The sequence below is a fragment of the Schistocerca nitens genome, chromosome 4 (assembly GCF_023898315.1).
Source record: "Schistocerca nitens isolate TAMUIC-IGC-003100 chromosome 4, iqSchNite1.1, whole genome shotgun sequence".
Classification (NCBI taxonomy): domain Eukaryota; kingdom Metazoa; phylum Arthropoda; class Insecta; order Orthoptera; family Acrididae; genus Schistocerca; species Schistocerca nitens.
The window spans coordinates 434,123,770-434,195,858 of NC_064617.1; the positions used below are offsets into that span (position 1 = coordinate 434,123,770).

Sequence of the window (72,089 nt, forward strand, 5' to 3'; positions counted from 1 at the left end):
AGAAAAGTCGGGGCCATTCCATTGATCTCGATTGATCTCGATACGTTATTCTGTCTGGCATAGAATAGGCGCATAGAATTCATCATTTAGGGAAGAGAACCACAATTGCAACTTGTTGACATAAGATGGCATTATCTTGTATATGTGTATAATCAGTTTAAATAAAACTTTCTTAAACTTTACATGTGACTTCATTATTTTTTATTACAGTAAAACTAAAGGGAGCTCAAGATATCTTTAGCGCCCTCCTTGAGGTTTTTCTGTATCTGCCACTGTGTGCTGACCACACTTCTGAGCGGTATGGAAATAACTAGCAGAACAGAGATGTAAATACAGATGGTCTTTTTTGAAAATATTTTTAAACATTGATTAAAGAAGTGTAAAGATATTCTAGTATTGTTGTCGCTGCATTGCTTGCTCACGCATGATTTATGATGAATTTGAAAGAGGCAAATCTCTTCCATGATTTTTCTTTTATTTATTCGGGTGACTCAGTTTGATTACCGAGACGATATTAAGCAAAATTATCCGCTCATGTGGTTTGCACTCAGTTATAGATTCAGCACTCCATTACCATTACAGTAACTAATTACAGACCGGCCGCTGTGGCCGAGTGGTTCTAGGCGCTTCAGTCCGGAACCGCGCTGCTGCTACGGTCGCAGGTTCGAATCCTGCCTCGGGCATGGATGTGTGTGATGTCCTTATGTTAGTTAGATTTAATTAGTTCTAAGTCTGGAGGACTGATGACCTCAGATGTTAAGTCCCTAGTGCTTAGAGACATTTGAACCATCAACTAATTACATGGTAGAATTATATTTTCTTATAAGACATGAATTTTGTAAAGATTGTTGTAATTAAGAAACCAAAGTTTCATGATACAGGTTTTTAATGGTAGTCTCTTCTAAATCATTCAGTATATTCAATTACTTCCACCGCCTCCTCACGAAAATTTGTTTTGTAATCATTTAGCGCCGCATCGCCGTTAGAGGAACAGTCATTTAAAGTAAAGCATGATGTGCTTAGTATAGCTGCATTTCCTTTCAATGCTCTTGGGCAAGGTTTATTTTCTTTAGCTGATTTGATTCTGTGCTGCATGTCAACATTGATCACTTTCGAGCTGTACTGAGTTTGTATTGCAACAAGCTAAGTCACCAAAATTAGGGCCAGTTTGACGTGACAGCCGGCGCACAGTAAAATCATTCAGTCAAGCTTTCCATTTCAAAACTATCACCAGGGTCATTTTAGGTAAAGTTCAGTTCAGATCTCTTCTCTTTATGCAGAAAATTTCATTCTTACGCTTCGGTTACGTGCTCGCGTGTGTATCATTTAGTGTTCGGAATTTTACTTAGTTCGCGCAGGCAAAATTACAAGGTATTTTAATGAAAGCATTTTTGACATTTGTTCTTTCAAAATTTTATTTGTAATTTTATGTAGACATCCTACTCTGTTAGGTTTGTGTGTTGGAACTGTTACGTCACGTATTGTAGCACTGTTCACTATACCGTACAATACAGAATTTCACAAGATAGCTTATTTCGTCTAGTTTTATGTTTTTCAATTATTTTTAGTAATACTAATTGCATTACAGTTTTATGGTTTCTATTGGATTTAGCCACTCAGTTCATTAGAAAACTTTCACGTAAGTACACCGCTTGCATTTTTCAGATTCACATTAGAACACAGACATACACGAAAGTTAAGAATAAGAAACAGTTTACATACACAACAGCGACAGACAACAATATTAAAACAACTGTAGACCGAGCAATACTAGTTGTGGGTGTAGTGGCCTTCCTCGGGGAAACGTTACAACCGCGTTTGTTGCATAACTACATTAGTTACCAATTACTGTATTCCGTGCAGTATAACGTTTTTTGTGTCTCCCAATGCGTCTGCGGACTGTGTCACCACTGGCCGAAAAAGTACGATGCAGAAGGGTCAGTGTTGCTTCGTCATTAGAATGAAGACTTGCCTACTCGTTCCTGAGTTTGTAGAGAGATTCAAATTGTTCAGATGGCTCTGAGCACTATGGGACTTAACTTCTGAGGTCATCAGTCCACTAGAACTTTGAACTATTTAAACCTAACCAACCTAAGGACATCACACACATCCATGCGCGAGGCAAGGTTCGAACCTGCGACCGTAGCGGACGCGCGGCTCCAGGCTGTAGCGCCTAGAACCGCTCGGCCACAGTGACAAGCCTGCAATTAGTTACTGAAATTGTAATTGAGTGGTGAATCTATAATTGAGTGCAACACATCTGGGCAAAGCGTCACCGGATTTTTCACTGTGGTTTTAATTTCGCTACCGGTGAGCTGTTAAAAAAAAAAGAAGCATTCTTCTCGCATATGTAAGCACGTAAACGTAAACAATACACCGCATGAAGGCTATACAGAGTGGCAGTATTTAAACTTTCACTACTTGAGCCAGTCTAGTGGGAAAACTAAGCTATTTAACGTATGCATATAAAACTTCAAAGGAATGATGTTCAGACTATGAGCTGCAGGATTTGCGTTGTTGGTAGTGTTAATGTCATGATGATTGTGATGATAACCAGTACAGCTACGTAAGGTTGAAACATCAGCGTCAGTGTGAATTACAGTTGCAGATAGTTGACATGGTTGTGGACAAGATGAACAGGACCTTACTCGTAAAGCTGTTTTATCAAAACAACAGCAAAAGTGGTGCTGCTCTTCGCGAATATTGACGCATTAAAAGAAGACGGAGAGCACCACTTTCCGCACTGGTATTGAAGAACATGATCCAGAAGTTGGAATTACCTGGTGATTCGAGAGTTACCCCTGAGAGAAGCTAGTTAACTAGTGAATGTAATTATTGTAATATTTCTGTATGTAAACATTTTGTCATTTTTTTACCTTCTGTACAAATAATATCTGTGTAAGTCGCACACAATGTATATCTTTGTTTGCCACAGTCAGTTGTCACCTAAAGATGGCCCGGGAAGCCGAAAGCCGGTTCGCGTCAAAGTAAGTATAATTTTGCAAAACATTAGGAAGTTTTTTCCTTTTTAATATTGGAGGTTTCTTTTGAAAATAAGTTAAAAGTACCCCCATATCCTTCTTCAATAGCGTAGAGGATATAGACATTTGAAATAGGGTGACTGCTTATGAAACATCGCGTACTTGAAACTTCCTGGCAGATTAAAACTATGTGCCGGACCGAGACTCGAACTCGGGACCTTTGCCTTTCATGGGCAGGTGCTCTACCAACTGAGCCACCCAAGCACGACTCCCGCCCCGTCCTCACAGCTTTACTTCTGCCGGTACCTTAATCTACCTTAATCTGCCAGGAAGTTTCATATCAGCGCACACTCCGCAGCTGAGTGAAAATCTCATTTTGGAAACATCCCCCAGGCTGTGGCAAAGCCATGTCTCCGCAATATCCTTTCAGAAGTGCAAGTTCTGCAAGGTTCGCAGGAGAGCTTCGGTAAAGTTTGGAAGGTGGGAGACGAGGTACTGGCAGCAGTAAAGCTGTGAGGACGGGGCGTGAGTCCTGCTTGGGTAGCTCAGTTGGTAGAGCACTTCCCCGCGAAAGGCAAAGGTCCCGAGTTCGAGTCTCGGTCCGTCACACGTATCCAATCTGCCAGGAAGCTTCATATCAGCGCACACTCCACCGCAGAGTGAAAATCTCATTCTGGAAATATTGCGTACTTGTACGTACGCGCATTGCTGAAAACACTGAAAACATGTGAAGCGACGGTCCTCGTCACAGAAACAAGCACATCGTGTGAATAGTTTCCCATACTGAATGCGCCCTGACGTTGACGTTATTTAATGCTGTCCGCAGTGCTTCACGAACGTGCCGCGGCGGGCGACGGGGTGTGCCGAGGCACAAAGGCGACCCTGAGCCCCGAGACGGGCTGCCCCGTGATGGAGAGCGCCACCTCTTCCAGCTGCTGTCTGCTGGAGCCGGGCAGCACGTGGAAGCGCCGCAACACGGCCGCCAGCAGCGTCTTCATCTGCAGCAGCGCGAACCTCCCGCCCACGCACTTGCGGGAGCCGGTGCCGAACGGCAGGTAGCTGTACGGGTGCCTGGCAGCGCTGCTGCCGCCCTTGAGGAAGCGCCCGGGGTCGAACCGGTCCGGCTCGGGAAACGAGTCCGGCTGTCGGTGCAGCAGGCTGAGCGCGACGAGCACGCACGCGCCCCGCGGCGCCACGCAGCGGCCGCCGTCCAGCGGCGTGTCCTCAGACACCAGGTGCGGCAGGTTCGGCACTATGGGGAACAGCCGCAGCGTCTCCTATAAAACACACCGCCAGGCTCATGTTCATGTTCGTAAAACTCAGCAGAACTGAGCTCAACGTCCTTAAGAGGAGGACGTACTGGAAAGCCACCAAAATTGTGAAAAAATGTTTTAGTGGCTCTTCATTTATTAATAATATTGAAATTTCAAATCTTGAATATTACGTTCCAATTTCACTGCTAAGCATCATAAAAAAACACTTAATAAAAGCTTGCACAGGGTCACGCCCCTCTGTTCTTTATTTTTTTATTATTATTCATTCCTTGCGGTGTTTTCTTCCGGTTTTATGTAGTCCCACTGTGGAGAATATTTCGTCGTTCAGCAGATACAGGACTCCAACAAAAGTGTCTGCATGGAAAAATTCAAAATCCTAATGAAAGTTACAACTCTCTGTGAGGAAAACCATGTCCGAAGACAACATTTGTTTCCAAAAGTGCTGACGAAGTTGCAGCTTATGATGCTTGTTTAGTTTTTAACCATGCTAATCTTGGAAGACTACGGACTCTACAGAGGCCATGATTTGATCCAGTAGCTTTCACACTGACGATATTGAAGGAAATAGACAACAGAGGAACTGATAAAGCTGACGTTATTGTTACCCAATCTGAAAATCAATTTAACCTAAGAGGACAAGCAAAGGAAAGACTCCTTGCGGAATGAAGACGAGAATGTATATGGTAGTTGTGGGATAATGCTATTCCTGGCACACTTAATATATCAAATTGATGTCTAATTAATTACACAAATTAATTGAAATTGATTAATTAATTACCCTCCCTGTTGATGTCATAGATTTTCCCAACTGTCACGTGGGTCCCACATGGATATCTCAACCCCTCCGTCCGCCAGACAAAGAAATTCAAATTTTGGAGAGAAATTCAAAAAATTGTGGTAAATTAAAAAAAGGTGGGAAATTCAATGTGTCTTCATACATTTGAATCTGAGTGGTAACTTCAAATGCTAATTACACTGTATTGCAGACGACATAATACATTCTTCATTTTTAGAAAGTCTATGTGAATATCGCTGGTGTATTACGATGTAGGCTACTCTCCTTATTTTATTGTAGTTGGAATACTGACACACACCATAACATCACAGTCAAAGATGACCAAACCAGAAAACCGTTACAGTCTAACTTCGCTCCTCCTATTGGTGGGAAATTCAAAAATTGGTGGTAAAATCCAATTTTTTTTCTCTCTGGCTATGAAGCATGAGCTTTGCCATTGATCAACCACTGGACAGCAACTCTACCCAGTTTCATCAATAACTGCTGGATGTAGACACAATAATTGAGCTGTTAGTCTGGCACTAGAGGGTTGTTCCAGCCAGTCTGGCCAATGACCCTGTATGAGAAGAATAGTTAATAATAATGGGACAGCAAACTATCTCTGAAATGCTGGGGAATAGCTGTTGGGAGGAAGATAAATATGAACAATAATATTAGAAAAGTAAGCCACAGTAGCTGTGCAACTATAAATGCCTGCCCTTATATAGAGGACTCCGGTAGCAACAGCATTGGGAATAAAACACACTTACGCCTATTTACAAGAGGGAAGCCATATGCTAGCCAACAGAAACATGGAAGATACATTGTACGATATTTTGTGGTCATTATCTCGCTTGAGTTCGGCATCTCAAGACGAAGGAACTGACCCGTCACCACCCGTCTAGTCCAGTACCATCTAGCAAGTGAAAAGCCTTCCAGCCAGAATTTTTCTTTGTAAGTGCAACTCTTCGCTACAGGCTTAAGCCACAGCTTCAGTCACTGGCCCCTCGAGACCACTCCTACCGTTGGCTGTGGCGCATTGCCAGGCAAGCAGGAGTGAATTGGACTAACTGCACCCCTCATATTCAGTTTGAAAAATCCACTCTATCCAATACGAAATAGGGATGTTTTGTCATAACACCTCGTATTTCTCACGCGAAATGTAGATTCCTCCCTTTTATACGAGCTATTTTCGGGGACAGAAAAAATCGGACCATACATGCGTTTTCACATCGCTAAAGTGTCATTACTTGTTGTGAAAATCCTGTACAACACAATAATATAGGCTACATTTCCTTTAAGTATTCTCTCATCAGGCAGAAAAATCTGTTCTGATCAGCTTAATATCTGTCACGTCCTGCAAACCAGGAGTATAATATTAAACTCGTTTTTGCCTCATGACGGAGTGCTAAGAACATGCTCTGCCTCTGTCACAGGATGCCTCATTTTCGAACTCTCTTAAAGTAACCAAATGCCTCATCACCTGCGAAGTCTCTCAAGGTAGCGGCACAGAGGAGTTGTAAATATCACGTTTATACGACATACCACATCATAAATTTGGTAATATAGGTGATTTTATTATGATGATCTAATTTCCCTGTGTAGGTTGGAGACTGGGATTTCGTTAAAAGATCTCTCCCCATTGGAGAAACGTCTTACTACCACTCCAACTCTCAAACGATATCAGTGGTACTCTTGCCCTCATTTCCACCTGCCTGGAGACACGTCATTGATATCAAATTGATAGGCTAATTAATTAAATTAATCGTGAAGGTCCCTTTAGATGTGAATAATTTCTTTTTCCTGTAGTTGGATTACACTCGCCAGGTGGTAGCTATAGACGCTTCCGTGACATCTGTGGAAGCTACCCGCAGGCTAGGTAGTCACCAAAATGGGTGGTCACGATCGTCATCCAGTTGAAGCCATCCAGCGCTAATTGTGCATTGTCTCAAGGCACCTTTTCATGCTGGTGGAAGTAAGTTACTTATAATTCTGGCATGCTGGTCCCAAAATAATCCTGCTGAAACCTGTCAGGAGAGGAGGCAGTAAGACGTTCCCTCCACTCCGCCACCATGTCGCATGTGAACAGTGGCCTCTGCCTCCATCACGTCGCAGACATCCACCCGTGCGTCAGAGTTGGACTGCAACTGGCCGACAACGCACCACTCGCCGTGCCAGAAAGCTGTTAATGATTCCATACCCACAAAAATTGTCCTATGCTCCTCAGAATGATAAATACCTTGACTTTCAACAATATGCTTCCCCTCATTCCTCCTGCAAACCAAACGCTCTGAGATGTTTTTTTTTTTTAGAAATACCCTAGAAAGGGTCACCCAGTGAGCAGTAGCAAAATAGCTGTCCACTGACAGCTAAATCCTAGACATGTACCACTCTGCAGACCTAGGTTTCCCTGAGAATAGAGCCCTATGGAATCGTTACTATTTTCTCCCACCAAATTAGTGGATGGATGCTTCGGGAAACGAACTGGGAAACCTCGAGGGAATACTATGTTCTTTTCAAGCTACGCCATTGAGAAACATTTGGAGATGATTGCGGAAGGATTCTACTGTCGCCAACATACATTTCGCTTATGGACGCGAAGATAAGATACGAGAAATCAGCGCTCATAAGGAGACATAGAGACAGTATGGAAATGGAAATGAGCGTTTGGCTTCATTGGCAGGGAGGCCCCCTTGCGGGGCAGGTCCGGCCGCCTTGGTGCAGGTCTTACAACATTCGACGCCACATTGGGCGACCTGTGCGCCGGATGGGGATGAAATGATGATTAAGATAACACAACACCCAGTCCCTGAGCGGAGAAAATCCCCGGCCCAGCCGGGAATCAAACCCGGGCCCGTAGGAAGGCAACCCGTCACGCTGGCCACTCATGACCACTCAGCTGTCGGGGTGGACACATAGAGACAGTCATTTTTCCCTCAATCTATTTGCGAGTGGAATAGGTAAGGGAATGACTAGTAGTGGTACACGATACCGTTCGCCAAGCACCATACAATGGCTTACGAGATACGAATACAGATGTAAATGTATATTTTATCCACCTATTAAGATTTCAATCCATCCATTTATAGCAACAAAAACTCGCGGACGAATGATGCCCCTTACTTATCGAGAAAACAAAAGACACAACTTTCGCTGCTGATTGTCTCTCTGTAGAAATCTTCGTATTAGATTCTAATTTTTTTCACTTTAGTCACTTCGCGAGATGTACGTGTAAGTTTGTAATTTATTTGTCTACAATACTTAGAATAAACGGTATAGAGCTCACCTCTCCACTCCCTTTTCGTTAACTCACCTGCGGTATTCTCACGTATCCTCCAGTCTTCGATATATAGCATTTCAGTCCGCCTGATTTCGACGAGTAAGAAATGTCCCTCGCCAAGTTACAGACCCCTGATAATTATCTTGAAATCCCATCACATTCCAGCAGCCCTTTTTCTTTACTTAGAAGGCTGTCTAGTCCTCCACCCATCAGTGACTAGGTATAAAGCTATCACAAAGTGCAAATTAACACATTAAAATATGGGAGGAAATTCACAGCCATGCAGGATATAGGTGGGTTGAACTAAGAAATTCAGTAACATAACACCTACAATTCATCAACATCAGATGACTGCCTGTAAACATTTCCCATCACATGGCCTACTTTCCTTTGTCATATTCCTATGATTACCACACTAGAAATACGACAGTCTTATGGCGTCCAAGTCTTCATTTACAGCACAGGGTCTCTCTCTCTCTCTCTCTCTCTCTCTCTCTCTCTCTCTCTCTCTCTCTCTCTCTCTCTTGTTATTTTTGTAACATCCAATGGAATAAAACTACAAATTATAAAAATTTATCTAACGCCACGTAGCAGAGAACTTTATAAGATTTTAATGCGCATCTCTCTTCCATTATATCGGAAATAAAAACAGTTTGCCTATTGACATCAACCATATGTGCTGATCCCATTGAATATACATGTATTTCTCCACTGGAAAAGGGGCCAGTGATCGAAGTCGCTTCCACGGACATATGTAAGGTTTTGACACCTGTACTGGACGATGAACTTCTCCCACAGACTATTAATCACAAGGAGAAGGTTCTGTGTTGTTATTTCATAATCAGTTTTATACATCGTTTTCTGTTCTAACATGTAGAAGCAGTATATGGCTACAGCTGTGTACACAGAGAGACCGAGAGCTTTGATTCCTCATATTGGTGGTGCACATTTGCAGCCAGGTGTATAATAGCTGTTTCGGTGAGTTAGGCGGTAGTCATGCTGACCTCGAAATCTTTGGACAGTGCATCTTGAATTTTTATGACATACAATGCATAACTATCTGTAGAACAATGGGGTACTGTGCACGACTTAAACCTATAAAGCACAGGTGCTATACAGCAACCGTTGTCAATCCCAGTGGTTGAAGAATGGAATGATTCTTATACAGTCAGTTTTACATATTTTCGGTCAATTTCGGAATTTTACCGGGTTTCTGTAATTTCAACACGTTTTACACAATTATTCGAGGTTCAAACCGCCACTATCGGTGAGTTGACACTTAACAAAACGTCACGTCGCGTCGATCCCGTGATGCTATGAGCCAATGACATTGGAACACGGTTCTCAATTTCTGTATCATTGACAAACCACCCCCTCCATTACTTTGCGATGGTCATATACGTGTGGACATATCGTAAACCCTGATTGACTGCCTAGATCATATGACATAAATACTGATTTTTACTGTATGTAGCATCCATCAGCAGAGGAGGTGCAAGAACTATGTTCCTTAAGCGAAACAATTTTTAAATTAGGTAAGAATTTATTACAATTTGTCATTGCCCTCTATGTTGATGGAAGTTAGAAAATATTCTCGTATTCGTAGGGTAGTCGGAGAGTGAAAGATCTCACCAACACCTTTGATGATTACCACCCCAAAAAACGAATCATATCCACTCAGCACTCCGCCCTCTGTTTCCGAACGAGCTGCCCCTTCGATCTTTCCGATTTCACCATTAGTGTTGCCATACAATGTCTCTCTAGATGTACGCGTGCTGAGGAGGGCAGCACTCCTTCTTGGTGTATATTAGATACGAGCCTGATACATGTGAGAGTGTTGTGGTAATATGACAGACGATTAAGATGAAAAAGAAATGTTTGGTTTATGCATGATGCAGAACCAGAGGAAAGGAGTTTGAAACAGTTTACGTAAATCACTTGTGCTATCAATTTTGTAGTTTTGCTGTAGTGTTTGGGTTCCATACAAAGAAGGGACTCGGAAGAGAGAAATGATCATAGAAGAAAAACACATGGCTACATGATTCTGCACTTAAACGTGCTATAATGTTAAAGCAGTGTGATTTCCGTTGCATTAGTCCCCTGGAACGAAATGCTGTTACAGCGCAGGAAGATACACGTAGAGAAAAACAGCGTAGTTGCGCTGAGTGTTGACAACTGTATTACATTTACAAGCAATTTCAGTATACGTGGCGAAAAGAAATGTCATGATCACATGAGCAAAAGTGCCATAAAATCGGTAAAACTACGAAACTTGACGGAAAATACGAATAATTTGAGGGAAAGTACTCCGAAATGCGGGGAAATTGAGGGAAAATAATGGAGTCTGCTTGGTGCAGGAAAGTTCTTGTGCATAGGAACGAGTATGTAATGCTAGAGGAATATGACAAAATGTTGATAAGGAAGCATTAGGAACCAAAGAAACAGTCCTTTTTCGTCGACACTGATAAGATGGCCGAAATAGATTGTTTAACAGGGATGACCACCAAATGAAGAGTAATAAGTTTATATACGTCGGATCACAAGCCCAGTTGTGATCCCAAAGTTATCGGCGACCAATTTGTAGAGTTTTATAAAATGTCCTTAGCTAAAGAGCGTTGTACTACCAACTTTGTGATCGCAGTGCACAACTACAGAATGGCTCACTTGTTTGACCCTATGCAAGACTGTTTCAGTGTTTTAAGCTCTAACAGACAGTATTCTCTATCAATCACAACCATTGTCAGCTAACAAATACTTTCGGAACAGTTGCTGCATGGTTTTAACAACATTCTGCTGTACGTATATTCAGGCAATAGGGGTACATACAAGTTGACTGCTGTCTTTGATGCTTTCCTGAAAAAGAGACCCTCTGCCTTTAAACTGATGCGTATCTGCGTTAACGAACGATAGAAAGTAGATGGAGCAATCAGTGTGAGAAGTTGTGATGAGGCATGATTTAATGGTAGACGACTGATGCATTCTAGAGAGAGATGACGTGTGTGGAAAAAACTGTGTTCTGTTCACTTAGTGCACCGTGGTGTGTAATTTTATATGTCGGACCCCATTGCTATGCGTTTATCTATTTCGTTATAAGATGTCTTTGTTTCATATATTATCCACTGCTGACGACCGTTTTATAGGACTGATGCGAGCATAGCATAATTTCCATACTGTAAGTGGATGTGAGCAGTGAGCGCTGTACCCACCTAGAAAACTGTATAGTGCATATATAAAAACACGGCTTTTTTTCCCTTTGGTGTAGAAGGTAGAAATTTTATCATCTTAAAGTTCCTTACCATAATAGGTGGAATAGAAAGCTCGCAGGGAGAATGTATGTCAGCTGTTGAAAACGAATTTCCTGCACTGGAGTATTGACAGTGTTTCATTCCATGTGACTAATACATAGGAAGTCACACTACTTTAACATTATAGCTTGCTTAAGTGATGAACCGTGTAGCCTTATGTTCTATGTTAATGTTCTATGTTTATATTCTATGATCATATCTCTTTTCGTAGTGCCTTCTTGGTGTGGAGTACAAACACTGTAAAAATACTGCTGAATTGATTGCACAAGTGATTTACGTAAAATGTTACGAACTCCTTCCATCTGGAGCTCCATTATACATAAACGATACGTTTCTTTTCCGTCTTATATAGTCTTTTATATCACCACAACACTCTCAAATGTATCAGGCTCATATCTACTATACACCAATAAGGAGTGCTAACCGCCTCAGCATGCATTCATCTAGAGAGATCGTGTATGACACAGCACTAATGGTGAAATCTGGAGACTTGTTGCATGACAACATTATATAGGGCAGGCACTGAAACTGGATCAGAGCAAAACACAAACTCGACGTTTCTGGTAAGCCAGGCAGCAGACTACAGCAGAATTTTGTGGGTCACACAGACCAGACAGGGTCGTGTCACCTTTGTTACGTGACGAAAGAAAGGCTAAGGCGAATGCAACGGTACCAAGAGCTCTTACCAACCCGTTCCATGCTATAACAAACTTGTTAAGCAAGCACAGCTGAGTGGGAACCGCTGATACCTTCGTAATAGCAACTCCTGCGTGGTCGTTTCACCTTTGTTACGTGACGAAAGAAAGGCTAAGGCGAATGCAACGGTACCAAGACCTCTTACCAACCAGTTCTATGCTATAACAAACTCGTTAAGCAAGCACAGCTGAGTGGGAACCGTTGATACCTTCGTAGTAGCAACTCCTACGTGGTCATGACGAAAGATATAGGGTAAACATTAACCACTACTTCGCTCCATAAACACCCCAGCAGTTAAGCTTGTAAGGCAGTCAGTGAGACGGATCGATGGCATACATGGATTCCCATTCGATTCTCTGGTTGGAGGGAAGTGACGTCTGGCTCAAGTCTGTAGTAGATTTCCTGCGCGCTACGGACAACAACAGCTGCTACTGAGAGAGATATCTACCTCGTCATAATCACCAGTTGCAGCGTTCAACATCAAAGTCTACCTCTGTCGCTGATGATAGGACATAGAGGTGTTTCTATCCCACCAGGATCAGGACACCGGTGTTCCTGACATTCCAGAGGACTGAATAGGGCCTACATGGACGGCAGATCAATATCGTCGAATGTCACGGCTACACCGAAAGCGTCTCTTGGTATGATGGATGATAAGCGTGAGAGAAGAGAGCACTTCCCAAGTTCGTGTGTTAAGTTCAATAGGCGCGTCGCCGTCATTGACTGCCTGGGCATCGCGCACAGCCGAAGCCGGGGCCATCACTGAGCCGCCAGTGCAGCTGCCGGCTGGAACGAAGTATGCGGTGTCATTTGATGGGAGTGGGCTAAAGGCCGCTTACGACAAGATTCCTCTGCGGGCATTCACAGATGACGCCAACCACGAGTCAAGTCAAGACGCTACGTGTATTTTTGGTAGACAGAAATAACTAATTCAGAGTCTTCGTTCATTGCGCCTACTGGCGACCACAGGCCACTACCATCTTTCTGAGGAAAACTAGGAAGAAGCAAACAGGGAGGACGTCTCCTGACACAGAACTAAATCCACTCATCCTCTCGCAATAGTCTCCTCTTGCAGACCGAAGTCGAAGCTCGTTCCGCAATAGAGGGCGGAGTGCTCCAGTGGATATGATTCGTTTGTTGGAGTGGTAATCATCAAAGGTGTTGGCAAGATCTTTCAATCTCCGACTTTATACTACGAGTGCGAGAATATTTTGTAACTCTCATACACATAGGGGGAGATGGCAAATCGTAATAAATTCTTACCTAATTTATAAATTGTTTCAGTTAAGGGACGTAGTTCTTGCACCTCCTCTCTACAGATGAAAGCTTCGTACACTAACAAACAGTATTTTTGTCATGTTATCTATGCAATGTATCATGGTTCGCGATATATCCACACGTATATGACCGTAGCAAAGTATTGGAGGGGGTGGTGTGGCAATGATACAGAAATTGAGAACACTACAGGATCGACGCGATGCGACGTTTTGTTAAGGTGTCAGTTCGTCGAGAGTGGTGGTTCGGACCATGAGTAATTGTGTAAAACGAGTTGAAATTACAGAAACCTGGTAAAATTCCGAAATTGACGTAGAATATGTAAATCTGATTAAAATGTGGATGGACGAGAGCACAGTGCCACATAAAAAATCACTCTAAGCCATAGACAGAACATAATAAGACTTGCGAGGAAATTCTGAAGTGATGGGATCAGCTCTACTCATACTTTTAGGAAATTTTTGACAAACACTTCCAACATCAGCCAACATCAGCAAACGAAATCAATGCATGCTTTAAAAAAATCAAGTCTGGCCACACATACAAATACTGCGACTAACAAACACTATGAGAGTTGAACTATCGAAAGGCGAAACAACAGCAAATTTTGCTCAACAACTTCTACAAACAGAGAAACCATATCCTACTGACAAGACGACCGGCCTCATTAAACTCACCAGTGATTTCTGCAACATCGTCACTGCTGAAAAAGAAATCATCGACCAAATTTATCCAAACATTGTTCCCAACGTTACCAGCCTGGACTGGCTATTTGAAAGGGCAGTTTTGGAAACTAAAAACACTGTTGTCGACGATATCAACTTCAATATTCAAAAGAAAATACAAATCCGATGGGAAGCGTTGAAGAAAGTGTGATCTTCCCTACAGAATTTCTGAACTTTTTGCAAGTACCACGAGTGCCATTACACTCCCTTCGACTTAAAATAGCATCTCCGATCATCCTGCTCAGAAAACCTAACTCATCAGAACTATGTAATGGACCAAGGATGATCGTCAAACAGCTGTCGAGAACATCATCGAAGCCGAACTTATGGCTGGAAAGTACAAAGGACACACATTATTTATTGCCAGAGTATCATTGATCTCAACTGAACTGCCACTCCAATTTAAAAGACTGTCATTTCCAATCCAATTAACCTCCAGTTTTAAAATTAACTAAGCGCAAGGACAATCTTTAAAGACTCTTCCTTCTCTCACGGTAAACTATTCATAGCTTGCTCTCGAGTAGGAAATTCAAAAAATTAGAACATATATACCCCGCATAACAAAATGAAAAATGTTGTTTACAAACAAGTATTGTAAATAATTAGAATATGTTTTCAATATTTTTTTACCTCTTATACTTTACAGTTTATCCTTTTATTCCAACTACGACACAATCTCATATCAACTCCCTGAGCGAAACCGAGTACCCTAGCCAGAAACTTAAAACAAGAAATTGGTGAGCGTACTGTCAAATGGTCTAAAAATACTCGTATTTGACTCTGAAGCAGCTAACGTCATCAGTTAAGACTAAACTTAAAGCCTTTAATGCGGTATTAGTACCAGTGTTGTTATATGGGACCACCAAAAAGGTCCAAGAGAATATGTCGATCTTCAAAAGGAAAATCATTAGGAAGATCTCTGAAGCAGCTGGCGTAAAAAAAGACACCTTTTCAAACAACCGAGTGTCTTGCAGAAAATGAAAGCAAGGAGAATAAACCTATCAGCACATGTTTCCAGAAGTCCAATCACTTTCTGTTCCAAGGCTTTTCTTACGTGAAAACCTGTGGTTTCCGTTCAATTGGGAAACCATGGAAGCAATGGAAAGATGAACTGCAGAAGCGCCTTCAGTAGCTGGGTATCCTTGTGCACTAGATCCAGAGTGCACCAGATCCTATGTAGGAACATTGTAAGATCGGCGCAGGGTCTTCAGGCTCTGTGATCGCCGATGTATATGTGTGTATGTGTAAAAGGTTTGACAATAAGAAAAATAACAGCAAACGGACTATCATAGGGCCCTTAAAATTCACACAGCTTTGAATCCTACGATTTGTTGTTTGATATAGTTACGAAACAACAAATAAATCCTTAACGTGCCGTCAACAAAAAGATTACAGACACAAAATTCCCAAATGGGCATGGATGGAGCAAGAATAGCTCCTCTTGGCATGCTCAAAGAAAAATTCACCTACGCCGATTTAGGGAAAGTGTGACAATTTAACTCCGGGTGATTGGATGGAGATCTGAACTTCACTTCCACAGCTGCTTTGACTAGGTCAACAGCAGGTGTCAAGGTTTGTATAGTCAAAGCCTGAACCGAAGAGTGATCCATCCTTGAACGCAGTGCGATAATGCTCATGTCTCCAATAGTAGCACTCTCACCATAGAACATCAGGAGTTCTCGAAGAGTTGGGTTGAAAGTAACGACTCCTTAAAATACCGTGTGTCTGGACCAGTTTCTTTTACTAGGCTTCTAATATTTATCTGGAAATCTGATGACATTAATGTTACCATACCAATCGTTAAAATTGCATTACAGGTTGGCTGCACACGAATTTGTCCTCAGGATATGTAATGCGAGTCCGTGGTGTATGCCCATCGTTATTTCTATTTTGTTTTTCATTTTTTCACCGTGTTCGCTTCAGAAACAATATGAAAAGCTATGGTATGCAACTCGAATTAGCTCCATGTAGATCCTCTTTAGGAATTCTCTAAAGTGTATGAAAATTTCGACTTGAACTCCTGATTAAGCCCCAAATGACCTGAGTTCACACATTCACACTTCACTATTTACGCAATTATCGTCTATCGTGGCTTGTATTACAGTCAATGATCTCAGAATCATTATTTACAAACTGCTAAATTAATTCCTGTGCTGTTTCTCTAATTCGACCGAGGGGACGCGTATGTTGATCGGAAAATTGGAAATTTGTGGCAAGGTCTTATGGGACTAAACTGCTGATGTCATCGGTCCCTAAGCTTACACATTACTTAATCGAACTTCAACTAACTTACGTTAAGGACGACACACACCCATACCCGAGGGAGGACTCGAACCTCCGACGGGGCAAATGTTGATTGGATATGAAACTTGTCATCAAAAATCTAAGACTGTTCTGATACATTTTCGGAATATGTTGATAAGAGAATCGCTCGGCCTTATCTCACTACCGATTAACTTTCTCCGTGTTCATCTGTCACGTGGAAGTGCTTTGAAGTCTTTGTAAGGCCCTGGCTTCTAACACCACATTTTTCTAAACACAATAAGACGCATTAGCTCGCCGAAACATCCCATATCCTTCAGCGAAGAAAGTCGCCAACGATAAATGGCCCGGTTGTCCAAGGAGTGAATGCACAAATGATCGTAAATTCTATAAGGATATTTTCCAGACGATAACGGTAAGACCGTCGTCTGAGACTCATATGTCTGTCCTTCGGTTTCCTATCCTGACACAGTGACTGTCATCCGTAGAAACCTGACGACTCTTCGAAGAAAGGTCCTCGTCACATTAGCAGAACTCGAGTTTGGATAGTTGTCGGCGGTCTCTTAACTACGAGACATATAGGAAAAGTCTGGTTGCCTCCGGGTTTGGTTCAAATGGCTCTGAGCACTATGGGACATAACATCTGAGGTCATCAGTCCCCTAGAACTTAGAACTACTTAAACCTAACTAACCTAAAGACATCACACACATCCATGCCCGAGGCAGGATTTGAACCTGCGACCGTAGCACTGACGCGGTTCCGGACTGAAGCGCCTAAAACCGCTCGGCTACCGCGGCCGGCGCCTGCTGGTTTCTTTAGACAGCGAGCTGCTACACTATCGCATATTGATTCGTCTTCATGCACCACTGTTATTTGCCGTCATATTGAATATCAATGATACGTGGAGCGCCGAAGTTGCCACTGATATGATGTCATTAGTCTACGTATGACACGCTACCACCTTAATGGAACGAGAACAGTTGGCAGATTCTGCCGTTGCAGAATAGGTACCTGGTTCGGCAAGAAAATCTATGACCTTTACTTTTTATAGTTCGAATAAGTATATTTCTTCTCTCATGAGCACAACGAGCGAAATGTGTACAGAAGTCCTGCAAATCTCATACGTAACCAACTTGGCCAGAACGCATCGAATGACATACGAGGGTTGGAACTTAAATAGTGGCAATTATTTATTCACAACCGATACAAAAGAGTTACATGTTTGCATCTGTTACTGTCCTTCAAAGTAGTCATTAGCGTTGTGTAGAAACCGATGCCAGCGATGTGGAAGGCGTAGTATACCGTTAGCAGAGCCTGTTCATTTGATGTTGCCAATGGAGCGAATGCCACGAAGTAGTTCCTTTGTCTTAGGAATCAAATGCACAGTATTACTTTTCGTTTTTGGAGCATCTCCTGCGACCAACTTTACGAAAGAAGTGGCGACGCTTTCTGTGCAACCCACCCATCATTTTGCACGACAATGCGCGGGCGCATACACCGCAAGCTGTGGCTGCTCTTTTCGGTCGATGGGACTGGGAAGTACTGTACCATCCACCATAGTCCCCGGACTTAAGTCCTTGTGACTACTTTGAAGGACGGTAAGAGGTGCAAACATATAACTCTATCGGTTGTGAATAAATTGTTGCCACTATTTAAGTTCCAACCCTCGTACATTAGACGTTACGCACTGTGGTCGTCGCATTGTACTGGTGATCGTGGTCAAGTGAGCTGATCAGTAATTTCAGTACTATCTGATGACTGCAATCAAAAGTTACAGACAAATTGTGTATGTGGCGTAGCAACATACAAGTAGGTTTAAATATTCTGTTACAATATTGTTCACTAAGCTTTCCATCTTTTCATGGAACCCCTTAACTGAATCAGCTACTCAGTATGTCGTTCAATGCCTCATCACGTACTCTCTAGTACACCAAGAGAGTATGGTACAGCTTCAAAGGTTTCTCTGATTCTAGCAAAGTCAATAAGAGTCTAGGCTGGACTGTCACCAACTAGCTTATTTACATGGCATCAGAAGAAACATCATACAAAGTTATACGCTGTTAAGGATGGTGTGCTGAGCTCTTTTATGTCCTGAACCATAATCAAGTGTTATCCAACCCGACCAGGCCCTCCTTGCATTTCCAGACATAGTCAACCAATTTCACGACGTCATTCATCCACGACATCTTATTTTTACATACCACACTTAGTCATACGTCTTTTTTACGTGAATAAGGCTTTAAGACCAGAGATAGGCAAGGTATGGGGCACCAGTCAATGAAACAGTAGCGAAACGTTTACAATGTAACACATTTTGAGTTATAACTCCAAAATAAATCATTCAGCCAAAGTTAAATTATGTCACTCGCAGAGTATGTACGTAAAATCTGCTCTTTTTTTTTCCTCGTTCTCTGAGCAAAACGGAGCGTGCGGCGCGAGAGCTGTAGCAACCAGCACACAGGTGAGTACTGCATTGTCAACGGAAGCATCATCGTTTCTGCCATATAAAGTGGATGGTCACAGGACAGCGAATGACTTATAAATAAATACTTCAGTTTTTTTAAAAAAAAGCTTATGAAATCCCAGTGCGTATTTGGTGTGTCCATAATAAATACACGACGAAAATGGTTAAACAAATCGTCATTTTAGTTGCTTCAGCTAAAAAATAGGATTTTACAGGTGTTTCCTGTATTATCTTAAATATTAATTAGTATTGATTATGGCTTCAACACCGAGAAAAAAGAGGGAATGAGAGGAAACTCAAAAGAAGTTAAACACAAAGCAGAAAAAAAATTAATATTCCGTGACAAGGAGAAGTGAAATGTAAATCGTATTAATGGCAGATTCAAAGGAGTGGGAGTAGTGTGGGGACGGTGATGGACAGTGCACTGTTTACCTATTCTTTCTTCGTAATAAAGTTTTTTCTCAGCGATACCGCTATACGTATTCAAGGAATTGTTAAGCCATCATATGCTGACTAATACCCGTGGTCTAGGGGTAGCGTCTTTGATTCATAATCAAAACGTGTTCGATCCCCGCCACTGCCTAAATTTTGATAAATAATCAGCATTGGCAGTCGAAGACTTCCGGCATAAGAAGTCAGCCTCATTCTGCCAACGGCCTTGTCAAAGAGGGCGGAGGAGCGGATAGAGGTTCCAGGGCACTCTCTTGTCCAAGGGGTGGGAAATTGCCCCTAAAGGCGGAAGAATCAGCAATGATCAACGACATGAGGATGCAGAAGGCAATGGAAACCACTGCATTAAAGACACGTAACGTGTATCCACAGGACATGTGGCCTGTAATTGAAGAAGTGTCATGATGATCTCTCCATTGGCAAAAGATTCCGGAATAGTCCCCCATTCGGATCTCCGGGAGGGGACTGCCAAGGGGGAGGTTACCATGAGAAAAAGATTGAATAATCAACGAAAGGATAACGTTCTACGAGTCGGGGAGTGGAATGTCAGAAGCTTGAACGTGGTAGGGAAACTAGAAAATCTGAAAATGGAAATGCAAAGGCTCAATCTAGATAAAGTAGGGGTCAGTGAAGTGAAGTGGAAGGAAGACAAGGATTTCTGGTCAGATGAGTATCGGGTAATATCAACAGCAGCAGAAAATGTTATAACAGGTGTAGGATTCGTTATAAATAGGAAGGTAGGGCAGAGGGTGAGTTACTGTGAACAGTTCAGTGACCGGGTTGTTCTAATCAGAATCGAAAGCAGACCAACACCGACAACGATAGTTCAGGTATACATGCCGACGTCGCAAGCTGAAGATGAACAGATAGAGAAAATGTATGAGGATATTGAAAGGGTAATGCAGTATGTAAAGGGGGACGAAAATCTAATAGTCATGGGCGACTGGAATGCAGTTGTAGGGGAAGGAGTAGAAGAAAAGGTTACAGGAGAATATGGGCTTGGGACAAGGAATGAAAGAGTAGAAAGACTAACTGAATTCTGTAACAAGTTTCAGCTAGTAATAGCGAATATCCTGTTCAAGAATCACAAGAGGAGGAGGTATACTTGGAAAAGGCCGGGAGATACGGGAATATTTCAATTAGATTACATCATGGTTAGACAGAGATTCCGATATCAGATACTGAATTGTAAGGCGTACCCAGGAGCAGATATAGACTCAGATCACAATATAGTAGTGATAAAGAGTGGGCTGAAGTTCAAGACATTAGTCAGGAAGAATCAATACGCAAAGAAGTGGGATACGGAAGTACTAAGAAATGACGAGATACGTTTGAAGTTCTCTAACGCTATAGATACAGCAATAAGGAATAGCGCAGTAGGCAGTACAGTTGAAGAGGAATGGATATCTCTAAAAAGGGCCACCACAGAAGTTGGGAAGGAAAACATAGGTACAAATAAGGTAGCTGCGAAGAAACCATGGGTAACAAAGGAAATACTTCAGTTGATTGATGAAAGGAGGAAGTACAAACATCTTCCGGGAAAATCAGGAATACAGAAATACAAGTCGCTGAGGAATGAAATAAATAGGAAGTGCAGGGCAGCTAAGACGAAATGGCTGCAGGAAAAGTGTGAAGACATCGAAAAAGATATGATTGTCGGAAGGACAGACTCAGCATACAGGAAAGTCAAAACAACCTTTGGTGACATTAAAAGCAACAGTGGTAACATTAAGAGTGCAACGGGAATTCCACTGTTAAATGCAGAGGAGAGAGCAGATAGGTGGAAAGAATACATTGAAAGCCTCTATGAGGGTGAGGATTTGTCTGATGTGATAGAAGAAGAAACAGGAGTCGATTTAGAAAAGATAGGGGATCCAGTAGTAGAATCGGAATTTAAAAGAGCTTTGGAGGACTTACGGTCAAATAAGGCAGAAGGGATAGATAACATTCCATCATAATTTCTAAAATCATTGGGGGAAGTGGCAACAAAACGACTATTCACGTTGGTGTGTAGAATATATGAGTCTGGCGACATACCATCTGACTTTCGGAAAAGCATCATCCACTCAATTCCGAAGACGGCAAGAGCTGACAAGTGCGAGAATTATCGCACAATCAGCTTAACAGCTCATGCTTAGAAGCTGCTTACAAGAATAATATACAGAAGAATGGAAAAGAAAATTGAGAATGCGCTAGGTGACGATCAGTTTGGCTTTAGGAAAAGTAAATCGACGAGAGACGCAATTCTGACGTTACGGCTAATAATGGAAGCAAGGCTAAAGAAAAACCAAGACACTTTCATAGGATTTGTCGACCTGGAAAAAGCGTTCGACAATATAAAATGGTGCAAGCTGTTCGAGATTCTAAAAAAGGAGGGGTAAGCTATAGGGAGAGACGGGTCATATACAATATGTACAACAACCAAGAGGGAATAATAAGAGTGGACGATTAAGAACGAAGTGCACGTATTAAGAAGGGTGTAAGACAAGGCTGTAGCCTTTCGCCCCTTCTCTTCAATCTGTACATCGAGGAAGCAACGAAGGAAATAAAAGAAAGGTTCAGGAGTGGAGTTAAAATACAAGGTGAAAGGATATCAATGATACGATTGGCTGATGACATTGCTATCCTGTGTGAAAGTGAAGAATATTTAATTCATTTAGATCTGCTGAACAGAATGAACAGTCTAATGAGTACACAGTATGGTTTGAGAGTAAATCGGAGAAAGACGAAGGTAATGAGAAGTAGTAGAAATGAGAACAGCGAGAAACTTAACATCAGGATTGATGGTCACGAAGTCAATGAAGTTAAGGAATTCTGCTACCTAGGCAGTAAAATAATCAATGACGGACGGAGCAAGGAGGACATCAAAAGCAGACTCGCTATGGCAAAAAAGGCATTTCTGGCCAAGAGAAGTCTACTAATATCAAATACCGGCCTTAATTTGAGGAAGAAATTTCTGAGGATCTACGTCTGGAGTACAGCATTGTATGGTAGTGAAACATGGACTGTGGGAAAACCGGAACAGAAGAGAATCGAAGCATTTGAGATGTGGCGCTATAGACGAATGTTGAAAATTAGGTGGACTGATAAGGTAAGGAATGAGGAGGTTTTATGCAGAATCGGAGAGGAAAAGAATATGTGGAAAACACTGATAAGGAGAAGGGACAGGATGATAGGACAACTGCTAAGACATGAGGGAATGACTTCCATGGTACTAGAGGGAGCTGTAGAGGGCAAAAACTGTAGAGGAAGACAGAGATTGGAATACGTCAAGCAAATAATTGAGGACGTAGGTTGCAAGTACTACTCTGAGGTGAAGAGGTTAGCACAGGAAAGGAATTCGTGGCGGGCCGCATCAAACCAGTCAGTCGAGTGATGACAAAAAAAAAAAAAAAAAAAAAAAAAAAAGCTGACATTTATCTTTATTTCCTTATTATGAGGGTTTTAGTTTCTGAGGGAGCTTTGAAACTGACGTGGGTACGTTTTAAGGTGGAAACAGAGTTGTCGACACTGGCAGGTGCGATGTTTACAACTGTGAAAGACGTATTCAAGGTGACCAAATCCAACGCTTCCTTCTGTTTCACAATGCCGTAGACAGTTTACAGTAAGACACTAGATTTTATGAATGATTTGTATTTACAACTTATTCATCTATATAAAACTTTCTGTCTTTTTTATCAAAATAGATCGTAATACATGAACATAGGAAAGATAAATCCCTAAGCAGAGTAAGATATAGTCCAAATGTCCTGTTCATCTTTCAGTCAAACCAACTTGGCAACGCGAATGACTTGTGTCTTTTTCCTCACCACTAGATACGCTTCGTTGCTTCACTATAGGCCGCGCTGGGTAGCCGCGCGGTCTACGGCGTCTTTCCACGGTTCGTGCGGCTCCCCCGTCGGAGGTTGGAGTCCTCCCTCGGGTATGGGTGTTGTTTTGTCCTTAGCGTAAGTTAGTCTAAGTTAGTTTAAGTAGTGTGTAAGACTAGGGACCGATGACCTTAGCAGTTTGGTCCCTTAGCCGTTCACACGCATTTGAACATTTTGAACGCTTCACTATATGTATGGTGTCTTATTTTCTGTGGGCATGGTTGTGTGGTGTTGCCTACCTTTACGACGCAGTCCAGCACGGCGAGACGGGCGATGTCTACTGCAGTGGACGACCTGAAGCGGCCTTCTCCTGTGCCGAAGACCTCGTCCAGTTCCCGGTGCACCGCGTCCTGCCACACCGGGTGCAAGGCCAGCAGAGACAGCGTGAAACCGGTTGCCGCTGCCGTCGTTTCTGTGCTCGCCAATGCAAACGTGCACACCTGTAGCAAAGGTATGGGCAAATTTACCGGTTCTGGGGAGATCTGTAGCTCCATAGTGGGTATATTTGTCTCTTACGTACAGCATTATGGAATTCAGTAACGCAAATAACAGAAATGTGCAGGGAAGACATTTCAGTAATGCAATGTCATAGATAGTTGATTACTTTAGACTGCTTGCCTAACGGTGACTTAGTGAGAAGTTCTGATCTATTGCAACGTGAAATTGAAATCTGTCTATGAAAAACATTCTTAAAGAAACCATTTGATCCTAGTGGAGTTTTATGTGTAAGTTCATGACAAGGTAAACTAATCTGGAATGTGTTGTGCATAATATAACCAACAGCAATATTCCTCATATCCACTTAAGACTCGCAGGAGAGTTGATTATTTAATACTTAAAAAGAACAAATTGGCAGTGTCGTTCCAGAAATAAATTAAAAATTGTCCCAATCCCACGATTTTCGGGACGTTTGCCCCTGCTGTAAGGCAAACGTCGAAACTGATTGTCCCCTCACAAGTATTTATGCATTCGAAATTAAGAGCCCCCCTGCCCACTCGCCAGGTAATTGACTATTAGGAACCTAGTCCAGATTCATGGTTAGTCCTATATGTTCTTGAGGTAGGGGGATTAGGGCATATATAATAATGAGAATTGTTATATGGAAAAATCACATAATACAGAGTACTAAATTATCATGTTACTTAGTGGAAGTATCTCTAAAATATGTTACTGGTATTAAGCTTTTATTGTTATTATTATTATTATTATTATTATTATTATTATTATTATTATTATTACTTATCAGCTACATAATGCCGTACAGATAACAGAGAAGTGAATTGTAGTGGTATTTTTGAGGTATCTAAGGATCTCGATGCAGGAGAAGCATCATTATTTGTATGTTTCTGTATTAGGATTGTAAATATTTAAAAAACAGTACAATGAGCTTACAAACTGTACACATAAGGAACGACGGCAGCTTCACTGTGTATTCAGTTAGTATGGTTTCATGTTGGTAGGTAGAGCTACAATAGGGATATTGGTGTCGAACAGATGATGGGCGGTTGCAAGTGATATTTTGATCTCATTTTCTCCTATCAGATGTTTCAAGATACCGATGTTTTTACAGGCTCACACCGGCATTGTACCACAAGAAGGTTGGTGAAAACAAGTACTTGCACTTTTGGGACCTATTACTACGATCTCTACATCTACATGTAATTCGTACTACGCAAGTCACCGAACGCTGCATGGTGGAAGGTACCACGTGCCACCATTAGACTTTTCGTTTACTGTTCCATTTGCAAACAGAGCGAGGGAAAAACCACTGTAAAAGCCCCCGCACGAGTCCTAATTTCTTGCATCTTACCTTCGTAGTCGTTACTCGAAGTGTACGTTGGCGGCAGTAGATTCGTTCTCCAGTGGGCCTCAAATGCAGGTTCTCTAAAGAAGTCGTCTTCCCTCAAGGTATTCCCATTTGAGTTCACGAAGCATCTTCATAATACTTGCGTTCTGATCGAACCTACCGGCAACAAATCTAGCAGCACGTCTCTGAATTGCTTCGATGTCTCCCTTTAATCGCCGGCCGCGGTGGTCTAGCGGTTCTGGCGCTGCAGTCCGGAACCGCGGGACTGCTACGGTCGCAGGTTCGAATCCTGCCTCGGGCATGGGTGTGTGTGATGTCCTTAGGTTAGTTAGGTTTAAGTAGTTCTAAGTTCTAGGGGACTTATGACCTAAGATGGTGAGTCCCATAGTGCTCAGAGCCATTTGAACCATTTCTCCCTTTAATCCGACCTGGGGGGAACCCCAAAAGAATGGGTCGCGCTAGCGTTCTATACGCTGTCTCCTTCGTGGATGAACTACACCTTCCCGGAATGCTCTCGATAAAACGAAGTGGAGAACTCGCCTTCCCTATGACCAACCTGACGTACTTGTTCCATTTCATTTCGCTTTTCAGTGTTACGCCCATATATACAGCGGGCCCGGTTTCGATTCCCGGGCGGGTTGCAGATTTTCTCCGCTTGTGGACTGAATGTTTGTTGTCATCATCATTTCATTCTCATCACCGGCGCGCAAGTCGCCCTACGTGGCGTCGACTGAAATGACTTGCACTTGGCAGCCGTACTTCCCGGGACGAGAAGGTAGCTGCCATTCATCACACCAACTACGAATTTTATCAAGTCATGTTGTATTCTCCTACAGTCACGCTACCAGAGATCTTCACGTACAAAACAGCATCGTCACCAAACAGCCCTAAATTGCTGCTGTCCGTCAGATCATTTATGTCTATCGAGAGTAAGAGCATTTCTATCACACTTGCCTGGAGGACAGAGTACTGGGTTCTGTTACTTAGTAAGTCTTCGAGCCACTCACATATCTGGGAACCTAATCTGTATGCTCGAACATTCGTCAATAGTCTGCAGTGGAGAAATGACGAAAATGCCTGTTGCCTCATATCCATGGTTTGAAGGATATCATGTGAGCAGAGGACAAGTTGTGTTTAGCTAAAGCGATGCTTTCTGAACCCGTGCAGTCTAATGAGTACACAGTTCTGTCTCCAGAAAATTTATTATATTCGAATTCAGAATGTATTCAGGAATAAGGATGCATTCAAGAATTCTGCAGCAAACTGATGTTACGGATATTGGCCTGTAATTATGCAGTCTGTTCTTCTGCGTTTTACTATACAGGAGTCATCTACCCTTTTTCTTTAGTCGCTTGTGACTTTGCGCTGGGTGAGAGATTAGCTATAAACGCAAGCTAAGTAAGGTTGGTTCAAATGGCTCTGAGCACTATGGGACTCAACTGCTGAGATCATTAGTCCCCTAGAACTTAGAACTAGTTAAACCTAACTAACCTAAGGACATCACAAACATCCATGCCCGAGGCAGGATTCGAACCTGCGACCGTAGCGGTCTTGCGGTTCCAGAATGCAGCGCCTTTAACCGCACGGCCACTTCAGCTAAGTAAGGGGTCAATGTCGCCGAATACGCTCTGTACAACAAATTAGGATTCCATCTGGACATGACGACTTATTTGTTTACAATTCTTTCAGCTGCTTCTCTACGCCACGGATGCCTGTATCTATGTTCTCCGTGCCGTAGTTTGCATGACAGCCAAACAACGGTACATTTGTAGGATCCTCCTGCGTCAGTTTTCCCAAACATGAAATTTAAAACTTGAGCTGTTCTTTTTCTGTCTTCCATTACCACCGTAGATTGGGCGAATAGTGACTGGATGGAAGGCCTCGAGCCGGCCGTTGTGGCCGAGCGGTTCTAGGCGCTTCGGTCCGGAACCGCGCTGCCGCTACGGTCGCAGGTTCGAATCCTTCATCGGGCATGGATGAGTGTAATGTCCTTAGGTTGGTTAGGTTTAAGTAGTTCTAAGACTAGGGGCTGATGACCTCATATGTTAAGTCCCATAGTGCTCAGAGCCATTTGAACCATTTAGAAGGCCTCGACCCCGTCAGTGACTTTACGTATAACCAGAGATTTCCCGGGTTCTAGGCAGTGTTGGGACCACTCCTGTTCCTTATTTATATAAATGAGATGCCCTCTAGTGGTACGGGTAGCTCTAAAATATTTCTGTTTGCTGATGACACTAGCTTGGTAGTAAAGGATGTTGTATGCAACGGTGGCTCGGTTTCAAATAGTGCAGTTCATGACATAAGTTCATGGCTTGTAGAAAATAAACTAACACTAAATCACAGTAAAACTCAGGTTTTACAGTTTCTGGCTCACAATTCAACGAAACCTGACGTTTTAATTTCACAGAATGGGCGTAAGATTAGTGACACTGGAAAGTTCAAATTTCTAGGTGTTCAGATAGATAGTAAACTGCCGGGGAAGCCCACATTCAGTAACTTGTTCAAAGACCTAATACTGCCATTTTTACTATTCGGACGGTATCTGAAGTAATGATCGCTCGACAGAAAAATTAGTCTACTTTGCTTATTTTCATTCGCTTCTGTCGTATGGTTTTATATTTTGAGGTAACTCTTCCCATTCTAGGCTCACAAACGGGTGGTTCGGGCAATAAGTGGTTTAAGTTCGCGACACTCTTGTCGACCCCTGTTCACTAATCTGGGTATTTTGTCAATGGCCTTTCAGTCTATATATTCTGTACTGTTGTCTCTTGTTAACAATATCAGCTTATTACCAAGAAAAATAAGCTTTCACTCAGTTAGTACTCGGTGGAAATCCGACCTGCATTTGAATCAGACTTCCTTAACTCTTGTGCAGAAAGGTATGCAGTATTTGCTGCATCCATTTTCAATAAGCTACCACAAGAACTCAAAAATATTAGCAGTAATCCACGCGCTTTCAAACTGAAACTGAAGAGCTTCCTCATGGGTCACTCCTAATATGTTGAGGAGTTCCTTGAAAAATTAGGCTAATTCTTACGTTATATTGTTGGCTGCGTTTACTTAAAGTTATGGTTTGACTTTTTTGGGCACATAAACATATTACTTTTACCTGTTATTGGTTTTATGTTGTAATTTCATGAACCGACACGTTCCATGACCTTGGAGATTTGCTCCTCAATTTGGTCCTACGGAACTTGACGTTTAAATAAATTAATAGACGAATAAATGGTTTAAATGGCTCTAAGCTCTATGAGGCTTAACTGCTGAGGTTATCAGTCCCCTAGAACTTAGAACTACTCAAACCTAACTAACCTAAGGACATCACACACATCCATGCACGAGGCAGGATTCGAACGTGCGACCGTAGCGGTCACGCGGCTCCAGACTGTAGCGCCTAGAACCGCTCGGCCACCCTGGCCGGCAGACAAATAAATAATATTTCGCTAAGGTATGACACCGGAAGTTGTTGTATGCTTTCTTTTGTTTTCGCGTTCAATAGGAGATATAGGTACAAAAACCTCCTCCTTATTCAGAAAGTAATTCCTTACATTTTCAAGAAAAAAGCAATAATTTCTATTCAAAAGAAGACACATATGAGGAGGTGTAAATATTAACCAGCCATCAGTTTGATAACTTATAGTAGCAAAATCTGACACGATTAATTATTTTCAGAGGAATGAAAAGTCTAGTGAAAGCTCCCTTGGGGAAGATCAGTTTTTGTTCCGGAAAGATGTAGCAAGACACGAGAGAACGCTGATCCTTTAACTTATCTTAAAACACTGAGAAGGCCAATCTGCGGTTATAGTGTGTGTTTAGAGAAAGCTTGGGTGTACTACTTTATATTATCTTCATTTTAACTTCCTATTTCGATCCTTTATTAGAGTTCTATTCTGATGAACTTGCTATATAACATACATATGCAAAAAACAAAAATACATAAATGCAAATAGGCTAAGCTGATCTCTTATTCGATGAGTCCACAATGATTGGTGTTGATGTCTAGAAACACCTCTCATGTCTTAGGCGTTAGCGAAACATTATGGTTATGTGGCTTAAGTTACAACTAGTTTATCTTTGACAGCTTCCACTCACCTCTTCATGAACCTCTCCTTCTGATATCTCCATGTCTCTTCGACGATCCAACAGGACGTCCATCAGAGAACTCCTCTTGTACAGCATCGTCCCATTTCTTTTCTTCTTCGCCATATTTATTATCTGTCCCACTAATCCATTTATCAGACCAATTTGTCTTCTGAAAGCACGACCTTCCGGCGTCATTGAAACGACCCATTCCATTTGCATCCAGGGACGGAAAATTCTCTTCTGTTACAACAGACAAAGAATGTAACATTTTTAACACTTGGATGCCATGTTTGGAATAATATTTATTCCAATCAAGTTTTGTAAGTATACGACCTTTCTAAAGGATACTGGCGCTCTACAATAAAGTACTGAATATACTACAGAGACATGATCACTTAATTTATTTATTTTCTTATGATCAGATTCCTTAACGAGATGGAACAACATCTACAGATACCATAGTCGTTAGGCACAAATATGCTGGCCTTCTTACAGAGTGTGGGGCGGTGGGTGGATTAATTGTTAAATGTTCCTATTATTTATTTAATGCTGTTGTTTGCCATTCTCAACACTGGCTCTCTAACTACAATATTGGCAACCAGAAAGTGATTAACAAAACGTGAAGCCTGTAATTAGAATTCCTAGTGCCCACTTCATCTGAGAAATACATTTATAGCTACAGCTTATAGCTCTGAGGAATTAGGAGATTGTCTGGGATTCATAATGAAAAACCATTCTCTCTAAAATGTTCACTATATTCTGAAAGTCACAGACCAATATGAATCCACACACTCCAACTACCAGAGCAGTTCAGAGTCTAATGCGCTGATGCAACTATAACTGTTCAAATTAAATGTTTAAGTGAATGCTCGCCATAATTTGATGATAATGTTCATCAAACGCCACGCTAATAGTGGCAGAATGTCTGTCCTGCGGCGGCACGTGAAAATACGACATACGCAAACTAAAGATAGATCATTAACGTCATCCCAAAATTAACACTTCACTCGAAAACGATTTCATGGTTACGCGTATCCCGAGTATCTCATTACTGCATCCGAGGCTGTTTATATCAACGATACCAACGCGACGCGACTCCCGGCACAGGTGGTGTGCTAATCAGTGTCTGGAGAGAACTGGGCCTTCCTCTTCTTGCGCAGCGTTCTTACATATAAAGCCGCGGTGTTGACGGCTAAGGGAACGCCTTTTCAAATCTGCTCTCCCGACTAGCCGCTGGGCTAGTAATGCACCACTTTAAGTTATCGAATAAATCATTGCTTCCTTTGCTGATGGCTGATGAAGCTTTCAATTTAATTGCGCAATCAGCACACAAGTAAGTAATCATAATAAAAGTCTGACGTGGCTAAGTCAAATATTTTGGGCGAGAGAATTAATTTAATTACACTACACGCAGTAGACGAGCTCTGAACTTGCTCTTTGGAGATACGCTATAGCTATAGTTTTATAGTTATTCTGTTGAAACTTCTCACATTTTTATGATTATAGCGGATCTCCCTTCTACTTAAATTTAAACATTCTAGCTTTATTTATTCGCCTACTTAATCTATCTTGCTTCCTTAATTTCTAAGACAAAAACCAGAAAATCATGAATTTCAACTAAAATTTTAATTTGTGAGATCCAGAATACTGTTTCTACTAAATTATTATGCAAAAGGAATCTAAATATAAATTTTTAAGTTTCTATCTCTTTTCTGTTGCGCCAATGATTTTTACAGAAAAACATCCAAATTTCGAAAATGGTTAAAGTTACTGAACTGATATCCAACACATATTGATTTTGTATTACTCCTTACATGTTAGAAACTTTTCAGGTTATTTACTTGATTTTAAAGTATTGCGCAATAGTTATGACGTCAGAGCTAGTTACAGCGGACTAGGCTGGCACACAATGGAAAGACTGATGTGAATTTAATAAGGCGTGAGTATGCTGCTTCCCTACAAGAGTCAATAAACAAAATAACATTAATAAAAATACAAAACGAAAATCAGATAGTATCTAATTAGCGTTCTAAAGGAAAACTGAAAAATACAGAATAAATGCGAAAGGTGTTTCTAGAAAGTCGGCTAACCCTCTCACTGGAGAAATAAAAAGAGAAGATACAAATATCTTTATTGGGCTTCAGCTTATTCACGATACGCATTTGTTATGCTGCTAATGTTATAGGTAACTATAGTCTTACGTTTCTTTTGTATCTAATCGAAACGTTACCATGCATCTTTTTGGTGTCGGAATATCTGAAACAAGATTATCTTCCAGAATGACACTGAGGTGCCACACTCACAGAGCAGTGAGGAAAAAGGAAGAATCTGTAACTTGAGCTAACTGATATCAGGTAACTTTAGTTCTCTGCTTTTGCTGCGTGCAGTGAATGTAAATTGTCTCTCAGCTTTATTAAATGTTATTTTCTGTGCAAAGAAAGGGGAGACAGAGAGAGAGAGAGAGAGAGAGAGAGAGAAGGAGAGAGACAGAAATCTCATCGGAATCCTCATCAGCAAGAAATTATTGTGTTGAAAGACACTTAGACCAGAAATTCTAGTAATATACGTGCTTTTAGAACGAAATAACATTTGGAACAAAAAACGGAATGCGAAATGCATCTCAGTTGAACCTTTCTTTTGTGTGTGGTTCAAATGGTTCAAATGGCTCTAAGCACTATGGGACTTAACATCTATGGTCATCAGTGCCCTAGAACTTAGAACTACTTAAACCTAACTAACCTAAGGACATTACACAACACCCAGTCATCACGAGGCAGAGAAAATCCCTGACCCCGCCGGGTATCGAATCCGGGAACCCTGGCGTGGGAATCTTGTGTGTGTGTGTGTTTGTTGTTTGTGCGTACGTGCAATAGTCCGTAACGTGCGAAGACGGAACAAAAAAATATCATGGAAGATGTTACATGAACTGAAGTCGTATTTCCCCGTCTCTCTCTCTCTCTCTCTCTTTCTCTCTCTCTCTCTCTCTTTGAAGATCTCAATTAGGCATGAGAAGGACGCGCTTACACCTGCAGACTGCACTGCATCGGCAACAGCTCGAAATTTCTTTTCGTGCAAAACGTCTATATCATCATCAGAGACATTCTTTTGCCGTGCCTGCAACGTCGGTGAGATGCACCTGTTCAGCACTATCGCTATTCTCTGTGCATTCTCTGAAGCCGTCGCCACACTAAGCGTGTGTTGAACGTCAGCATCGAACTTGCATATTTCAACGTGCTGCTGAACACTCAGAAAAGATGCGGCTAGCGCATCGGTACGTGTGCCCCAACGAGGTATACCGATTGCAGCGCTCTCCAGCTGCAGTTGTCGGCTGTATCTGGCTCGCACATCACACTGTGTACGACACAGACGAGTGTAAAATCCCTACGTTAGCTCTATTAAAACCCACAGTTGCTCTCTTGTTCATATGCTAGTCACGTTGTTCTGCCAGTAGTATACATAAATAGAAGCTTCAGCATCCATGAACATGTTACAAGGCAAAAAGTACCAAAGCCATCGGCTTATGAATGTTCCATCACGAAATGTTTGACACAAATTCTTACTAGATCACTGTTCCTATTCAGTAGCAGACTCTTAACAACATGTGAAATAAGAAACTTAAAACAAGAGATTGCAAAATATCTTGCTAGCTGTCTTGAGGATTAAACCAATGAACAAACTCACTCCTCAGAAAGAGTGCTCTTATATGTACATAACATCGAATATCAAAAAATACAATATTATACTTTCACTAAATTAATAAGAAAGCATCAGGTCCTATTAGAAAACGCGATGACAAGTAATAAAAATACTTGGATCTATTTTGACGCTGACCAGCAACACATCACCTGCTATCTCACCAATCCGCAACGCTAATCATTTAATCTCTACCGACAATGACTGGCCAGTAACCATTCTCTGCCTGTTACTGTATACAAGAAATTTTTAAATTTAGATATGTTATTACATGACAATAAATTTATCAAATTGTATTAAGAACATTGCTTTTCTTATGGATCCTCTGTATGCCGTTGCCGTGAAACAGCGTACTCTCACAATAGACAGGTTACAACAGTTCTTTAACAATATGACGTTTCCCGTCATTTTATTACAACAAATTGTACAAGTAACGACGGTTTTACGAAAGATCCTCAGTTTTCTGGTGCTTAGAAACGGTATTTATGCTTCAACTGAAAGCCATTATGGCATATCACGATTTTGTACTGAAGAGAGATGGCGTGCACATGGCGTTCTTCCAACTCACCTGTCAGCGTTCAAACACACGCTAAGAATATCTGCCACATTAGATACTGCTCTTCATGTTCGAGAAGACTCCCAACTTGCTTTTTCCACGCTGTGGCGTCAGTAAAACGGCACGTTCAACGCTCAATGTTCGAATGCACGGTCCGTGTTCCGGTGGCTAAAGGTGTTAGTAATCTCGCAGCTAACATGTTCAACAAGTTTTCTCCCACTCGACGAGAGTGCATCACGATGGGACGGCATTTTGCCCTTCCTGCATTGCCAGCAACTACGAACCTCTAGTGACTATGGAAGTTGCCTGTTTAGGGCTTGATGACGTGCATCGTAGCACCGAAACCTGTCGCATTAAACAAACCAATTTAAAAAAAAAACACAGCTTAAGGTGGTACTGTCAATCATCAGGATGAATGTAGAGTCCAGTACACTCCCCCCAAGATGCGTACAGCACTACTAGGAGCATCTCTATACTCAGCTGTCAGAGAGTATTGCACCTACAGGAGGCTACGCGATACAGTTTTTCAATGGATGTATTAATCTGTGATGATGAACGCAAGCAGTAAAACACTTATATCATTGGTGAATAAAGATACAAATTATTGAGAACTTGCTTCAGACTTTTCATTTTTCGCTTCCAGTTACGTATGTATCGCTTTTGTTACATTGGAACGGCAATTTACGCATCACTGTTAAATATTTATTAAATAGGAGATGATAGACAGAATGAAAAACTCTCCATTCAGCTGTCTGGCGAAGTTGTGGAGATTGTTTCTCCACACTAGACAGTATAAGTTGAAACGTGTCAGTCAAGTGGTCGACTGACACGTATTATATATCACTGCTTTTATTCATTTTATCGAAATCCGTATCGTGTTTCTACCGTTTGATGAATATCATGTGCTGATAATATGCGTGATTTCCGTGTTTGTAAAGATCAAGCCACTAACGTAAGCCTTAATTTCCCTCTATCACTGTAGTTAACTGCATGTCCTGTACTTGTTGTGCTGTATAAATCTGACACAGCCTTGGATGGGTCCTCAAGGAAGGAAACAGCAGCTGGCCACTGGCAGTCAGCCCCTCCAGGTCCCTAGAGCGAACAGGCAGGTGCTAAGAACTGAGCCCCTGCCAGTAGGGGTAGTGGCCCGAACAACGGGTGTCAGGTAGACGATTGCAGGATCCTGTATTGTACTGCCCGGCGTCTGCTTGGCGTCGGTGGTCAAGTTTTCGCCAGCATCGACCATGTGCTTTGGGTCCCGGAGTCTGTCTAAAGAGGGCCAGTATAATGAACCGTGTCGCGCGTCCGGCCAGTGCAAAATAAATTACTTTTACAGGTCAATTTTTCTGCTCAAAAAACACCTGGGTGTAATTTTTCACGGCTAACGCATTCCCTACATAAACAGAATTTTGCTGAATAATGGAGGAACCAAGAGACTTTAATGTACTCTTATACTGTGTGATATTTCACTGTAATGATGATGAGACATACTTTGACACATTCTGGAAGGTTGCTCAAGATTTTGGACATCAACGTGACTAATGCTAAATGAAATGAAATGATTGTATGGCATTATTGGTTCATTTTACCGACTCTGCTACTGAGATGATTAACTTTTTAAATAGTTCGACGAAAACGTGAGTCTCATTTCAAATAGATACTCCATTCATATAGCTACAGTTTGTGAAAATACATGTTTAAGGTCGGAGCTAGGCCTAAAACGTCATCCCAAATCGCTCTGAATGCTTTCTCAGAAAATTATTTTGAACAATTAGTTTCGTAGCACTCTCGAAGTGTAAACAATTTCGTAAACATTTTTGACCTCTTAGCAACAAATAATTGTGACCATACAAGGATCATCATGACACATACGGTTGTTGTAGGTTGTTTTAGTGAAACTGAATATCGTAACATCCAAACATCCCAAAAATAAACCCGAAATACATCTATTTAAAGAAACACACAAAAATTCACTTGAGGCCTTCCTAAGAGATAATCTGCACTCTTTCCATTCTGAATATGTAAGCATAGACCAGATTTGGTTTAAATTCGAAGAAATAGTATCGATGGCTATTGAGAGACATATACCAAATAAATTAAAAAGAGATGATACTGATTTCCAATAGTACACTAAAGATGTCAGAACACTGTTGCAGAAACAACGAGAAAAAAAACATAGCCCCCAAGACTGGCGAAGTTTTACAGAAGTTTTAAATGTTATGCGAAATTCAATGCGAGATGCTTTTAATACTTTCCACAACGAAACTATCTCGAATTCTGGCAGAACATTCAAAGAGATTCTGGTCGTTTGTAAAGTACACTAGCGGAAAGACACAATCAATACCTTCAATGGGCGATAACAATGGTGGTGATGCTGATGACAGTGCCATTAAAGCAGAGTTACTAAGTATAGTTTTTCGAAATTCCATCACCAAAGAAGACAAAGTAAAAATTCTAGAATCCGAACAAAGAATAACTGCCAATTTAGAAGTAGATATCTTCTGTGTAGCAATGCAGCTTAAATCACTTAATAAAAGTAAGACCTTCGGTCCTGATTGCAAACCAGTCAGGTTTCTCTGAAAGTATGTTGATACCATAGCTCGATATTTAGCAATCATATGTAACTGATCGCTCGTTAAAAGAACCAAACCTAAGGACTGGAAAGTTGCACAGATCACACCAATATCCAAGAAAGAAAGTAGGAGTAATACCCTAAATTACAGACCCACTCAAAAACGTCAATTGCAGCAGGATTCTGGAATGTATAATGTGTTCGAACATTATGAGTTATCTCGAAGAAAACGAATTATTGACAAACAGCCCACATGGATTCAGAAACTACCGTTCTTGTGAAAGACAACTAGCTATTTATTCTCACAAAGTAATGAGTGCTATTGGCAGGGGATCTCAAATTTAGCCATATTTTTACATTTCCAGGAGGCTGTTGATACTATACCTCACAAGCGGCTTCTACTCAAATTGCATGTCTAAGTTTATCGTCTCAGTTGTGTGACTGGTTTCGTGATCTGTCAGGAAGGTCACAGTTGGCATTAACAGACGTAAAGTCATCGAGTAAAACAGAAGTAATACCTGGAGTTAATGTTAAAATCTTCTGCGACATTAGGCCGCGTCATATTTCCTCTGAAATAATCGACGTTTCGACTCGTCTGCTGGGATCTTCCTCAGGATCCTCCTGTGTCCACTACTGCTAGAGTGTTCTAGCAGTAGTGGACACCAGGAGATCCTGAGGAAGATCCCAGCAGAGAGGTCGAAATGTCGATTATTTTAGAGGAAATATTACACTCTAGCAGTAGTGGACACCAGAAGATCCTGAGGAGGAACCCAGCAGAAGGGTCGAAACGTCGATTATTTTAGAGGAAATATGACGCGGCCTAATAACCCAGAAGAAGGGGAGTGTCATAGGACCGTTGCTATTCACAATATACATAAATGACCTTGTCGATGACATCGGAAACTCACTGAGGCTTTTTGCAGATGATGCTGTGGTGTATCGAGAGGTTGTAACAATGGAAAATTGTACTGAAATGCGGGAGGATCTGCAGCGAATTGACGCCTGGTGCAGGGAATGGCAATTAAATCTCAATGTAGACAAGTGTAATGTGCTGCGAATACATAGAAAGATAGATCCCTTATCATTTAGCTACAATATAGCAGGTCAGCAACTGGAAGCAGTTAATTCCATTAATTATCTGGGAGTACGCATTAGGAGTGATTTAAAATGGAATGATCATATAAAGTTGATCGTCGGTAAAGCAGATGCCAGACTGAGATTCATTGGAAGAATCCTAAGGAAATGCAATCCGAAAACAAAGGAAGTAGGTTACAGTACGCTTGTTCGCCCACTGCTTGAATACTGCTCAGCAGTGTGGGATCCGTACCAGATAGGGTTGATACAAGAAATAGAGAAGATCCAACGGAGAGCAGCGCGCTTCGTTACAGGATCATTTAGTAATCGCGAAAGCGTCACGGAGATGATACATAAACTCCAGTGGAAGACTCTGCAGGAGAGACGCTCAGTAGCTCGGTACGGCTTTTGTTAAAGTTTCGAGAACATACCTTCACCGAAGAGTCAAGCAGTATATTGCTCCCTCCTACGTATATCTCGCGAAGAGACCATGAGGATAAAATCAGAGAGATTAGAGCCCACACAGAAGCATACCGACAACCCTTCTTTCCACGAACAGTACGAGACTGGAAAGGGAGAACCGATAGAGGTACTCAGGGTACCCTCCGCCACACACCGTCAGGTGGCTTGCGGAGTATGGATGTAGATGTAGATGTAGATGTAGAAGATTTTTAACTTCAGTGACAACGGCCACGAAAGCCTGCAGACTTACGTAATATCTCGCGTTCTCCAAATAAGTGTTATGGGCCTTCTGCTGTTACTGATCTACATAAACGATTTAGGACCCAATTTGAGTAGCACTCTTAGAGTTTTTGCAGATGATGCTGTCATTTACCTTCTTATAAAGTCATCAGATGATCAAAACAAAATGCAAAACTAGTTAGACAATGTGTCTGTATGGCGCAAGAAGTAGCAGTTGACCGTAAATATTGAAAAGTGTGGTCTCATCCACATGAGTACGAAAAGGAATCCGCTGAATTTCGGTTGCACGATAAACCATACGAATCTAAACGCTGTGAATTCAACTAAATACTAGGGAGTTACAGTTACGAATAACTTAAGCTGCAATGGTCACATACAGGGTGTTACAAAAAGGTACGGCCAAACTTTCAGGAAACATTCCTCGCACACAAATAAAGAAAAGATGTTATGTGGACATGTGTCCGGAAACGCTTAATTTCCATGTTAGAGCTCATTTTAGTTTCGTCAGTATGTACTGTACTTCCTCGATTCACCGCCAGTTGGCCCAATTGAAGGAAGGTAATGTTGACTTCGGTGCTTGTGTTGACATGCGACTCATTGCTCTACAGTACTAGCATCAAGCACATCAGTACGTAGCATCAACAGGTCAGTGTTCATCACGAACGTGGTTTTGCAGTCAGTGCAATGTTTACAAATGCGGAGTTGGCAGATGCCCATTCGATGTATGGATTAGCACGGGGCAATAGCCATGGCGCGGTACATTTGTATCGAGACAGATTTCCAGAACGAAGGTTTCCCAACAGGAAGACGTTCGAAGCAATTGATCGGCCTCTTAGGGAGCACGGAACATTCCAGCCTATGACTCGCGACTGGGGAAGACCTAGAACGACGAGGACACCTGCAATGGGCGAGGCAATTCTTCGTGCAGTTGACGATAACCCAAATGTCAGCGTCAGAGAAGTTGCTGCTGTACAAGGTAACGTTGACCACGTCACTGTATGGAGAATGCTACGGGAGGACCAGTTGTTTCCGTACCATGTACAGCGTGTGCAGGCACTATCAGCAGCTGATTGGCCTCCACGGGTACACTTCTACGAATGGTTCATACAACAATGTGTCAATCCTCATTTCAGTGCAAATGTTCTCTTTACGGATGAGGCTTCATTCCAAAGTGATCAAATTGTAAATTTTCACAATCAACATGTGTGTGCTGACGAGAATCCGCCCGCAATTGTGCAATCACGTCATCAACACAGATTTTCTGTGAACGTTTGGTCAGGTATTGTTGGTGATGTCTTGATTGGGCCCCATGTTATTCCACCTACGCTCAATGGAGCACGTTATCATGATTTCATACGGGATACTCTACCTGTGCCTTTACAAGTACGACACAACATGTGGTTCATGCACGATTGAGCTCCTGCACATTTCAGTCGAAGTGTTCGTACGCTTCTCAACAACAGATTCGCTGACCGATGAATTGGTAGAGGCGGCCAATTCCATGGTCTCCACGCTCTCCTGACCTCAACCCTCTTGACTTTCATTTATGGGGGCATTTGAAAGCTCTTGTCTACTCAACCACGGTACCAAATGTAGAGACTCTTCATGCTCGTATTGTGGACGGCTGTGATACAATACGCCATTTTCCAGGGCTGCATCAGCGCATCAGGGATTCCATGCGACGGAGGGTGGATGCATGTATCCTCGCTAACGGAGGACATTTAGAACATTTCCTGTAACAAAGTGTTTGAAGTCACGCTGGTACGTTCTGTTGCTGTGTGTTTCCATTCCATGATTAATGTGATTTGAAGAGAAGTAATAAAATGAGCTCTAACATAGAAAGTAAGCGTTTCCGGACACATGTCCACATAACATATTTTCTTTCTTCGTGTGTGAGGAATGTTTCCTGAAAGTTTGGCCGTACCTTTTTGTAACACTCTGTATATAATGTTGTGGGTAAAGCAAACCAAAGACTAAGATTTACCTGGAATACACTAACAAAATGCAACAGATCTACTAAAGAGACTGCCTAAACTATGCCTGTACGTCCTCTTCTGGAGTACTGCTGCGGGGTGTGGGATCCGCAACAGATAGGATCGACAGAAGGCATCGAAGAAGTTGAAAGAAAAGTAGCTTGTCCCGTACTATCGCGAATTAGGGAAAGAGCGCCACTGATATGATACGTTAATTGAGATAGCAATCACGAAAACAAAGGCGTTTCTCTTTGCGGCAGGATCTCCTCTCGAAATTTCAGCCACCAACTTTCTCCTCGGAGTATGAAAATAATTTGTTGGCGCCCACTTAGATAGGGAGGAATGATCATCATAATAAAATAAGCGAAATAAGAGCTCACACAGAAAGATGTTGTTCTTCATGCTGTTCGAGAGTGGGATGATTGAGGACTACCTTGAAGGTAGACACTTAACTGTGAACTGGAAAGTAATCATCTGTATGTAAATGTAGGTGAGACCCTTCTGATGTTGTACGGATGCGCAGTGCAAGTCTTTTTATTTGACCCACTTGTACAACTTGCTCATCGATGATGATGAAATGATGATAACACAACATCCAGTCCTCAAGCTGATAGCATCTCCGTCCCAGACGTGCATTGAACGCAGGCCATGCATGTGGCAGTCGGCCACGCTGACTACTCAGCTACGGAGGCGGACAACCAATGATAATTACTCATACTCAGAGTTGTCAAACAATTTGACTGGTATTATCCTATCACGTCCACATCGATATTAAGTTCATAGTCCAGATAGGTTGCTGTCTAACGTACGTAACATGAAAACCACGAGTCATACTAAAGGAATGAATACGGTACAAGTCCACCTGATAATTTTCCGTCTATCTCAGACTGGCGCCCAGCAAAGTGACAATGAGAGTTTCATTGTTGGAACTGGAATATTATCTCATAAAAAGTATCCGGACATCTACTAGTTGACATTGGTAAAGAGTGTGTCCACCCTTCGCCGTTATGAAACCTTGATCTTTGCTGTGAACACTTTCAGTGAGGTGTTGGAATGTCAGTACATGAATGGTAGCCCATTCTCCTCAAGAGCTGGTACCGACGTTGGGCTCGAAGTAGACGTTCTGGCTCATCCTAAATGTTTTGCATTGGACTCATATCCAGTCCATTTCAGGAATTTTACTGTCCACAGACCATTTCCTCACAGACGCTTCTTTGTGACAGTGCGCATTGTCATGCTGACACAATCACAGTCCCTAGACTGTTCCACTAATGTACGCAGTCCACAGTGCTATAAAATTTGTTCATATCGTTTTTCATTAAGCGTTATCATAAGCGCAAGAAGGGGATCACACCCTAACCATTAAAAGCACAGTCATACTTTAATACCACGTCATCCTCTGCACTTCACTGTTGTCACTACACCCAGTGGCAGGTAACGTTCTCTAGCATTCGTGAAAGCCAAACACTACCGTCGGATTGCGACACTGCCACATCAAATTGTGCGATAGATATTGTTGTGCACGCCATCTTAAGCGTCGCTTCACGTTGACTAAAAAAACGTGTTGCTTAAGAGGAGCAGATCGACCATTGTACCCTAGTCCTTTTATCTGCCTACTCAAAGCCACTGCGATAGCTAGACTGATGGTAGTACGTTGGAACTGAGGAGTGGTTCCTTCCACTGATTTGATGCCGTTTCTAAGACCTTTTTGGCAATGCTCAGCGGATCCTGTTCGTCAGTACATGAGCTCTGCCTGATATTGCTTTAACTGTGGTTGTTTCTTTTCGTTTCCACTTCAAATCATCAACAGTCTATTTAGACAGCTTTAGGAGGTTGATATGAGCCTGATGGCTTTGTTACTTAGGTAACATCCAATGGATTACGTTCGGTGATTGTGACCTCTCCTGATCGTTTCATTTCGCTGTTACTGCTTCTCTGCGCAAAATATAACACTCGCTGCCTGATTTTATACCGGTAGGTCCGCCTCTCGTGACGTTTAGTAGTCAGTTCCGCATTAATAACGTTGTACGAATGTTTTCCGATTAGGTAAGTATTTCAAATGTTTGTCATACAAAGCTGTTAGCCATTTTGGTTTAAATATTTGAGAGTTAAGTAGTAGGAAATTTCGTAAATGATAAATACCATCAAATTAAATGGATTACATGTATACATATGAAACCAATGTTTATATATTTTAATTGATTTTCCTTAGCTATAACAATGACTTCTTTTATTTTAATTCATAACAAATGCTGCAGTACATCTGACTGTAACATGCCACACATTGTTTACAAATCTTAAATATAGTTACTGTAAATGAGATCAGGAATCCGGATAACGTAATAAATCCATTACAGTATCTCCCTAGCCCGGTATAACAAAATGCTTATTGCAACATGGTTTCTGAGGGTAGTTTTCCAGAAATGGAAAGTAGAATGCCATCTGAGAATTCGTATCACTGAATTTAGGATCACGACGACAAATTTTGATATGGGTGGCTAGACGGAAATTTGAACGTTGCTTCTCCCGGAAGCGACTAAAATGTGCGTACCACCACACCAGCTCGTACGGGGCACATTAGAAACATAACCGTAATCGAGAGTTGCGCATCAAAGATAATGTTGCTACTGCAGCTGGAGATTTTTGTGAAAATACGGAACACAGCAGTTTACTCCTAGAGCTGAATTTTGTATCGACAGAATCCTATCTACGAAATTTATTGCTTGCAGAACTTGTGAGGTCTGGGTAAACCCGCAATGATTACGTGGAAATCAAAGTGAAGTATTACTAATTACTGGAGCATATATGCCAATAATTCGCCCAGTACGGAGGCTCTGTTACGCTACACGTGAAAGACAGTCTCGTGAACAATTTAATGTGTTTGTATTGGCAATCGACAGCGTGCGACATGCTGCACGAGTCAAAAATATCGGTACCAGAATAATCTGGTGTGGAGTACTGAGGATGAAATTTACTTTCCCATCCTCTTAGTTTCTATACACCCCAGAGACTATAGGTTATAGTCTGCTTCTTCTCGGTGTACGTAAAATATTCCAGAAAAGCACTGCATAATGTTTCGTTTGTAATTAGGTTACCGTAATTTGTATTCTACTCTCATTGTTCATTGTGAAGGATCGTAAGCTTTAGTTGCGCACAATTTGAAGGTAACCCTATTCGTGGTGCGTGTTTTTCATGCTAACAGCAGATGAGTGAAGGTCTTCATTAACAGTTCACCCTAAGGGTCCGCTTAAATGGTCTTTCACCTTTCACTAAAGTTCATAGTCCCACAGCATTACAGAAGAGCGGATGTAGAAAGTGGAGAGTGTGGAACGGGGAGCTAACGGTTCGAGATCTGGCTGCATAAGTGGCCTACAGACGTACTCGCAACCGCACGCTTGACAACTCCATTACCGCCTTTACATGTCTACATAGACCACGGACGACGATGACTTGATTTATTGCAACACTATAGTGGAGAAAAAGATTCGAGGAACAAGAGCATTAACTGAAGCCTGGATCGAAAGATAAGATACCGATATTCTCACACCAACTTTTAAACAAATATAAATTACAGTCCTGACATTGTCATTATTATCGGGCAATGGATGAGAAGGAGCATTTAACCTTTTTTGTGACAGTCTTTCTCATTTAATTGATGCAACAAATATGATTATCGAGTAATCTGCAATGCCACGGTAAGGACGGGCAGCAACTTTCCATTTTTTACCTGTTTCATTATCATTACAACACGACTATCCCGATCCTTTAAAAATGAAAAGCCTAATTGTGCTATAGATTTGATAGGTAAGCTTGATCTGTACCATATTCCAAACGTGTGTTTTTTTGCACTTTTTTTTTCTTTTCGCTTTCGGACATTGTTCCTCAGGTTCATGTTCCTGTTGCATCACGGACGTCGTATTTACTGCTTTCAGTTTAGAAATTCATCGCTTAGAATGTATATAGTGTCTTTTCTTGTAATATTTGCATTCTATAAACTAAAAACGCGATTCACTTTTGTAAATGCGACCAAACTGTTCGAGCACATTACGCTCAGTTGTCCCAATTCCTCAGCAAACCCATGAACTAGTATGAGTCCAAGGCAGACTTGCACAGATCTCTCTACTTGTTAGAGTAGATACCGATTCATGCCGTCCATACATTAGCAAAAACTACACCACATTACTTTAAGTGTTTTTAACCAATACATAATTGTTTCGTTCGGTACAGGGTGCCAGACTGACTAAGGGAATGGAGCTGTGCTCCGTACGAGCAGGGCCTGAATCTGCGTCTATTCATTATAATTTAGGGTTTCCTTGGTTTCTCTACACCAAGAGAACGCCCGGATGGCTTTTTATAATGACTACGGACAATTTCCCCTGCACCTCTGTAATTATTCTGATGTAGATCGACCGCTAAACTCTAAAATTAATTCCTTCCTCAATTAATAATTCTTCTCTTCATCTTACAGAATGGTACGATTTATTCAGAAAAGTCCTTAGTTAATTCCCTCTGTGCTTATGCAGTTCTTCCTGGGTACTGTCTTTAGTGATTACGATCACGATGGAACGTTGAATCGTGACCAAAGAGATACTGCATTCTAAAGAAATTCTACTTAGTTGTGCAATTGCACACAAGCATAGTACTCTAAAAACCACACATTTCGTGATACACTCAGCACAAGTAGTTTTCAATGTTAGAAAGATCTTTTGACGGATTGAAATGTGACATACAGTGCCAACAAAAACAGTGAAGCACCCAAGATACACTGAAGCGCTAAAGAAACTATTGTAGGCATGCGTATTCAAACACAGAGATATGTAAACAGGCAGAACATGGCGCTGCGTTCGGGAACGCCTATATAAGACAGCAAGTTCCCGGTGCAGTTGTTAGATCGGTAACTGCTGCTACAATGGCAGGTTATCAAGATTTAAGTGAGTTAGAACGTGGTGTTATTGTCGGCACATAAGCAATGGGACACAGCATCTCCGTGACAGCGATGGAGTGGGGATTTTCCCGTACGACCATTTCACGAACGTACTGTGAATATCAGGGATCCGGTAAAACATCAGATCTCCGACATCGCTGCGGCCGGTAAAAGATCCTGCAAGAACGCGACGAACGACGACTGCAGAGAATCGTTCAACGTGACAAAAGTGCCAACCCTTCCGCAAATTGCTGCAGATTTCAGTGCCTGACCATCAACAAGTGTCAGTGTGCGAACCATTCAGCGAAACATCATCGATATGAGTTTTTGGAGCCGAAGGCCCACTCGTGTACCCTTCATGAGTGCACGACACAAAGCTTTACGCCTTGTCTGGGCCCGTCAACACCGACATCGGACTGTTGATGAGTAGAAACATGTTGCTTCGTCGAACGAGTCTCGTTTCAAATTGTATCGAGCAGACGGACATGTACGGGTATGGAGACAACCTCATGAATCCATAGACCCTGCACGTCAGCTGGGGATTGTTCAAGGTGGTGGAGGCTCTGTAATGATGTGGGGCGTGTGCAGCTGTAGTGATATGAGACCCCTGATACGACTAGATAAGACTCTGACAGCTGACACGTACGTAAGCATCCTGTCTGATAACCTGTATCCATTCATGTCCATTGTGTATTGTGGCGGACTTGAGCAATTGCAGCAGGACAAGGCGATACCCCACACGTCTAGAATTACTACACAATGGCTACAGGATCACTCTTCTGAGTTTAAACACTTCCGCTGGCCACCAGACTGCTCAGCAATGAGTATTATTGAGCATATCTGGGATGCCTTGCAACGTGCTGTTCAGAAGAGATCTCCATCCCCTCGTACTCTTACACATTTATGGACAGCCCTGCAGGGTGCATGGTGTCAGTTCTCTCCAGCACTATTTCGGACATAAGTCGAGTCCATGCCACGTCGTGTTGCGGCACTTCCGCGTGCTCGCGGAGGCCCTACACGATATTAGGCAGGTATATCAGTTTCCTTGGCTCTTCAGTGTACATAGTCGAATGTCAACTTTAATTTGAGCACTTACACACCATCGGTGGATATGTAAATGATTAGAGCTGCAATTCTCTGTAACAGGTGGAACGTCCATTAGAGAGTGCTAGTGTTGTTCTTATCTGGTATTGTTACCAGGTCTGGTAAGAAATATAATAGGCGTCAGGAGCATCAGATATTGAGTGACACTGTGAGGTCAAAGAGATGTTGCGTACGCGTGTGAAACAAAGAGTGTAAAACAGCGTTATAAGCACTTGATAGTTTTAAAGGGACCTCATTGTGGGTCAGGATCTGCGGGGCATTACCATGTGACAGTGGCCCGACGGTGGGTTCCATGGGAACGTGAGGGAAGGCATAATCGTCATCAAGGTTCCAGTCGACCACGTCTGACCACCACAAGAGAGGGTCGCCAAACTCTGTACCAAGCACTTCGTAAACCCTTCACATCTGCGCTTGCCATCCGGGAGTACCCCATGGACTCCATGAAACATTTTGTCCTATCCCGTACCGTTGGTCGAGGACTATCAGCATCAGTATTGAGGAAATACTGTCCCATTACAGGGTTCCGTTAACATCACATATGTTTCGAGTGATGCCTTGACTGGGAAGCATGGACTGCTGATGAATGGCGTCCCACTGTGTACAGGGATGACTCGCAGTTCTGCACTATCCCGTATGACCGTTGTCTACGAATATGGCGGAAAATTTTGGGGGCGAGTCTTCATTGTTTCGTTGTTTTGTAGAGGCACAGTAATGTTACTCCTGTTGTCATAGTGTAGCGAACAATCAGGCACGATTTCAGGTTACGGCTCGTTGTGATTGACTGAACTCAGACTGCACTATGGTGCGTCATGAATATACTGTGTCCTCATTTGTTACTTCAAATGTGACAGTATCGTGAGACAATTGTTTAAGAGGATAGCGCTCGTCCACATACAGTGCGCGTCTCTATTAGCTCTCTGCGTGGTGTTGGAGTACTCCCACGGTCAGTCAGATCAGCATCTGTCCCCTTTAGAATATTGCTTACCAGCTCTCGGACGCCAGCTCCGTCTCAGTATCAGTATCCAGCATACCAATAGCTGTGCGCCAGCTTACTTCTTGAGGGAACCCAACGGCTTTGTGACACCCATCACAACCGAATCAGCGAATGCTTCCAGGACATAGGGGGAGCGACGTCACACTAATAAGGATGCTCATATTACCATATTCTTTGTTTATTTGATTCGATTTTGTAATCACTGAAATAACCTCATATATCTTATCAACCTATGAAGTTTCATTTCGTTCCCTCCTCCCGTTCTGGGTGTCTCACTTTTTCTGCAATCAATTTTTTTGGGTTACTCGCTTGACTACAGAGTAGCACCAGACCACTGAATATTGTAACAGTTGTGATACTAAATGTGACACTTCTGTCACTAAATGTAACTGGGTTTTCTCTTTTGATGCTGTCAATTGTCAGGATGAGCATTCTAAAGCATTCTGTCAGGGTGAAAATATTAAATAAATTAACTTTTCTCTCTTAACAACATGTGGGCAGGGTGGGTTCTTCCTTGGCTCGGGTATGAGGTCGAATGAAACATCATTTTTATATAACTTTTATTGAAGATTTGTACAACTGTATCTTACTTAATGTTCTGGTTCGGAGAGCGGCAGCTGTGTCGTTTGTGAAGTCTTCTGCTGCGGCAGCGGCGGCGGCGGCGGCGGCGGCGTCTGATTACGCGTAGCGGTGTGTATCTAGTGTCGCCGTCTCGCCCAATTGACTGGAGACGCGCAGCGCGAGGTGGCCCGTTTAATTATTGCGAGCGAAGTCGTGCATCGGATGGTGATACCTTGGATGTGGCGTACCAGTGTTTCTCTTCTCTAAGCGGCCGCGTGTGTTGTGCGTCGACCAGCGGACCGGCGCGGCGGAGCAAGGCCAGTGTCACGGACTCGAACCACGGACTCCCGCTTGCCAGTCTTCGGCTGTCAGGTCTTCATCCCAGCTCACAGGTGACTGCTGAGGTGAGGCCGTCTCCTTCCCGTCCTCACGAGTCACCCGGGTACGTAAAAATCAGACTTCAAATACCTTTTAACTTCTGTCTTCTGGCGCCGCGGCTGCTGCTTGCTATTCCATTACAGCGGCGGCCTTGGTTCATCTGTGCATGATGCAGACTCTTCTTGCATGATGGTCTTCAGCACCGAAACTGACTGAAAACTACTGCTACGCTTCTTCACTTCTTCGTCTTCTCCGTCTCTCGTCTCCGTCTCCGTCTCCGTCTGTCTGGCCCACTGCGTCTCGCGTATTTATTCACTTCAGTTTACTGGAGGTGAACGACTTCACGGTCATTGCCTCCTCTGTCACGTTGAGAAGCTCCTCGAAGAATCTTCTTAACGTCGGTCATTGGCTCTTGGAATGTAGGCGAGGGCCTTTGCTCACATGTGACAACTGAGAAACACGTGAGCCGGTCGGGCGATGCCCTGACGGCTGAATCGACAGCGCCCGCTTATGTGGAACTTGCTGACTTCACGGTCATTGTCTCTTCTGTTCTGCTGTTCTGCCCGCTGTTTGCGAGTATGTAACTCTCTAAACTAAACCAAGTTTTTCATTTATATTCTAATTTCTAGTTCACTTTGATTTCACTAATTTATTTACTTAAGTACCACTCAACATTCCTCCACCCTTTGGAGAAATTCGCCCTCGAATTTACCACTCAACATTCCTCCACTCTTCAAACGGCAAAAGCACTAACATAAGCAATGAAAACTCTCGACTTAGAAGATTACACACGCTTCACATTAAGTATGTTGAAAATACTTTATCACTTTACTAAAGCACTGTACGGTCATGAATCACATAGTGTACACATAAATCGTTGTAATAAGTGTAACAAATCTTGATGACAATGAATAAACAAAAATAGATTATTCACTTAGAAAGTTACATAGCAACACGTGTTTAATCAACCCTATATGAATGCAAGAATATCTATTCTACAGTATTGTTTATTTTAACAAGAGACTGTTTAATAAAGAATGAAGTACAATAAACAAAATTAATACGCTAATGCTCAAAAGTAACTACTGAAGTACACCAGTTAAGAGTGTGGTATGCAATTAACAGGGATTTGATGAAGTGGTATATTATTATTTGGCTTATTTTTTCGTCTTAAATAAAAGAAAACTGTACAAAGCAGAAACACCAACACAAAGGTTCCAGATATACCCGTTCCTAGGATTATAATTTTAGTTGGTGTTCACTTTTTAACTTTAAAACATGTTGCATCATAACATTGGCATCAATTTTGCCTTGCTGCGAGTTTATGAACATATCTAATGACTTCAGAAGATTTCAGTCGAATGATGAAGTATGTATGGAAAAAGGTTCAAAAATGTCATTGAGGTAGGACAGGTTTTGTGTAGGAAATGCTTGCATGGCGTTTTCTGAAAAAAGCAAACAACATGGTTATGAACCTACCAACCTAGTAAAAACAAAAACCAAGAAAAGAAGGAATACATTGTTAACTACAAGATCTACATGTTTCTACGTTCAACTTTTCTTTCTTAAAAAAATAAACCATCATCATGAATTAATTATTCACATTTGTATATTATCCACAGTCTACTAAGATTCCACTAGGACATTCGCACCCTTGATCGAAGATTGTATGGTGCCATGTCTGTATGTTGTGCTGGCGTGGCCACTCTTTTTCCTTTACGGGAACTTCCTCCACCCTTCGGAAAAGTAGACACTATTGTTGAAGGAATTACATCTAGAGCGCCCTTAAAAGGTCTTAAACGACTTGCATGGACAATGGTAGTTCGGGTGGGCAGTTGCAATTTAACGTTGACTGGTGATGTGATCTCAATAATTTGATAAGGACCTCTGTAGTTTGTTACAAATTTCTTCGTTTTCCCTTTCGCAATGTATGGAGTTGAAATCATCACCCACTGACCGATTTTGTAATTTGGATATTTAGCTTGGGTATTACCTAATCTTTCCTGTCGTTCCAAAGCCTTTGTATTAGATTTTTGAACCTTTTTCCATACATACTTCATCATTCGACTGAAATCTCTTACTGTTTCTCCGTCTTTTCCGTTTTTCTGCCTGATTACATCAAAAGGGGACGGCATTTTTCTCCCATAGACCACTTCATAAGGTGACATGCCAGTTGCTTCATGCGTTTTGGCGTTGTATACCGACACGATTATTGGTAAATACGTATCTCAATTAGAATGTTGTTCGTTAATATAATAACTAAGCATCTTGCCAATTGTCCGATGAACTCTTTCTGTGCGCCCGTTGCACTGAGGATGTGACGGAGTTGTGCGTAATTTACGTATTTTTAGTAAGTGGCATAGCTGTTTCATTAATTCAGACATAAAATTAGATCCCTGATCTGTGATAATAGCTTCAGGTACGCCAAATTTAAGTATCCAGTTGTTAACTAAAGCTTGGGCAACTGTATTTGCTTCATTACTAGTTGTCAACTGATAGGTGTTAATATTAACTTTTCTAATCCTATCTACAAAGCTTTCTAACGACTCGTTTTGCCTCTGAGTGATAGTGTTTAACTGTTCCCTATAAAATCTACAGCTGTTCTGTTTTTGAAAACGTTTAAGCAATCCTTTCTTCAATTCCTCAAATGTTGGAGCATTCCATAATTCTTCAGGGTATAACACGTGTGCTTTAGCCTCTCCTGTCAATCTTAACTTTGTCATTTGTAAGAGCTGTTCATCTGACCATGATCCTAACTTTGCAGCTGCTACTAAATCATCAAAAAAGGCTGTTATGTCTTCGCCAGGTTTACCTGAAAAAGGAGTTACTAAGGCTGCTTCTGAGGAATCTAGGGTGGGAGGGATTGAACTGGTTTGCCTAACCTCACACAACTGTTTAACTAATGCATTATTATCATTTTTAAGCTGTGCTATTTGATTAACTAAGCTCTGAATAGCTTTATCAGTAGAAACCGCTTGTGGTGCTGACTCTGACTTTGTACGATTTCGTGTCATCATTTTACAAACTATTAGTTACACAATGAATTCAAAAGATGTTTAAATATTTCCGACAAACTCTTAAATTATGAGAGAGAATACCCTTCTAAATAAAAAAATATTACGACTGTCTATGCAACATCTATCCTTTCTCACATTAAACAATACTAACTGTCGACCATTAGTGACTGTCATTCACACCTCATATTGAGCCAAGGGTTTTTTCTCTGACACCAAATGTAACAGTTGTGATACTAAATGTGACACTTCTGTCACTAAATGTAACTGGGTTTTCTCTTTTGATGCTGTCAATTGTCAGGATGAGCATTCTAAAGCATTCTGTCAGGGTGAAAATATTAAATAAATTAACTTTTCTCTCTTAACAACATGTGGGCAGGGTGGGTTCTTCCTTGGCTCGGGTATGAGGTCGAATGAAACATCATTTTTATATAACTTTTATTGAAGATTTGTACAACTGTATCTTACTGAATGTTCTGGTTCGGAGAGCGGCAGCTGTGTCGTTTGTGAAGTCTTTTGCTGCGGCAGCGGCGGCGGCGGCGGCGGCGGCGGCGTCTGATTACGCGTAGCGGTGTGTATCTCGTGTCGCCGTCTCGCCCAGTTGACTGGAGACGCGCAGCGCGAGGTGGCCCGTTTAATTATTGCGAGCGAAGTCGTGCATCGGATGGTGATACCTTGGATGTGGCGTCCCAGTGTTTCTCTTCTCTAAGCAGCCGCGTGTGTTGTGCATCGACCAGCGGACCGGCGCGGCGGGGCAAGGCCAGTGTCCCGGACTCGAACCACGGACTCCCGCTTGCCAGTCTTCGGCTGTCAGGTCTTCATCCCAGCTCACAGGGGACTGCTGAGGTGAGGCCGTCTCCTTCCCGTCCTCACGAGTCACCCGGGTACGTAAAAATCAGACTTCAAATACCTTTTAACTTCTGTCTTCTGGCGCCGCGGCTGCTGCTTGCTATTCCATTACAGCGGCGGACTTGGTTCGTCTGTGCATGATGCAGACTCTTCTTGCATGACGGTCTTCAGCACCGAAACTGACTGAAAACTACTGCTACGCTTCTTCACTTCTTCGTCTTCTCCGTCTCTCGGCTCCGTCTCCGTCTCTGTCTCCGTCTGTCTGGCCCACTGCGTCTCACGTATTTATTCACTTCAGTTTACTGGAGGTGAATGACTTCACGGTCATTGCCTCCTCTGTCACGTTGAGAAGCTCCTCGAAGAATCTTCTTAACGTCGGTCATTGGCTCTTGGAATGTAGGCGAGGGCCTTTGCTCACATGTGACAACTGAAAAACACGTGAGCCGGTCGGGCGATGCCCTGACGGCTGAATCGACAGCGCCCGCTTATGTGGAACTTGCTGATTTCACGGTCATTGTCTCTTCTGTTCTGCTGTTCTGCCCGCTGTTTGCGAGTATGTAACTCTCTAAACTAAACCAAGTTTTTCATTTATATTCTAATTTCTAGTTCACTTTGATTTCACTAATTTATTTACTTAAGTACCACTCAACAATATGGAACAGTAGAACAACATGTACAGTGGCTGATGGAAGCTAGACACAGTGCGTTTTAGCATTTGAAGAAAAACATTGATATCCCGTACCAACATTTAATCATTTCAACTCCGAAATCAAATGTATGTAAAAAATTTATGACGATAATATGCGATACTTTCGGTGCTAGATGATACACGCTTAGAATACAGGATTATAAACTGGGTGAAAATATAGGACTTTCATGAAGAAACTTTGAATCTATTAGGTTGGTGCATAAGTTCGCAGCGTTTTTCCATAAGTTTCGTAAATAAAACAGATATACATAACAGAGATTTTTCTCAATAAAATATCCTCCTTCACTATTTACAACAAACAGTCTGCCAAGTCTGGGCTAACTTTTCAGAAATCACGTGTTTTTGTGGCGAAGAACTCGTCGAGCCATGTTCCAGGCACATTTTCATCCGGTAAGAAAGTTCCTCGAAGGCTGTGCAATAGAGGCCGGGAAAGGTGAACATCTGAGGGTACAAGATCAGGTGAATAAGGTGGGTGCGGTATGACTTCCCAACCAGTCTCCTATATAGCGCTTTTTGTCAGTCAAGCAGAATGCGGGCGGGTGCTATCGTGAAGTAGCATCACTTCACGCAGTCATCCTGCTCGTTGTTCTTGAGCTGTGTCTGCAAGACGCCTCATTTGTTGACAACAAATGTCAGCAGTGATGGTTACACCTCAGGGAAGCCACTCGTAGTATACCACACCGTTGCTCATCCACCAGATGCATGATATTATGTTCCGTGGGTGCTCGAAGGTCTTTGTACGGGGAATTTCTGCTTTGTTTGGATTCAACAATTCCTTTCTTTTCCTCTTGTTATCATAAAGACACCATTTATTATCACTACTAATGATGCACGATAGGGCGGCCGGTGTTGTTCACGAGCAAATTGACGAGTAGCAAGCAGATATGCACATATGGCCACTCACTCATTTTTGAGATTTTGGCTTAGAGCATGCGGTACCCATACGCCCAAATATTGGACCTTCCCCACTGAATGCCAATGTCGCACAGAGGTGGAATGATCACAGTTCTTAAATTCACTGACGTCAATCATTGTGGATTAGTGCGCTGAATGAAAAGTCACTAATATAAAGAAGATCCTCCTTAAATAGATAAAACCATTCTCTTACCGTGCTCTGTTCAATGGTATACCCCATGGCGCAAATGTTTCTGGCTCCCTTTGTTGTTGTCTCCCCCCTCTGTTGAATGCAGACAGAAGAATATATCGGAAATGTTCCGATTTCTCCAATTGGCTTTCCATATTTTAACGTCCACAGCTACATTTACTATCTCAAAATGACGAAATGATAATATGTAAACTCAAATAGCAACAATGAACTACAAATAAAAAATGACAATCGATAAATAAATCAGTAGCAACCACAATACCAAAAAGCAAAAACAAAAACACTATAAGCTTATGCACCAACCTAATAATATCCGTTACTGCTTTTCACCTTCGATTTCATGAATGAATGCCGTCCAGATATGCTCTGATCGTGCAAAGTGCGCCTTATGCGTCATTTACCTGTATGGTCTGCAGGCCGTCTTTCACCTCGTCCGCGATCTCGGCCTGTTTGAGCCGGTCTGGCTCTAACTCGTCCAGCTGGATGCCGACGATGGTCGAGGTGAAGGTCCGCAAGGCCGCATGGAACAGGGGGCCGTACACGTCAACCTCGGCTCCCGCAGCCGCCGCCAGCTTTTCGCACGTGAACCTGGCGCCTTCATTGAATGAGTCGACGAACCGGCTCAGCACCTGCCGGGCCATAGTAGCGAGTCACAAAACAAGTTCCCATACTAGGTCTCTTCTCTTTCTCCTCTACGGTACGAAGTATTCCTGAAATCACCAGAAAAACTATAATTTCATCTCCAGAATGAATCTTCCATTATGCAGCAGAGTGTGACCTTAGTGTGACACTTTCTGGGAGCTTAAAACTGTGTGCCGGACCGGTACTGCCGGCATTCCAAAACTCGACCTTGCCTTTCGCGGGAATGCTCGTGAGTCGTGTCCTGGCAGTTCAATCAATGAAGGCACTGCGCACGGAAGACAAGGTCCCAGGTTAGAATACCACTCCAGAGTACAGTATTAACTGCCAAGATGTTTATCAATTTCATCTAATCACTAACGCTATACGTTATTGTCATATAATGTTGTACAACCTTCCTGATCGAAGTACAGGTCGACACATCAAAAGTTTAACCTCAAACATTTCCGGAACCGTTGAAGATATCGATTTTTCCTTCATGGGGAATCACAGTCATATAGAATATTTTGAAAGACATTTGCGCCATTTGACTGTAAATTACTGTTCTGTTATTTCACATAATCATGATTTCGGTTTTCTAGCCATTCTAAAGTGCATCTTGAACTGAAAATCATTAAGGTGTACATATCGTACAGTGTAGGGCAAAGGAAAAAGAAGTCAGTACGTACCTGATAACATTACTTACGTGGTACAATATATCTGACGTATATAAATCTACGTGACACGTCTTCGTCGAAAAAACATATTTATGTTCATATAGAACTATTGTCGATTACAGTATATGAATACGTATCGAAGATACATAATATGGCTGATATTTTGTATCGATGTCTTCGATGTGTATTCATGTCTTGTAAATATGACAACAGGTGTATAAGACAATAAATACACTCTAAGACATAAAAAAACGACACACAGTAAAGGAATTATTAAAACGGGACGGAGATCTGTAGATATGGGATGTATATGTACAGACAAACAAATGATTACAATTTCAGAAAAAGAGTGTCTACTTTTGTAGACCACCTGCTTAAAGGAGGCCGTAGTTACAAGTTCCAACATAGTCTTACATAACACCCACAAATGGAGGAAGATGAATTGCCTTGAAATGAAGGACATTAATAAACAAATGTTCACTTCTTCCTTCTTAGTACTGAACGATGAGAAACAGTTGCTGTGCTCGCCATTCTGATTACAGATACTGCTAATAGTCCCGTCCAGACTACTTAGTAAACTGTCCCTCCTACTCGTAGCATCATTTTTTCCTTTATCTCAAATACTATAATTTCCCTTATCATGTTAAAAAATTAGTTTGTGTAATTACAGTATTCCACTTTCTGTTTAGTCTCACTTGTAATACGGAAAATATTAAAGAAAAATGGGGCTGCGAGAGGGAGGGATAGTTTACTGAGTGGTCTGGATGGGATTATTAGCAGTATCTGCAGTCAGAAGTGATGGTGAGTAAGGGAACTGTGTCTGATCATTCAGTACTAAGCTTGAGAAAGTGAACATCTGCTTTTTAATTTCCTTTACTTCATGGTAATTCATCTTCCTCCATTTGTGGATATTATGTAAGGCATCATGCGGAACCTTGTGACGGTGGCCTTCTTTAAGTAGGGGTCTGCAAAAGTAGAGTCTCCATTTCTAATCCTCCAACATGTATGGTGGGTGACAATGATCAGCCAGAGCTTTATGACCACCGACATACTATCGATGTAAACCCGCACAGGTGATAGTGGCGTCACCTGCTAGACACACGCACGTTGTATGTAACATCATTGAGCGTACCCGCGATCTGTCTAAATTTGATCGAGGGCAGACTGTGATGGCAGGAAACTCGGCACGAGCATTTCGGAAACTGCACGACTCGTCGGATGTTTGAAGAGTGGTGTGGTGAGTGTCTTCAACATGTGGCAAAACCAACGTGAAACCACGCCCAGACTTCGTGGCGTTGGATGGCCAGTGCTCTCGAACAACTTAGGCTGGGCAGACTGGTAAAACACGACAGTGAACTGTGGCAGAAATAACATGAGACTTCAATGCTGGGCAGAGTACAAGTGCGTCTGAATACACAGTGCACCGAACACTCCTAACTATGGGCCTCAACAGCCGACGACCAATGCACATTCCAATTTTACATCACGACATCGACAACTGTGACTGAAATGGGCACGTGAGCAGGCACCAGACGGTGACGCAGTGGTAGAGCTTTGCATGGTCTGATGGATCCTGATACCTTCTTCATCATACCGATAGGAGGGTGCGAATCCATGATCTTCCAGTGGAACAGTTCTTTGACGCCAGTATTGCGGGTCGGAGACAAGCTGGCGGCAGTTACGTTATGCACCGGGGAACATTCACGACGGCATCCATGCGCCCAGCGGATCTCGTGGAGGGCACCATTACGGCAACATTCGTTTCAGACCACTTACATCCCTTCATGACGATCGTGTTTCCCTACGGCAGTGACATTTTTCAACAAGACAATGCTCCATGTCACAATGCCTGGAATGTGATGGAGTTGTTCGAGCGACGCAGCGGCGAGTTCCAATTGATGTACTGGCCTCCCATCTAGCCAGGTCTGAAGCCAATCGAACACATCTGAGACGTGATTGAACGTGACGTCAGAGATCATCGCCTCACTCCCTAGAATTTACGGACATTATGTGACCTGTTTGTGCAGATACGATACCAACTCCCTCCAACGACCTACCAAGGCCTCATTGCTTCCATGCCATGACACGTCACCGCCATTATCCATGCCAAAAGTGGGCATACCGGCAGTCAGGTAGGTGGTCATAATTTTTCGGCTAATCTGTGTACAATTTCCCACGGTTTAATGTGAGTCTGTAACGAGAGGGAAAATATTCCTATCCGAGCACAGAAAAGGCGAATATGCACCTGTTTAAAATACTGTGATTGACGAGAGGGGTATCAGCTGCCTGATCCTACCTTTCTTAGACCTTTAAAAATTTTCGCTAAAATATTGGCATGCGATCATATCAGCGCTCTTTTCAACATACACTTCTCACTCCCACAAGTTACCCTTACTGTAAATCGCTCAAATACACTAAGCCATTGCTGTAAGTTTCTCATTTTTTCAGCCCAACTCATTGTCATTATATCTTTGTGCATTTCTGTTACTGTCTCCTGTCTTAAAGCCTTGGTCTCCCTCGTTCTGTTGAAATATTGTTTTTTGAATAATTAATAGAACATGCCCCAATCGTTTAATTAAGGCTAAAGTACATTAAGAATTAATTTTCTCTGAGTAAATAAATCTGTAAAGTAAGGAGAAAAGCTTACGATTTAATGTAAGGAATGGTTTTTTTTCTGTTCCAGACACTGTAAAGCAAGTTGCAGGCAGTCGCCGTAATTTGTTTTTGGATTATATAAAAGCAGGAGCTGTGATCTCTCTCTCTCTCTCTCTCTCTCTCTCTCTCTCTCTCTCTCTCGTTTGTTTTCGATGGCTTTTGGGCAATTAATTACTCTAATTTAATTACAATAGCCGTGTTTGAATTAAGACTATACTTTCCTTTTTCATTAATTGCACATCTTAAATAATTATTATGCTACATTTTAAAATTTTTTCAGGCTGCAGCGAAGGAGAGCTGCCGACGAATAGTTTGGTGGCCACAGCCGAACGCTACTAGTGTTCAATTGGCTATTACTTTATCAAAACTTTATTTCAGTGTCCTTGAGATCTCTTTTACCGGTATTTTCTGTTTGTATCCGGTCAATGTAATTACGCAAACTGCTTAATTTTGATATCGGTCACTGGCCTCTAAACAATACCATCGCTCAACGTTCTCGTCGGTCTGATGGGAATCTGATTCTGGTTGGCGGAATATATAATTTCATTATCCACAAGTAAAAATTTTCTATACAGCATTTTACCATTTCAGAAGCTTTGCCACCAGCAAAAGCGATAAAATATAATATTACATTTTTTTTTAAATACAGGTAATAGTATACTGTCTTACTACTACTGCTCCTACTGTCTTCTCTCATTGTCACTGTCTCCCACTTGCTCTCTCTAACAGCTACTCTCTCATTCCAAATGCTGCCGTCTCTTCTGATTATCTCTCTCTTCCTTGTTGTCAGTGTCATAGACTCTGTCTCTCATGATCACTGACTGTCATCCATCTCACCCCCTTCCACTTTCTTCTTCTCTTTATTCTTCTCCCACTGGTACAGAATGTTTCACTCTTTTTCCAGCAATGTGCTGCCACTGTCGACTATGTTCCACTGCCACTGTGTCCTTATTTTTCTACCACACTGCCATTGTATCATTCGCTCTTTCTATACCACAAAAATTTTCTAATATTTTCCAGTATTATTACTTTTTCCGTCTTTTTCCAACTGCCACTCCTTCTCTCTCAGCATAAAAAAGAGCGAATACGCTGGTATGCTAAAAGTTTGGCAAAATTTCTAAAGGTGCCGAGGAAAATCTAATGAGACATCTGGTACCCCATTTACAGTCAGAATTTTTTAAACAAAAAGATGTTGGCCTTTTTTGTGCTCTGATAGGAGCATTTACCATTGGTTCCCTTCTTTCGCTGGTACAGCGGGGCATGTCAGTCATATTGAAAGAATTTTACTAATTAGTACAATTTTGATAGTTATTTAACGTGAAATTGAATTAATGCAGAACTAATTTTACGATTCAGATCGGATTTTACGGGCACAAAAATTTTACCTATGCTACAGTACTACAGCATGGGTTTCCCAGAACCCGACTGATGATAACGGACATACTTTACAGCATATTTCTCCGTGTTGCGCCGCGTTTTCGTCTCACACTACATTTTGCCTGCTTATTTTAAGTGTACAAGTAGGGTAACTCAAAATCTCTGTGTCTCGGAAATGGATAAAGACATCAAGAAAATTTTCAATGTTATTCGAGACATTCAGCCATTTTCTGAGCATAGCTTTCGTGGAATGCGCGGCTCGGGTAGAGATTTTTGGAAACGGGAAGGGCTAGAGAACATACTGTTAAAACTTGAGCAATCTGTTGCTGTTAGTTATTTAGATATTCGCTGCTGACGGCGAAAAAATGATGAAAAAAGTTATTTTAGGTTTTTCTCAGGAACCGCCCATGAACTAAATGGTGTCTCCATGGGCTCCTTATGGCACATCGTACACCACATCTAAATCAAATAGAACCAAACCATTTTCTCCATTTGCCTAAGCTGGAAGAAGTAACTGATATTGAAACTTTGACCTGTACAGTAGAATAGTTACGGTAAGACGATCCTTCTGCTGGGTATAAAAATGGTCCAGAGCTCAAGCGCTATCAAAAACACTTGACTATTCTCTCCTATCACCAACAGAAGTTGATTTATAAGCCCCGAAACTCCTATTTTTATGCGCGGTGTTTTGGAATATGTTGGTAGTGCATGCTGTCGCATTCATACCGATATCCTGCTCTTTTTCAAAGCTGAAGTGTTGTTTTTACCATTGGTCAAAAAGTTACCAGTAGTGATTTACACATAACACCATATTTCGAAGTTCTTGGATTTTTTAATGCATTATGTAGTCCATTAAGGAAGAAGTGAATCTATTGCTTGATGCTATTTGTTCGACTGTATTTAAATCAGTTTGGAAGTTGTCATCTCTCATGGAGACAGATATTAGGCAATGTATCTCCCAATAAGAGCAAATGTTATTTTGGAGGACAGAATTTGAGAACTAGCTCAAAAATTTAATAATGTAGGCACAAGAGACAACACCGCGAAGGTGGTTCTGCAACGTAATCTGAGACAGTATCTCACTCGCTAAAAATTTACAGATAAAAATATGGCGCACCAGACAGTATGCAGATACCTAGTATGACTACAATACAGATATAAATAATAAATTAGATACCGGGTAATGGATGGAACTATTCGAAGAGCACTGTAAACAGCACGCACCGAAACATAGCTGAAGCTGTACAAGATGATGGCAGTGCCGGTTATTCTAAATGTCAGTGAAGCGTGGACATTAAAGCGGAAGGACCGCATAAATGAAAGTCCATAGGGCTCTACACGCTTTGTTAAAATAAGAAACTAGGACATATGGAATCAATTACAAATATTTGAAATATGAGAAAAACGGACGAATATAGATATTACTTGGAAGAGCATTTAGAAAGAATGTACTATACAAGTATTCCAAATATGGAATAGTCATATAAATCTATTGGCCGAAGAGACACAGAAAGCCCAAGATTAAGATGGACTGAGGCCAGAACGGGCCGAAGGACCTCAACCGTGTAATGAAGGTGATGATGATGATGCAAATTCTTGACAGTTTTCGTCTGTGGTTGTATTAACGGATTACTAGTGCCAGCGCACTCCAGTACACTCATCGCAATGTCTTATGCCAACTTGCCTCGGTGTGGAATGTGGGCTCAATGATCTTGCGGTGGTTTCTCCAGACGTCTCCCTTGCTGGTAAGTAGACCCTCGCCAACGAAGACCCTCAGTGGACGTATGAAGTACGGATCGCGTTCGCGCTGCCAGCTGGTCGTTAGTATCTTTTGGACATCGTCGGGTTGTGTCACCACCATGAATAGCTTGGGCCCCATGTAAAACCTGCAACACAAATGTGCTAATGAATTGGTACGTCACTCGCTAGGAAAAACTGCCAGGGTTTAGCTTTAAACATGTCAGTTTTTCCAATGGGCAGTGACTCGCTCGTAAGGCCGGTCAGAGACAGAAACCTCGTCCACACCTATAGTTGCTGTACTCACCTGGCCAAAGTTCCGGACATCTTTAGCATACACTAGAGAGTTGGTTGCGTCGTATCAAGCCTCGAAGCGACTATTCACTATAAGAGAAATGGACAGCACATCCGCGTTCAATGTGCCCTAAAATGGTTCAAAGGGCTCTGAGCACTATGGGACTTAACTGCTGCGGTCATCAGTCCCCTAGAACTTACAACTACTTAAACCTAACTAAACTAAGGACATCACACACATCCATGCCCGAGGCAGGATTCGAACCTGAGACCGTAGTGGTCGCGAGGTTCCAGACTGTAGCGCCTAGAACCGCTCGGCAACTCCGGCCGGCTAATGTGCCCTACTTTAGGGACAATCCTTACACGTAATTGTGACAAAACAAATCTTCCACATGCCATAAAATGACGTAAATATGCAGGGAAGTGGATCCCTGGAATAAATGAAAATAGTACCTGTCATCGTGTTTCTATTAAGTTTCCGGGAGGTTTGTCCTCGGATATCAGGCGAATGATTTGTAAAACCTGCTTATTAAGATGTGTGCTTGCGTGCAATGTTCACATATACTCGTTACAATGTGTAACACGCCGATGATTAAAGTTCAAATGGTTCAAATGGCTCTTAGCACTATGGGACTTAACATCTGTGGTCATCAGTCCCCTAGAACTTAGAACTACTTAAACCTAACTAACCTAAGGACATCACACACATCCATGCCCGAGGCAGGATTCGAACCTGTAACCGTAGCAGTCGCGCGGTTCCGGACTGAGCGCCTAGAACCGCTAGACCACCGCGGCCGGCGATGATTAAAGTACATTGGCGGAAAAGAAAATACAGGATCAACAAGGATTGCGTTCAGTGACACCAGAGCATAATTGGTACGTGCAAATTGATGGGTTGCAGTGTCGGTAATTTATTTGTGACAGTGATTGGCTGTCAGATGGTGCTCAGGAGGCCAGTCTGTGCACCCTCTGTTTTGACTCTGCAAACAGTAACTGTGCTGAGTTTTAACTGTTTGCAACGTTCATTCTTCGGTACAATCATGTCCATCGACGAGTAAATACTACTGTTGAACAGCTTTACCCATCTGAGCGACGTCACATTGTGGGCTTGCGGGAAGCTGGGTGGAAGTACCGACTGACTGCTACACATGCTGGGCACAATGTGTGTCGCTGCTTTCAGCTGTGGTCTGTGGAACATTGGCACACCTTTGAACCAGGTTCTGGACATCCGCATAGTACAGACGCATATCAAGTTTAACCCATTGTTTAGGCTGCGGTGGCCAACCAAACGTTATGTCGGGGCGAAATGTGCCCAGCATGTGCAGCAGTCAGTCGGTACTTCCACCCATTTTTCCGCAGGCCCACAGTGCGACGCCACTCAGATGGCTGAAGCTGTTCAACAGTATTATGTACTCGTCGATGGACATGGTTGTAACCAAGATTTAACGTTGCAAACAGAGTTAAAACTCAGCACAGTTACTGCCTGCAGAGTCAAAACAGAGGTTGCACAGACTGTCCTCCTCAGCACCTGCAACTGCACCTGCTGTGTCATCAGGAACTGCTGGAAACCGTCTGTTTTTGCAGCGGGACTAAGAACTTGCTTGAATCTGGCCAGCCACCATCGACACCGCGACGGCGCCTGTCGTAGTTACTCTGGTGCCGTGAAATCGTTGACCGGGGAGTGGAATGGCGCTTTGTCGTCTTCAGTGATGAGAGTAGATTCTGTCTGTAAGCGAATGATGGAAGTACACGTGTATGCCGTAGACCTAGTGAGCTTCCTCTTCTAGGGAGCATTCGCCCACGACACACAGGTGCCGTCCCAGGCATTATGGAACGAGTGGGGCGGGTGCATCGCTTACAACTCAAGATTAAATTTGGTGATTCTGCAGGGTAGAGTAACCAGCGCCTGCTACATTGCACAGGCTGTTATGCTTGTGCTACGGGAAGGAGGTGCGCTTTTTCCGCAGGGCGGAGTGCATCCACATATGGCTGCTGCAATGCAACGTGCTCTTCGTGGTGTACAACAACCCTGGTCAGCAAGATCACCAGATCTCTTCCCAATTGACCGCATATGACAAATGATTTAGCGAGAACTTACTCGTTCTCCAGGGCGTGCATGAACCATTGCCGAATTGTAACAAAAGGCGCAAGAAGCTTGGAACAATCCATCGCAGGATACCGTTCGGCACCTGTATCATCGTTTGCATTCGAGAATACGCGCCTGTGTTGCCGCCAGAGGGAGGTACATTGAATTGAGGCGACTGTTTGAGCATCTTCTACTGTGACTGAATTTGTAAAGTACTCCTAGAAAGATGAACTATCTGTCACCTCACTTCTTAATAAATGTCCTATTCCTTGAGGATGCTGCATTTCTTTTCGACACTGCATAAAATTTAAAAAGTTGCTCAAAGCATGTTTATCACCTTTAAAACTATTGCAAAACTAACCGCTTTGTCACAGCCGCACTTCGTAACTTCACAGATGCTGTACAACCAAGAGTGTATTGAACACTTTGCTCATTAGGGAGCATGTTACATGACAAACGTCCAGATTATGGCGATGCAGCTTACATTGTGCGTACACGCACATTGTCTAGCAAGAGTGAACTGAAGATGGTTGCCTAGCAAGTAAAACTAATAATCAATCCTTAACTGACACCATGTCTTAGAGACCGTGGCTCTTTTGCTACAATAAATAACCTAACACGGTCTGGATCACAACTTATTATTTACCAACAGCTGGTTTCAGCTTGCTCTGCAGATCATCTTCAGGGATAGGTTGGAACAAAAAAAAACAATTGTTGAAAACATACTCACAGCAGTCTATATATCGAACATTTTCGTTCTTTTTCATGTATTGTAAAAAAAAATTTAATACTAACACAGTTGTCGTTATTTCGTACCTAGACTGTTTTCCCCCATCCCTCTCCCTTCTTTTTAACTTACAGTAAGAGCCCTCGCTGTATTTCTGTCCTTATTCACTGAAAGGAAGTTAACTTCCTTCAAGTCTCAGATAGGTTCGGTAATTTTGCACTGTTTATTTTATTTATGAAAATATGTATGCAAATGTGCGACGTATAGTGTATTGCCAGTATAACATTCACTCTTATCTACTATCATGGACTGCATCATTCATACTGAAATTTACTTTGTTAACGTGCCCTTCAGATCTGAGTTTTTATTAACTACTTTATTTAATTACACATAGAAAAATTGTTTTGCCTTGTTTTAATGTACTTATCTATTAATTAGGCACATGTCACGTCACTATACAAAACATTTTTATCCCCACCACATCCTTGTCCTTTTTTCCACTCAACGTTGACTACGCGCGCTTCGCGCCACCAGTTATATGAGAATTCATAATAGATTGATTGGAATAAAAAATCGCAACAGAATAATTATTAATGAATTTTTAAGAATGCGTTTGTTTAGGTAACATATTGAAGCGATTAACACTGCAAGATCACAGGTTTAGGTAAAAGCGAGATAAGCCATCGTAAATGTGAAATAGTAGTACATTCATAACCGGTGTAACCGCCAGAGTGTTGAGTGCAAGTGTGCAAATGTGCATTCGTTGTGTTGTGCAAGTGCCGGATGTCAGTTTGTAGGGTGGAGTTCCGTGCCTGTGTCACTTGGTCGGTCAATACAGGGAATTGTCGTCCCATAATGTCCCGTATGTGCTCAATTGGAGGCAGGTCTGGAAATCAAGCAAGCCAAGGCAACATGCCGACACTGTGTAGAGGCATGTTGAGTTACAACAGCGGTATCTCGAAGAGCGTTAGCCTGTTGAAAAACCTACTCTGGAATGCTATTCATGAACGGCAGCACAACAGGTTGAATCACAAGGCTAACATTTACGTTTGCAGTCAATGTTCGTAGGATAACCAAGGGAGCACTTCTGTTGTCACAAAAACCACACCCCAAAACCTGCGCCTGGCAATGCTGATTTAGGCTTTCCATAATTTCCCTAAATCGCTTCAGGGAAATGTCGGGATGGTTCTTGGGAAAGGGCATGGCCCACTTCCTTCCCCATCCTTCCCTCATCTGATGGAACCGATGACCTCGCTGTTTGGTCCCTCCTCCCAAATCAACCAACCAACACCTCAGACCATGACTCGAGAGGTAGATCCAATGTGTCTAACACCAGACGGGTTGGCTGCAGGCCCTCAACTGTCCTCCTTTTAACCAACACGTGACCATCATTAGCACTGAGGCAGAACCAGTTTTCATCAGAAAACACAACGTCCTCCGTTGAGCTCTCGCTTGACACCACTGAAGTCACAAAGGGCGATGGTTTGGGGTCAGTGGAATGCCTATTACAGGGCGTCTGGCTCGGAGCTGTCCTCGAAGTAACCGATTTGTAGGCGTTGTGTCACTGTCGTGTCAACTGCTACTCATATTTCTGCTGCAGATGAGGCACGATGCACTAAAGCCATTCGCCGAAAACGATGGCCTTCCCTCTCGGTAGTGTCAGGCGGACGTCCGAAGCCCGGTCTTCTTGCGACAGTACATTCACGTGAACACTGCTGACAGCAATCACGCACGGTGACTACATTACTGCCAAGTATTTCTGCAGTGTCGTAGTAGAAACATATAGCTTCTCCTAGTCCTATACACGACCTCGTTCAAACACAGTGAGTTGTTCATAATGGCGTGTATGTCACCTTAAAGCCATTTTTGACCAAAATCAACTCACCACGTCCAGTCACAAGGGTAATTAAGCTCACAACCGTTACAGCGTATATTTTAAAGCAAATTTGATTTGCATCCTCATAGTGGGCTACTGGTGTCACTATTTGCGACTGGTGCGAAATTTGAGTAGACCGCATCTTTCAGATGTTCAAACACGCCTACCGACTTTCGTTTATGTCACACAGCTCCTTCTTCGTGTTGAAATTTTTTTTTCGTCAGCGTATTTTGTTGTTATTTCTACTATCCATAAGACAACTGTCGTAATATCACACTTCCGTAAAATCGTTACTGCTACTGACGTTTGGTTCCAACCATGACCTAAGATAATTTGAAATGCAGATTGAAATTAGTTTAGTTCGGTTTATTTATGTCATGTTCCGTAGATCATTTTCACGATTATTTTATCGATATGACGTGGAACAAGTCAGATTACAAGATACATATACACACATGAATAGTACTAATATCTTATTACTGAATTTTTTTGTTCTACACATGCAACTACATTTAGAGGTACATTTTTTTTTTTTACCAGGTCTGAAACAGCAACTCGTCCATGAAATAGGAGTTGTCTAAAATAAATGATTTTAAGCTAGATTTAAAACTTGATCTGCTACCTGCCAGATACTTTATGTTGTTGGTCAAATGATCAAAGATTTTTGTTGCTGAATAATGTACTCCTTTTTGAGCAACTGACAGCTTCAGTAACGGTTAGGGAAGATCATTTTTCCTTCTAGTGTTGCACGTATGAACATCACAGTTCTTCGCGAATTGAGATAGATTATTTATAACGAATTTCATTAGCGAATATATGTACTCAGATAGTGCAGTTAAAATACCCAACTCCTTGAATAGGTGCCTACATGACGTCCTTGGGTGAACACTACTAATTATTCTCACTGCTCTCTTTTTGTGCAATCAATACTTTATGCTTAAGTGATGAGTTACCCCAGAAAATTATTCCGTAAGACATTATTGAGTGGAAATATTCAAAGTACGTTAGTAGGCTGATCTGTTTATAACCAAGACTAGCGATTATACGGAGAGCGAAAGAAGCTGAACTTAATTGTTTGAGAAGCTCATTAATATGCTTCTTCCATTTCAAGTTGTCATCAATGTGACCCAATAATTTGGAGAAATCTACCCTGTTTATATGGTACATCAATTGTCGGTATGACTCTATTCGGTGTACAGAATTGGATATAGTGAGTTTTTCAAAATTAAGGGAGAGTCCATTTCCTGAGAACCACTTAATAATTTTTTGAAAGACATCCTTAACAATATCTACAGCAACTTTTTCTGGAATGGGATTTCTTATAACACTCGTGTCATCTGCAAAACGTACTAGTTCTGCTTGCTGAACGTTAAGTGAGAGGTCATTCACATTAGTAAGGAACAGCAGAGGACTCAAAATTGAACGCTGTTGGACTCCCTGATCCATGTACGGCTCGCGTTGATGCCGTTCATAGCTTGGCATCTTGTAATAGTGATAGTGGTGTCTCGTTTTCTTGGTGTGTTCAATGACGCCACTACGTTTGCTCGCCTTGTCTGTCCGTGAGTGGCAGCAGCAGCGCATATCGATAGCGCGAACTGTGGTACCATCTTTGGAGCGGGATCGAGTATTTCCGGGTCGTCGTGTGTCGAGCTAGGGGAGTTGGGACGGAGTAGCAGTGAGGTCTGGACAGCCAGTACTCACCCGACCGCTGGCGACACGCATGCACTGCCCGACGGAAGGATGTGGTCACGAGAGCGCACGACCACGTCAAGGACCGGATTCAGCTACTATTAGTTGAATGGACCGTGATATTCGAGTAGTGCAACTTTCACCGTGTGCGTGCGTGCGTGCGTGTGCGTGCGCGCGTGTGTATGTGTGTGTGTGTGTGTATGTGTGTGTGTGTGTGTGTTTGTGTGTCTACCCGTCGAAGTGACCCCATGGCATTAAGTTGTCAGTCGACGATTTATAAAGGGATCTTTCCCCTGCCTGACTTGAGTGGGGCGACCGTTGGTTGGTCATTCGGTCGGTAGTCGCAGCGGACGACATGCATTTGATCTTCCGACCGCTTCGGGATTCTCTGTGTTTGTGCAGACTTGTAATTCGACGTGTTGTTCCACAGTGACTGGTTTTAGTAATGTGAGTTGTTGGTGGAATTGTTTTCCCAGATCCGTGTGTGTGTCTTGTGGTTTTGAATCAGCAATTATTTTGATGCTGTCTGCGTACTGGATGTGGCGAGGAGTTGCGAACGGACATCAGTTCGGCTTCGGACGGACCAGCGAGGAGGTCCGCAGTGTAAGGGGAGGCTGGGACCGATGGCGGCGTGCAGGCACTGTCGGACCGAGGGTCCGTAGCCGACGACCGAACCCATGACGTTTGAAGTTGAGTGAACCGTGTTCAGTGCTGAAACCTCCACTGTTTGAGATCTCGCTGTTGTTTGCGTGTTGCTGCTCCCAGGGTCAGTGAGACCGACCGCAACAAGTGGAGTCTGTCAGGGTGGTGGAAGCTATTGGCCGCCTTCTATTCCTTGATGTTAGTTTGGATTTAGTATTATTCTTATTAGTGAAATGCAACCAGCTGCATTTTCTGCCTTGTGGCCGCTAACGCCCCAGTTACCTGCCCTGGAGATTAGCGTACTTTTCCGGCAGTGTGCCTTTCCTCGTCGTGTTAATGCTATCCGACACGGTGTGTAGTTGGACAGCCCCCTGAATTGTACTGTGCATATGTTTTTCGGAGATCTGCCTTGATTCTAGTGTTTCCTTCGGCCTTGGGTGTGTTTCTGAAGACGTGGTGCTGTCCGTCTCTTTGTCCTTGCCTAAAAATATTCCATCGTTGTATCGGTGATCGGACGTTAGGCGGATTGGTTAGTCGGTCGGTCGACGCTTAAGCTACCCCTAGTTTGAGTTACCATCCTGTTACGTGAGTACAACTCTTGGCTGCCTGTCTCACCGCTTACATAGTTGTAGTCACCTTCCTCAGGTCGATCTAGGGAGCACTGTCTGTGGATCACTCCGTCTTATTTGGACAAGTTGTCATAATTGTTTAAAATTTACCCAAATGTTTTAACATGTTATTGCCTTCCCTACTTGTAATTCCGGCCTTCAGCTGTTAATTGTTTGTAACACTGCTTGTGGTCTTCAGCCGACAAATTATTTTCAATTTTCTCTTAATAAGGCTTGCAGCCGTCACTATAGCCTGTTACAGTTCGTTAAGATTAAAAGGATAGCCTGTTACAGTTCGTTAAGATTGGTTTAAAAAGGTTTTAGTATTTTAACATGCAACTGCCTTCCTTACTTGTAATTCAGGCATTCAGCCGTTGAGTATTCTGAAAATTGCTTGTGGTCTTCAGTCCCCAATAATTTTGAATCCTTTCTCAATCAGGTCTTCAGCCGTTAATTGTTTGTAACATTCTTCGTGGCCTTCAGCCGACCAATAATTTGCAATGTTTTTCTTAATAAGTTCTTCAGCCGTTACTATAGCTTGTTACCGTTTTGATTGTTAAGAAGAAAATTTCTTAGTATTTGTTATGTTTAACTGCCTTCCTCACTTGTAACTCACGGTTTCAGTCGTTGTGTATTCTGAAATTGCTGCTGGCATTCAGCCGTTAACTGTTGGTAACATTGCTTGTGGCTTTCAGCCGACAAATAGTTTCAGTTGTCTTGATAAGGCGTTCAGCCGTCACTATAACGTGTTGCATTTATTAATATTGTTAAAAGAGTTTTCGGTATTTTTAACGTGTAAATGTCCACCTTATTGGTAATTCAGGCCTTCAGCCGTTGTGTATTTTGAAATTGCTTGTGGCCTTCAGCCGACAATAACTTGCAATTCTTCTAATACGGCTTTCAGCCGCCAATGTAGTAAGATCTTTTAAAAATGTATGTGTATTCTGTGCAACAAACGGTGACTGATTAGGCCCCGTCCACAGCTCTACTGCTTTCCGTAAGTCCCACACTCTCATGTCTCACTCCTTTTGTGATAACTCCCCATTCACTAGAATTTACCACCCTCTCAACATTATCTGTGTTATTCAGCACAACTTTTTGCTTTCTGTTCGTTAAGTATGATTCAAACCAGCTGTGTGTATAGCCTTCAATTCCATAAAACCTGAGTTTTTCTACGAGTGTGACATAATCCACATAGTCAAATGCCTTCAAAAGATCACAAAAAATACCAACAGGCGATAATCTGTTATTTAGGGCTTGTATTATTTGATGGGTAAATGTGTAAATGCATTCTCAGTCGAGTAACCCTTCCGGAATCCGAAATGTGACATGCTAAGTAAATTATTTTCACGTAAATGTGAGACTACTCTTGAATACATAACTTTTTCGAATATTTTAGAAAATGAAATCGGCAATGAGATTGGTCTATAATTATTTAAGTCATTCATGTCTCCTTCCTTATGAAGAGGTTTGACAATTGTATATTTCAATCTGTCTGGAAAAATTCCCTGTGCCAGAAAAGTATTATATACATCACTAAGGACTCCACTTATTAAATTAGAACAACACTTCAAAATTCTGTTGGAGACTCCATGAACACCACATGAGCTCTTGTTTTTCAGTATATTTATAATTCCCTTAATTTCAGTGGGGGATGTTGGTGCAATTTTTGAAGGCATAAAGTCCTGGGGAATGACATTTTAGCATATTTTTTTGCATCTTCAACTGAACCCCCTAACCCTATTTTTGCTGTTACATTCAGAAAGTGTCTTATTTTTCAAAAATGGTTCAAATGGCTCTGAGCACTATGGGACTTAACTTCTGAGGTCATCAGTCCCCTAGAACGTAGAACTACTTAAACCTAACCAACCTAAGGACAACACACACATCCATGCCGGAGGCAGGATTCGAACCTGCGACCGTAGCGGTCGCGCGGTTCCAGACTGTAGGGCATAGAACCGCTCGGCCACACCATCCGGCTATCTTATTTTTCAATCCTCTAATATTCTGATGAAACATACACATTTTATTTCTATGGATACTGCTGCAGACATTATGGCACTGTTCTGTTTTAATCTCTTTCAATACTCTCTGTCTGTAAACTGACTCTAGCATAAAAAATGTGTCCTTGTGACTCCATTAACCACACATATTTTGTCTTGTGCTCATGTGGCCCCCCTTACATTTTGCCGGCCGCGGTGGTCTAGCGGTCCTGGCGCTGCAGTCCGGAACCGCGGGACTGCTACGGTCGCAGGTTCGAATCCTGCCTCGGGCATGGGTGTGTGTGATATCCTTAGGTTAGTTAGGTTTAAGTAGTTCTAAGTTCTAGGGGACTTATGACCTAAGATGTTGAGTCCCATAGTGCTCAGAGCCATTTGAACCAACCTTACATTTTCTGCGAGAAGATCAACTAATTTATCCTCCCCTTTCCTGCTCAGGTGCAGGCTATGACTAGTGCAACCCCACTTCCCAACTGGATCAACACGCACAGCACAGATATGAGATTTAGTTTCTGCCAACAGTAACCCCCCCCCCCAGCTCTCTGTTAACACGTATTAACCCAGGGCTGGACATGGCGCTGCAAAACATCCACAAACCCCACAAGAATGTCAGCTGTTGCTGCTCCTATTACATCCAGGTCACACCTAGTACTGTAGTCCGAATTTCTAGCCAGGCTGTTTTCTGCTCCTCCTGCTATAAGAGCACGGTCCTCACCATCAAAATCTTTGCACAAGGCTCCTAGGTTTTCTGTAACCTGGCTAAGATTAGCACTAGGTTTCACAATGCTTGTGACCTGGCACTCGACTCCTAGTCTATCCTGTAGCAACTGGCCTACACCTCTCCCATGACTGCTACCTAATAGCAGGACTCTTTTCTTTCTGCTTGACTTTACTCCCCACCTAGCAATACAATTGTTACTACGTGTCGGCTGCACCCTACTTTGCTCAAAAACTGTTTGAGGCTCTTCTACTTCAGATAACAAATCAAACTGATTGCTCACAGGAATCTGAAAACTGATTTCTGAGGTTTTCTCCTTCTGACTACGACTTGTTACCTGTTCCCAGCTCCCATTGTCTCTTTCCCCCTCCAACCTGTCTAACTCTAAGTACACCATTTCTAGTTCAGTCTGAAGGCCACAAATCTTTTTTCCGTGTTCCACGATTTTCATTTCACGCCAACATAATCTACAATTTCATTGGCGAGCCTTATCTGGCACTATAACAGCTTCCCCGCTACAATCACCCTAGTGAAACACCAACGCACAATCCTGACATTTCACTCCCGTGCTCACTAATATACGACAACATCCACATTTCTCACACATGACAGCAGATTAAACAATACAAATTACACTACAAACACTGTGAGGCTGGTCCCGGTGGAGGTTCGAGTCCTCCCTCGGGCATGGGTCTGTGTGTGTGTTTGTTCTTAGGATAATTTAGGTTAAATAGTGTGTATGCTTAGGGACTGATGACCTTAGCAGTTAAGTCCCATAAGATTTCACACACATCTGAACATTTTACACTACAAACAAACAACACAAATACAAACAGTACAAATTACACTACAAACAATTCCGCTACACCAATTAATAATTAGTAGAAAGTAACTTAGTTTCCGGTGAGCTGAGCAGAGAACTTCTGGACG

The 72,089-nt window shown here is 42.3% G+C and overlaps 1 protein-coding gene and 1 non-coding gene across 2 annotated transcripts; one reads left to right on the top strand and one right to left on the bottom strand.

Moving 5' to 3' along the window:
* Positions 1 to 3,575: 3,575 nt before the first annotated feature.
* LOC126252361 (cytochrome P450 4C1-like) lies at positions 3,576 to 54,096 on the bottom strand. Its single transcript, XM_049953253.1, has 4 exons — positions 53,857 to 54,096; positions 29,257 to 29,487; positions 23,597 to 23,797; positions 3,576 to 4,258 (listed from the first exon to the last, which is right to left on the bottom strand). Exons 1-4 carry the CDS (start codon positions 54,094 to 54,096, stop codon positions 3,812 to 3,814), a joined length of 1,119 nt encoding a protein of 372 aa, XP_049809210.1. The 3' UTR covers positions 3,576 to 3,811.
* LOC126254355 (U2 spliceosomal RNA) lies at positions 6,322 to 6,507 on the top strand. The gene has a single exon (XR_007546056.1). It is a non-coding gene; the product is annotated as a U2 spliceosomal RNA (small nuclear RNA).
* Positions 54,097 to 72,089: the final 17,993 nt, after the last annotated feature.

Excerpts from the sequence above, each read along its gene's own strand:
- LOC126252361 (XM_049953253.1), bottom strand. The coding sequence starts at position 54,096 with ATGGCCCGGCAGGTGCTGAGCCGGTTCGTCGACTCATTCAATGAAGGC. Across the intron at positions 29,488-53,856 it reads ACGGCCTGCAGACCATACAG|AAGAGAATTTTCCGTCCCTG; the intron begins GTAAATGACGCA and ends CTGTTGTAACAG. Across the intron at positions 23,798-29,256 it reads AAGGAGAGGTTCATGAAGAG|GTGTGCACGTTTGCATTGGC; the intron begins GTGAGTGGAAGC and ends CCTTTGCTACAG.